Below are 69638 nucleotides of genomic sequence, written 5' to 3'. Positions count from 1 at the left end.
TATGCCTTCCCCTCTCTCGTTCCCCCCTCCTTCCCCACTCTCTCGTTCCCCCTCTATCCTTCCACCCTCCTTCCCAATCTCTCCTTCCCCTCTCTATCCAACCCCTTCTCATTCCCCACTCTCTTTCTCCCCTCTCATTCTCTCCACTCTCCTTCCCCCTTCCTTCCCTCCTCTCCTTCCCCCTTCTCCTTCTCCCCTCCCTCCTTCTCCCTCTCACTTCCCCCCTTTCTTCCCCTCTCTCCTTCCCCCCCCTCTCCTTTCCCCATCTCTCCTTCTCCACTCACTACTTCCCCCTTCCCCTCTCTCATTCCCCCCTCCTTCCCCACTCTCTCGTTCCCCCCTCTATCCTTCCACCCTCCTTCCCACTCTCTTCTTCCCCCTCTATCCGTTCCCCTCTCATTCCCCACTATTTTTCTCCCCTCACTTTCTCTCCTCTATCCTTGTCCCCTCTCTCTTTCCCCTCTCTCCTTCTCCTCTCTCTCCTTCACCCTTCACTCTCTCCTTCACAATTCCTTCCCCTCTCTCCTTCCCGCTTACTTTCCCCCCTCTCCTCCACTCTCTCGTTCCCCCTTCCTTTCCCTCTCTCCTTCGCTGTATCTCCTTCCCCCTTCCTTCCCCTCTTTCCTTCTCTACTTTCTGCTTCCCCCCTCTCTCCTTCTCCCCTATCTCCTTCCCTCCTCTCTCCTTCTCCCCTCTCTCCTTCCCCCTTCCTTCCCCTCTCTCCTTCTCCCCACGCTCCTTCCGCCTTCCTTCCCTCCTCTTTCCTCCCCTCTCTCCATCACCCTTCCCCCTCCTTCTCCCCTCTCTCCTTCTCCCCTCTGTCCTTTCCCCTCTCCTTCCACATTCCTCCTTCTCCCTCTCTCCTTCCTCCCTCCGTCTCCCCTCCCTCCTTCCCCCTCGATCCTTCCCCATTCTCTCAATCCCCCTCTCCTTCCCCCCTCTCTCCTTTCCCCATCTCTCCTTCTCCCCTCACTCCTTCCCCCTTCCCCCATCTCTCGTTCTCCCCTCCTTCCCCACTCTCTCCTTCCCCCTCTATCAGTCCCCCTCTTCTTCTCACTCACTTTCTCCCTTCTCTCCTCATCCCCTCTCGCCTTCCCCTCTCTCCTCCCCTCTCTCCTTCCCCCCTCCTTCCCGCTCTCTCCTTCTCCACTCTCTCATTCCTCCTTCCTTCCCCTCGCTCCTTCCCCCTTTCCCCCTCTCCTTCTCCCCTCTCTCCTTCCCACTTCATTCCCCTCTCTCCTTCACCCCTCTCTCCCTCACCCCTCTCTGCTTCTCCCCTCTCTCCTTCCACCTTCCTTCCCTCCTCTCTCCTTCTCCCCTCTCTCCATCCCCTTTCCCACCTCCTTCTCCCCTCCCTCTGCTTCCCCCCTCTCCTTCTCCCCTCTCTCCTTCCCTCTTCCTTCCCCTCCCTCCTTCTCCCCTTCCCCCTTCCTTCCCCCCTCTCCTTCTCCCCACTCTCTCCTTCCCCTCTTCTCCTTCCCCCATCCTTCCCCTCTCCTTCTCCCTTCCTTCTCCACTCTCTCTTTCCCCATTCCTTCCCCCCTCTCCTTCTCCCCTCTCTCCTTCCCTCTTCCTTCCCCTCCCTCCTTCTCCCCTTCCCCCTTCCTTCCCCTCTCTCCTTCTCCCCAACTTTCTCCTTTCCCCCCTCTCTTTCCCCCCACTCTCTCCTTCCCCCCCTCTCCTTCCATCATCCTTCCCCCTTCCTTCTCCACTCTCTTTCCCCATTCCTTCCCCTCTCTCCTTCTCCCCTCTCTCCTTCCGCCTTCCTCCTCCCCTCTCCTTCTCCCCACTCTCATTCCACATGCCTTCCCCCCTTCTCCCCTCTCTCCTTCCTCCTTCCTTCCCCTCTCTCCTTCCCCCCTCTCTCCCTCTCCCTCTCCTTCCCTCCTCTCCTTCACCACTCTCCCCTTCTCCCGTCTCCTTCCCCCTTCCTTTCCACCCCACCTTCTCCCCTCTCTCCTTCTCCCTCTCCTACCCCCTCTCCTTCTCCCCTCTCTCTTTTCCCCTTCCTTACCGTCTCCCATTATTCCTTCCTTCCCCCCTCTTCTTGTCCACTCTCTCCTTCCCCCCTCTTCTCCCCACTTCTCCCCACTTCCTTCCCCCTTCCTTCCCCCTCTCCTTCTCCCCTCTCTCCTTCCCACTTCCTTCCCCCTTCCTTCCCCTTCTCCTTCTCCCCGCTCTCCTTCCCCCTTCCTTCCCCTCTCTCATTCCCCCTTCATTCCCCTCTCTCCTTCACCCCTCTCTCCTTCCGCCTTCCTTCCCTCCTCTCTCCTTCTCCCCTCTCACCATCCCCTTTCCCACCTCATTCGCCCCTCCCTCCTTCTCCCCTCCCTCATTCTCCCTTCACTCCTTCTCCCTCTGCTTCCCCCTCTCCTTCTCCCCTCTCTCCTTCCCCCTTCCTTCCCCTCCCTCCTTCTCCCCTCTCCCCTCCCCCTTCCTTCCCCTCTCCCCTTCCCCCTTCCTTCCCCTCTCTCATTCTCCCCAACCCTCTCCTTTCCCACCCTTTCCTTCCCCCCACTCTCTGCTTCCCTCCCTCTCCTTCCCCCATCCTTCCCCTACCCTTCCCCCTTCCTTCTCCACGCTCTCTTTCCCCATTTCCTCCCCTCTCTCCTTCGCCCTTCCTTTCACCCTCTCTCCTTCCCCCCTCTCCTTCTCCTCTCTCTCCTTCCTGTCTCTCCTTATTCCTTCCTTCCCTCCTCTCCATCTCCCCTCTCTCCTCCCCTGTCCTTCTCCCCACTCTCATTCCACATTCCTTCCCCCTTCTCCCCTCTCTCCTTCCCCCTTCCTTCCCCTCTCTCCTTCCTCCCTCTCTCCCTCTCCCCTCTCTCCTTCTTCCTCTCCTTCCCTCCTCTCCTTCACCACTGTCCCCTTCTCCCCTCTCTCCATCTCCCCACTCTCCTTCCGCCTTCCTTCCCTCCTCTTTCCTCCCCTCTCTCCATCACCCTTCCCCCTCCTTCTCCCCTCTCTCCTTCTCCCCTCTGTCCTTTCCCCTCTCCTTCCACATTCCTCCTTCTCCCTCTCTCCTTCCTCCCTCCGTCTCCCCTCCCTCCTTCCCCCTCGATCCTTCCCCATTCTCTCAATCCCGCTCTCCTTCCCCCCTCTCTCCTTTCCCCATCTCTCCTTCTCCCCTCACTCCTTCCCCTTCCCCCATCTCTCGTTCTCCCCTCCTTCCCCACTCTCTCCTTCCCCCTCTATCAGTCCCCCTCTTCTTCTCCCTCACTTTCTCCCCTCTCTCCTCATCCCCTCTCGCCTTCCCCTCTCTCCTTCTCCCCTCTCTCCTCCCCCCCTCCTTTCCCCCTCTCTCCTTCTCCACTCTCTCGTTCCTCCTTCCTTCCCCTCGCTCCTTCCCCCTTCCCCCCTCTCCTTCTCCCCTCTCTCCTTCCCCCTTCATTCCCCTCTCTCCTTCACCCCTCTCTCCTTCACCCCTCTCTCCTTCTCCCCTCTCTCCTTCCACCTTCCTTCCCTCCTCTCTCCTTCTCCCCTCTCTCCATCCCCTTTCCCACCTCCTTCTCCCCTCCCTCTGCTTCCCCCCTCTCCTTCTCCCCTCTCTCCTTCCCTCTTCCTTCCCCTCCCTCCTTCTCCCCTTCCCCTTTCCTTCCCCTCTCTCCTTCTCCCCAACTCTCTCCTTTCCCCCCTCTCATTCCCCCCACTCTCTCCTTCCCCTCTTCTCCTTCGCCCATCCTTCCCCTCTCCTTCTCCCTTCCTTCTCCACTCTCTCTTTCCCCATTTCTTCCCCCCTCTCCTTCTCCTGTCTCTCCTTCCTGTCTCTCCTTATTCCTTCCTTCCCTCCGCTCCATCTCCCCTCTCTCCTACCGCCTTCCTCCTCCCCTCTCTCCTCCTCCCCTCTCCTTCTCCCCACTCTCATTCCACATGCCTTCCCCCTTCTCCCCTCTCTCCTTCCTCCTTCCTTCCCCTCTCTCCTTCCCCCCCTCTCCCTCTCCCTCTCCTTCCCCACTCTCCCCTTCTCCCCTGTCTCCTTCCCCCTTCCTTTCCACCCCACCTTCTCCCGTCTCTCCTTCTCCCTCTCCTACCCCCTCTCCTTCTCCCCTCTCTCTTTTCCCCTTCCTTACCGTCTCTCTTTATTCCTTCCTTCCCCCCCTCTTCTTCTCCACTCTCTCCTTCCCCCTATCTTCTCCCCACTTCTCCCCTCTCTCCTTCCCACTTCCTTACCCCTTCCTTCCCCCCTCTCCTACTCCCCTCTCTCCTTCCCACTTCCTTCCCCCTTCCTTCCCCTCTCTCCTTCTCCCCGCTCTCCTTCCCCCTTCCTTCCCCTCTCTCCTTCCCCCCTCTCTCCTTCTCTACTCTCTCGTTCCCCCTTCCTTCCCCTCGCTCCTTCCCCCTCCTTGCCCCCTCTCCTTCTCCCCTCTGTCATTCCCCTTTCATTCCCTTCTCTCCTTCTCCCCTCTCTCCTTCTCCCCTCTCTCCATCCCCTTTCCCACCTCCTTCTCCCCTCCCTCCTTCTCCCCTCCCTCCTTATCCCTCTGCTTACCCCCTCTCCTTCTCCCCTCTCTCCTTCCCCCTTCCTTCCCCCTCAATCCTTCCCCCTCTCTCCTTTCCCCATCTCTCCTTTTCCACTCACTCCTTATGCCTTCCCCTCTCTCGTTCCCCCCTCCTTCCCCACTCTCTCGTTCCCCCTCTATCCTTCCACCCTCCTTCCCAATCTCTCCTTCCCCTCTCTTTCCAACCCCTTCTCAATCCCCACTCTCTTTCTCCCCTCTCATTCTCTCCACTCTCCTTCCCCCTTCCTTCCCTCCTCTCCTTCCCCCTTCTCCTTCTCCCCTCCCTCCTTCTCCCTCTCACTTCCCCCCTTTCTTCCCCTCTCTCCTTCCCCCCCCTCCTTTCCCCATCTCTCCTTCTCCACTCACTACTTCCCCCTTCCCCTCTCTCATTCCCCCCTCCTTCCCCACTCTCTCGTTCCCCCCTCTATCCTTCCACCCTCCTTCCCACTCTCTTCTTCCCCCTCTATCCGTTCCCCTCTCATTCCCCACTATCTTTCTCCCCTCACTTTCTCTCCTCTATCCTTGTCCCCTCTCTCTTTCCCCTCTCTCCTTCTCCCCTCTCTCCTTCTCCACTCTCTCGTTCCACCTTCCTTCCCCTCGCTCCTTCCCCCTTCCCCCCTCTCCTTCTCCCCTCTCTCCTTCCCCCTTCATTCCCCTCTCTCCTTCACCCCTCTCTCCTTCACCCCTCTCTCCTTCTCCCCTCTCTCCTTCCACCTTCCTTCCCTCCTCTCTCCTTCTCCCTCTCTCCATCCCCTTTCCCACCTCCTTCTCCCCTCCCTCTGCTTCCCCCCTCTCCTTCTCCCCTCTCTCCTTCCCTCTTCCTTCCCCTCCCTCCTTCTCCCCTTCCCCTTTCCTTCCCCTCTCTCCTTCTCCCCAACTCTCTCCTTTCCCCCCTCTCCTTCCCCCCACTCTTTCCTTCCCCTCTTCTCCTTCCCCCATCCTTCCCCTCTCCTTCTCCCTTCCTTCTCCACTCTCTCTTTCCCCATTCCTTCCCCCCTCTCCTTCTCATGTCTCTCCTTCCTGTCTCTCCTTATTCCTTCCTTCCCTCCGCTCCATCTCCCCTCTCTCCTACCGCCTTCCTCCTCCCCTCTCTCCTCCTCCCCTCTCCTTCTCCCCACTCTCATTCTACATGCCTTCCCCCCTTCTCCCCTCTCTCCTTCCTCCTTCCTTCCCCTCTCTCCTTCCCCCCTCTCTCCCTCTCCCTCTCCTTCCCCACTCTCCCCTTCTCCCCTGTCTCCTTCCCCCTTCCTTTCCACCCCACCTTCTCCCGTCTCTCCTTCTCCCTCTCCTACCCCCTCTCCTTCTCCCCTCTCTCTTTTCCCCTTCCTTACCGTCTCTCATTATTCCTTCCTTCCCCCCCTCTTCTTCTCCACTCTCTCCTTCCCCCTATCTTCTCCCCACTTCTCCCCTCTCTCCTTCCCACTTCCTTACCCCTTCCTTCCCCCCTCTCCTACTCCCCTCTCTCCTTCCCACTTCCTTCCCCTCTCTCCTTCTCCCCGCTCTCCTTCCCCCTTCCTTCACCTCTCTCCTTCCCCCCTCTCTCCTTCTCTACTCTCTCGTTCCCCCTTCCTTCCCCTCGCTCCTTCCCCCTCCTTGCCCCCTCTCCTTCTCCCCTCTGTCATTCCCCTTTCATTCCCTTCTCTCCTTCTCCCCTCTCTCCTTCTCCCCTCTCTCCATCCCCTTTCCCACCTCCTTCTCCCCTCCCTCCTTCTCCCTCTGCTTACCCCCTTGCCTTCTCCCCTCTCTGCTTCCCCCTTCCTTCCCCTCCCTCCTTCCCCTCTCTCATTCTCCCCTCTCCCCTTCCCCCTTCCTTCCCCTCTTTCCTTCTCCTCAACACTCTCCTTCCCCCCTCTCCTTCCGCCCACTCTCTCCTTCCCTCCCTCTCCGTCCCCCATCTTTCCCCTCTCCTTCCCCTCTACTTCCCCCTTCCTTCTCCACTCTCTCTTTCCCCATTTCTTCCCCTCTCTCCTTCTCCCCTCTCTCCTTCCCCCTTCCTTTCACCCTCTCTCCTTCCCCCCTCTCCTTCTCCTCTCTCTCCTTCCTGTCTCTCCTTATTCCTTCCTTCCCTCCTTTCCATCTCCCCTCTCTCCTCCCCTGTCCTTCTCCCCACTCTCATTCCACATTCCTTCCCCCCTTCTCCCCTCTCTCCTTACCCCTTCCTTCCCCTCTCTCCTTCCCCCCTTCTCCCTCTCCTTCACCACTCTCCCCTTCTCCCCTCTCTCCTTCTCCCTCTCCTACCCCTTCTGCTTCTCCCCTCTCTCCTTGCCCCTTCCTTCCCGTCTCTCGTTATTCCTTCCGTCCCCCCTCTCCTTCTCCCCTCTCTCCTTCCTCCTTCCGTCCCCCCTCTCCTTCTCCCCTCTCTCCTTCCCCCTTCCTTCCCCTGTCTCCTTCTCCCCTTCTCTCCCCTCTCTCCTTCTCCCCTCTCTCCTTCCCCCTTCCTTCCCCTGTCTCCTTCTCCCCTTCTTTCCCCTCTCTCCTTCTCCCTCTCTCCTTCCCCCCTCCTGCTCCCCTCCCTCCTTCTCCCCTGTCTCCTACTCCCTTCCTTCCACCCTCTCATCTCCCCCTCTCCCCTTCCCCCTTTGTTTCCCGCTCTCTCCTTTACCCTTCCTTCCCCTCTCTCCTTCTCTCCTCTCTCCTTCCCCCTTCCTATCCCCCTCTCTCCTCCCCCCTCTCCTTCTCCTCTCTATCCTTATTCCTTCCTTCCCTCCTCTCCATCTCCCCTCTCTCCTTCCGCCTTCCTCCTCCCCTCTCCTTCTCCCCACTCTCATTCCACATGCCTTCCCCCCTCTCCCCTCTCTCCTTCCTCCTTCCTTCCCCTCGCTCATTCCCCCTCTCTCCCTCTCCTTCCCTCCTCTCCTTCACCACTCTCCCATTCTCCCCTGTCTCCTTCTCCCTTCCTTTCCACCCCACCTTCTCCCCTCTCTCCTTCTCCCTCTCCTACCCCCTCTCCTTCTCCCCTCTCTCTTTTTTTCCCTTCCTTACCGTCTCCCATTATTCCTTCCTTCCCCCCTCTTCTTGTCCACTGTCTCCTTCCCCCTCTCTTCTCCCCACTTCTCCCCACTTCCTTCCCCCTTCCTTCCCCCTCTCCTTCTCCCCGCTCTCCTTCCCCTCTCTCCTTCTCCACTCTCTCGTTCCCCCTTCATTCCCCTCGCTCCTTTCCCCCCTCCTTCCCCCTCTCCATCTCCCCTCTCTCTTTCTCCCTTCATTCCCCTCTTTCCTTCACCACTCTCTCCTTCTCCCCTCTGTCCTTCCACCTTCCATCCTTCCTCTCTCCTTTTCCCCTCTCTCCATCCCCTTTCCCACCTCATTCTCCCCTCCCTCCTTCTCCCTCTGCTTCCCCCCTCTGCCTCTCCCCTCTATCCTTCCCTCTTCCTTCCCCTCCCTCCTTCTCCCCTTCCCCCTTCCTTCCCCCCTCTCTTTCCCCCCACTCTCTCCTTCCCCCCTCTCCTTCCATCATCCTTCCCCCTTCCTTCTGCACTCTCTCTTTCCCCATTCCTTCCCCTCTCTCCTTCTCCCCTCTCTCCTTCCCCCTTCCTATCCCCCTCTCTCCTCCCCCCTCTCCTTCTCCTCTCTATCCTTATTCCTTCCTTCCCTCCTCTCGATCTCCCCTCTCTCCTTCCGTCTTCCTCCTCCACTCTCCTTCTCCCCACTCTCATTCCACATGCCTTCCCCCCTCTCCCCTCTCTCCTTCCTCCTTCCTTCCCCTCGCTCCTTCCCCCTCTCTCCCTCTCCTTCCCTCCTCTCCTTCACCACTCTCCCATTCTCCCCTGTCTCCTTCTCCCTTCCTTTCCACCCCACCTTCTCCCCTCTCTCCTTCTCCCTCTCCTACCCCCTCTCCTTCTCCCCTCTCTCTTTTCCCCTTCCTTACCGTCTCCCATTATTCCTTCCTTCCCCACTCTTCTTGTCCACTCTCTCCTTCCCCCTCTCTTCTCCCCACTTCTCCCCACTTCCTTCCCCCTTCCTTCCCCCTCTCCTTCTCCCCTCTCTCCTTCCCACTTCCTTCCCCCTTCCTTCCCCCCTCTCCTTCTCCCAGATCTCCTTCCCCCTTCCTTCCCCTCTCTCCTTCCCCCCTCTCCTTCTCCACTCTCTCGTTCCCCCTTCCTTCCCCTCGCTCTTTCCCCCCCTTGCCCCCTCTCCTTCTTCCCTGTCTCATTCCCCCTTCATTCCCCTCTCTCCTTCACCCCTCTCTCCTTCCGCCGTCCTTCGCTCCTCTCTCCTTCTCCCCTCTCACCATCCCCTTTCCCACCTCATTCTCCCCTCCCTCCTTCTCCCCTCCCTCATTCTCCCTTCACTCCTTCTCCCTCTGCTTCCCCCCTCTCCTTCTCCCCTCTCTCCTTCCCCCTTCCTTCCCCTCTCTCCTTCTCCCCTTCTCTCCCCTCTCTCCTTCTCCCCACGCTCCTTCCGCCTTCCTTCCCCTCGCTCTTTCCCCCCCTTGCCCCCTCTCCTTCTTCCCTGTCTCATTCCCCCTTCATTCCCCTCTCACCTTCACCCCTCTCTCCTTCCGCCTTCCTTCCCTCCTCTCTCCTTCTCCCCCTCACCGTCCCCTTTCCCACCTCATTCTCCCCTCCCTCCTTCTCCCCTCCCTCATTCTCCCTTCACTCCTTCTCCCAAAGCTTCCCCCCTTCTCCTTCTCCCCTCTCTCCTTCCCCCCCTTCCTTCCCCTTTCTCCTTCTCCCCTTCTCTCCCCGCTCTCCTTCTCCCCTCTCTCCTTCCCCCTTCCTTCCCCTGTCTCCTTCTCCCCTTCTTTCCCCTCTCTCCTTCTTCCTCTCTCCTACCCCCCTCCTGCTCCCCTACCTCCTTCTCCCCTCTCTCCTCCTCCCTTCCTTCCACCCTCTCATCTCCCCCTCTCCCCTTCTCCCTTCGTTTCCCGCTCTCTCCTTTACCCTTCCTTCCGCTCTCTCCTTCTCTCCTCTCTCCTTCCCCCTTCTTTCTCCTCTCTCCTTCCCCCCTCTCTCCTTCTCCTCTCTCTCCTTCCCCCTTCCTACCCCCCTCTCTCCTTCTCCACTCTCTCGTTACCCCTTCTTCTCCTCGCTCCTTCCCCCTCTCTCCTTCAACCCCCTCTCATTCTCCCTTCTCTCCTTCCCCCTTCCTTCCCCTCTCTCCTTCTCCCTCTCTCCTTCCCCCTTCCTTCTCCTCTCTCCTTCCCCCCTCTCTCCTTCTCCGCTCTCTCCTTCCCCCTTCCTTCCCCCTCTCTCCTTCTCCACTCTCTTGTTCCCCCTTCTTCTCCTCGCTCCTTCCCCCTCTCTCCTTCAACCCCCTCTCATTCTCCCCTCTCTCCTTCCCCCTTCCTTCCCCTCTCTCCTTCTCCCTCTCTCCTTCCCCCTTCCTTCCCCTCTCTCCTTCTCCCTCTCTCCTTCCCCCTTCCTTCCCCTCTCTCCTTCTCCCCTCTCTCCTTCCCCCTTCCTTCCTTTCTACCTCCCCTCTCTCCTTCCCCCTTCCTTCCCCTCTCTCCTTCTCCTCTCTCCTTCCACCTTCCTTCTCCCCTCTCTCCTTCTCCCCTCTGTCATTTCCCCTCTCCTTCCACATTCCTCCTTCTCCCTCCCTCGTTCCCCCTCGATCCTTCCCCATTCTCTCCTTCCCCCTCTCCTTCCCCCATCTCTCCTTTACCCCTCTCTCCTTTCCCCATCTCTCCTTGTCCCCTCACTCCTTCCCCCTTCCCCCATCTCTCCTTCCCCCCTCCTTCCACACTCTCTCCTTCCCCCCTCTATCGGTCCCCCTCTTATTCCCCCTCGTTTTCTCCCCTCTCTCCTCATCCCCTCTCTCCTTCCCCTCTCTCCTTCTCCCCTCCCTCCTTCCCCTCTCTCCTTCTCCACTCTCTCGTTCCCCCTTCCTTCCCCTCGCTCCTTTCCCCCTCCTTTCCCCCTCTCCTTCTCCCCTCTCTCTTTCCCCCTTCATTCCACTCTCTCCTTCACCCCTCTCTCCTTCTCCCCTCTGTCCCTCCACCTTCCTTCCTTCCTCTCTCCTTCTCCACCTCTCTCCATCCCCTTTCCCACCTCTTTCTCCCCTCCCTCCTTCTCCCTCTGCTTCCCCCTCTCCTTCTCCCCTCTCTCCTTCCCTCTTCCTTCCCCTCCCTCCTTCTCCCCTCCCCCTTCCTTCCCCTCTCTCCTTCTCCCCAACTTTCTCCTTTCCCCCCTCTCTTTCCCACCACTCTCTCCTTCCCCCCCTCTCCTTCCATCATCCTTCCCCTTTCCTTCTCCACTCTCTCTTTCCCCATTCCTTCCCCTCTCTCCTTCTCCCCTGTCTCCTTCCCCCTTCCTATCCCCCTCTCTCCTCCCCCCTTCTCCTTCTCCTCTCTCTCCTTATTCCTTCCTTCCCTCCTCTCCATCTCCCCTCTCTCCTTCCGCCTTCCTCCTCCGCTCTCCTTCTCCCCACTCTCATTCCACATGCCTTCCCCCCTCCCCTCTCTCCTTCCGCCTTCCTTCCCCTCTCTCCTTCCCCCCTCTCTCCCTCTCCCTCTCCTTCCCTCCTCTCCTTCACCACTCTCCCCTTCTCCCCTGTCTCCTTCCCACTTCCTTTCCACCCCACCTTCTCCCCTCTCTCCTTCCCCTCTCTCCTTCCCCTCTCTCCTTCTCCACTCTCTCGTTCCCCCTTCCTTCCCCTCGCTCTTTCCCCCCTTGCCCCCTCTCCTTCTTCCTTGTCTCATTCCCCCTTCATTCCTCTCTCTCCTTCACCCCTCTCTCCTTCCGCCTTCCTTCCCTCCTCTCTCCTTCTCCCCTCTCACCATCCCCTTTCCCACCTCATTCTCCCCTCCCTCCTTCTCCCCTCCCTCATTCTCCCTTCACTCCTTCTCCCTCTGCTTCCCCCCCTCTCCTTCTCCCCTCTGTCCTTCCCCCTTCCTTCCCCTCTCTCCTTCTCCCCTTCTCTCCCCTCTCTCCTTCTCCCCACGCTCCTTCCGCCTTCCTTCCCTCCTCTTTCCTCCCCTCTCTCCATCACCCTTCCCCCTCCTTCTCCCCTCACTCCTTCTCCCTTCTGTCCTTTCCCCTCTCCTTCCACATTCCTCCTTCTCCCTCTCTCCTTCCTCCCTCCGTCTCCCCTCCCTCCTTCCCCCTCGATCCTTCCCCATTCTCTCAAACCCCCTCTCCTTCCCCCCTCTCTCCTTTCCCCATCTCTCCTTCTCCCCTCACTCCTTCCCCCTTCCTCCTTCCGCCATCTCTCGTTCTCCCCTCCTTCCCTACTCTCTCCTTCCCCCTCTATCAGTCCCCCTCTTCTTCTCCCTCACTTTCTCTCCTCTATCCTCGTCCCCTCTCGCCTTCCCCTCTCTCCTCCCCTCTCTCCTTCCCCCCTCCTTCCCCCCTCTCTCCTTCTCCACTCTCTCATTCCTCCTTCCTTCCCCTCGCTCCTTCTCCCTTTCCCCCTCTCGTTCTCCCCTCTCTCCTTCCCCCTTCATTCCCCTCTCTCCTTCACCCCTCTCTCCTTCACCCCTCTCTCCTTCTCCCCTCTCTCCTTCCACCTTCCTTCCCTCCTCTCTCCTTCTCCCCTCTCTCCATCCCCTTTCCCACCTCCTTCTCCCCTCCCTCTGCTTCCCCCTCTCCTTCTCCCCTCTCTCCTTCCCTCTTCCTTCCCCTCCCTCCTTCTCCCCTTCCCCCTTCCTTCCCCTCTCTCCTTCTCCCCAACTCATTCTTTTCCCCCCTCTCCTTCCCCCCACTCTCTCCTTCCCCCCTTCGCCTTCTCCCATCCTTCCCCTCTCCTTCTCCCTTCCTTCTCCACTCTCTCTTTCCCCATTCCTTCCCCCCTCTCCTTCTCCTGTCTCTCCTTCCTCTCTCTCCTTATTCCTTCCTTCCCTCCTCTCCATCTCCCCTCTCTCCTTCCGCCTTCCTCCTCCCCTCTCTCCTGCTCCCCTCTCCTTCTCCCCACTCTCATTCCACATGCCTTCCCCCCTTCTCCCCTTTCTCCTTCCTCCTTCCTTCCCCTCTCTCCTTCCCCCCTCTCCTTCCCTCCTCTCCTTCACCACTCTCCCCTTCTCCCCTGTCTCCTTCCCCCTTCCTTACCCCTTCCTTCCCCCCTCTCCTTCTCCCCTCTCTCCTTCCCACTTCCTTCCCCCTTCCTTCCCTCTCTCCTTCTCCCCGCTCTCCTTCCCCCTTCCTTCCCCTCTCTCCTTCCCCCCTCTCTCCTTCTCCACTCTCTCGTTCCCCCTTCCTTCCCCTCGCTCCTTCCCCCTCCTTGCCCACTCTCCTTCTCCCCTCTGTCAGTCCCCTTTCATTCCCTTCTCTCCTTCTCCCCTCTCTCCTTCTCCCCTCTCTCCATCCCCTTTCCCACCTCCTTCTCCCCCCCTCCTTCTCCCTCTGCTTACCCCCTTGCCTTCTCCCCTCTCTCCTTCCCCCTTCCTTCCCCTCCCTCCTTCTCCCCTCTCCCCTTCCCCCTTCCTTCCCCTCTCTCCTTCTCCCATCTCCCCTTCCCCCTTCATTCCCCTCTTTCCTTCTCCCCAACACTCTCCTTCCCCCTCTCCTTCCCCCCACTCTCTCCTTCCCTCCCTCTCCATCCCCCATCCTTCCCCTCTCCTTCCCCCTTCCTTCTCCACTCTCTCTTTCCCCATTTCTTCCCCTCTCTCCTTCTCCCCTCTCTCCTTCCCCCTTCCTTTCACCCTCTCTCCTTCCCCCCTCTCCTTCTCCTCTCTCTCCTTCCTGTCTCTACTTATTCCTTCCTTCCCTCCTTTCCATCTCCCCTCTCTCCTCCCCTGTCCTTCTCCCCACTCTCATTCCACATTCCTTCCCCCTTCTCCCCTCTCTCCTTCCCCCTTCCTTCCCCTCTCTCCTTCCCCCTTCTCCCTCTCCTTCACCACTCTCCCCTTCTCCCCTCTCTCCTTCTCCCTCTCCTACCCCTTCTGCTTCTCCCCTCTCTCCTTGCCCCTTCCTTCCCGTCTCTCATTATTCCTTCCGTCCCCCCCTCCTTCTCCCCTCTCTCCTTCACCCGTCCTTCCCCTCTCTCCTTCTCCCCTTCTCTCCCCTCTCTCCTTCTCCCCTTCCTTCCCCGTCTCCTTCTCCCCTTCTTTCCCCTCTCTCCTTCTCCCTCTCTCCTTCCCCCCTCCTGCTCTCCTCCCTCCTTCTCCCCTCTCTCCTACTCCCTTCCTTCCACCCTCTCATCTCCCCCTCTCCCCTTCCCCCTTCGTTTCCCGCTCTCTCCTTTACCCTTCCTTCCCCTCTCTCCTTCTCTCCTCTCTCCTTCCCCCTTCCTTCTCCTCTCTCCTTCCCCCTCTCTCCTTCTTCGCTTTCTCCTTCCCCCTTCCTTCCCCCCTCTCTCCTTCTCCACTCTCTCGTTACCCCTTCTTCTCCTCGCTCCTTCCCCCTCTCTCCTTCAACACCCTCTCATTCTCCCTTCTCTCCTTCTCCCTTCCTTCCCCTCTCTCCTTCTCCCTCTCTCCTTCCCCCATCCTTCCCCTCTCCTTCTCCCTTCCTTCTCCACTCTCTCTTTCCCCATTCCTTCCCCCCTCTCCTTCTCCTGTCTCTCCTTCCTCTCTCTCCTTATTCCTTCCTTCCCTCCTCTCCATCTCCCCTCTCTCCTTCCGCCTTCCTCCTCCCCTCTCTCCTCCTCCCCTCTCCTTCTCCCCACTCTCATTCCACATGCCTTCCCCCCTTCTCCCCTTTCTCCTTCCTCCTTCCTTCCCCTCTCTCCTTCCCCCCTCTCCTTCCCTCCTCTCCTTCACCACTCTCGCCTTCTCCCCTGTCTCCTTCCCCCTTCCTTACCCCTTCCTTCCCCCCTCTCCTTCTCCCCTCTCTCCTTCCCACTTCCTTCCCCCTTCCTTCCCTCTCTCCTTCTCCCCGCTCTCCTTCCCCCTTCCTTCCCCTCTCTCCTTCCCCCCTCTCTCCTTCTCCACTCTCTCGTTCCCCCTTCCTTCCCCTCGCTCCTTCCCCCTCCTTGCCCACTCTCCTTCTCCCCTCTGTCAGTCCCCTTTCATTCCCTTCTCTCCTTCTCCCCTCTCTCCTTCTCCCCTCTCTCCATCCCCTTTCCCACCTCCTTCTCCCCTCCCTCCTTCTCCCTCTGCTTACCCCCTTGCCTTCTCCCCTCTCTCCTTCCCCCTTCCTTCCCCTCCCTCCTTCTCCCCTCTCCGCTTCCCCCTTCCTTCCCCTCTCTCCTTCTCCCATCTCCCCTTCCCCCTTCATTCCCCTCTTTCCTTCTCCCCAACTCTCTCCTTCCCCCTCTCCTTCCCCCCACTCTCTCCTTCCCTCCCTCTCCTTCCCCCATCTTTCCCCTCTCCTTCCCCCTTCCTTCTCCACTCTCTCTTTCCCCATTTCTTCCCCTCTCTCCTTCTCCCCTCTCTCCTTCCCCCTTCCTTTCACCCTCTCTCCTTCCCCCCTCTCCTTCTCCTCTCTCTCCTTCCTGTCTCTCCTTATTCCTTCCTTCCCTCCTTTCCATCTCCCCTCTCTCCTCCCCTGTCCTTCTCCCCACTCTCATTCCACATTCCTTCCCCCTTCTCCCCTCTCTCCTTCCCCCTTCCTTCCCCTCTCTCCTTCCCCCCTTCTCCCTCTCCTTCACCACTCTCCCCTTCTCCCCTCTCTCCTTCTCCCTCTCCTACCCCTTCTGCTTCTCCCCTCTCTCCTTGCCCCTTCCTTCCCGTCTCTCATTATTCCTTCCGTCCCCCCTCTCCTTCTCCCCTCTCTCCTTCCCCCGTCCTTCCCCTCTCTCCTTCTCCCCTTCTCTCCCCTCTCTCCTTCTCCCCTTCCTTCCCCTGTCTCCTTCTCCCCTTCTTTCCCCTCTCTCCTTCTCCCTCTCTCCTTCCCCCCTCCTGCTCTCCTCCCTCCTTCTCCCCTCTCTCCTACTCCCTTCCTTCCACCCTCTCATCTCCCCCTCTCCCCTTCCCCCTTCGTTTCCCGCTCTCTCCTTTACCCTTCCTTCCCCTCTCTCCTTCTCTCCTCTCTCCTTCCCCCTTCCTTCTCCTCTCTCCTTCCCCCCTCTCTCCTTCTTCGCTTTCTCCTTCCCCCTTCCTTCCCCCCTCTCTCCTTCTCCACTCTCTCGTTACCCCTTCTTCTCCTCGCTCCTTCCCCCTCTCTCCTTCAACACCCTCTCATTCTCCCTTCTCTCCTTCCCCCTTCCTTCCCCTCTCTCCTTCTCCCTCTCTCCTTCCCCCTTCCTTCCCCTCTCTCCTTCTCCCTCTCTCCTTCCCCTCTCTTCTTCTCCCCTCTCTCCTTCCCCCTTCTTTCCTTTCTACCTCCCCCCTCTCTCCTTCCCCCTTCCTTCCCCTCTCTCCTTCTCCTCTCTCCTTCCACCTTCCTTCTCCCCTCTCTCCTTCTCCCCTCTGTCATTTCCCCTCTCCTTCCACATTCCTCCTTCTCCCTCCCTCCTTCCCGCTCGATCCTTCCCCATTCTCTCCTTCCCCCTCTCCTTCCCCCCTCTCTCCTTTCCCCATCTCTCCTTATCCCCTCACTCCTTCCCCCTTCCCCCATCTCTCCTTCCCCCCTCCTTCCCCACTCTTTCCTTCCCCTCTATATTGGTCCCGCTCTTATTCCCCCCTCGTTTTCTCCCCTCTCTCCTCATCCCCTCTCGCCTTCCCCTCTCTCCTTCTCCCCTCCCTCCTTCCCCTTTCTCCTTCTCCACTCTCTCGTTCCCCCTTCCTTCCCCTCGCTCCTTTCCCCCCTCCTTCCCCCCTCTCCTTCTCCCCTCTCTCTTTCCCCCTTCATTCCCCTCTCTCCTTCACCCCTCTCTCCTTCTCCCCTCTGTCCTTCCACCTTCCTTCCTTCCTCTCTCCTTCTCCCCCCCCCTCCATCCCCTTTCCCACCTCATTCTCCCCTCCCTCCTTCTCCCTCTGCTTCCCCCTCTCCTTCTCCCCTCTCTCCTTCCCTCTTCCTTCCCCTCCCTCCTTCTCCCCCTCCCCCTTCCTTCCCCTCTCTCCTTCTCCCCAACTTTCTCCTTTCCCCCCTCTCTTTCCCCCCACTCTCTCCTTCCCCCCCTCTCCTTACATCATCCTTCCCCCTTCCTTCTCCACTCTCTTTCCCCATTCCTTCCCCTCTCTCCTTCTCCCCTCTCTCCTTCCGCCTTCCTCCTCCCCTCTCCTTCTCCCCACTCTCATTCCACATGCCTTCCCCCCTTCTCCCCTCTCTCCTTCCTCCTTCTTTCCCCTCTCTCCTTCCCCCCTCTCCCTCTCCCTCTCCTTCCCTCCTCTCCTTCACCACTCTCCCATTCTCCCCTGTCTCCTTCCCCCTTCCTTTCCACCCCACCTTCTCCCCTCTCTCCTTCTCCCTCTCCTACCCTCTCTCCTTCTCCCCTCTCTCTTTTCCCCTCCCTTACCGTCTCCCATTATTCCTTCCTTCCCCCCTCTTCTTGTCCACTCTCTCCTTCCCCCTCCCTTCTCCCCACTTCTCCCCACTTCCTTCCCCCTTCCTTCCCCCTCTCCTTCTCCCCTCTCTCCTTCCCACTTCCTTCCCCCTTCCTTCCCCCCTCTCCCTCTCCCCTCTCTCCTTCCCCCTTCCTTCCCCTCTCTCCTTCCCCCCTCTTCTTCTCCACTCTCTCGTTCCCCCTTCCTTCCCCTCGCTCTTTCCCCCCCTTGCCCCCTCTCCTTCTTCCCTGTCTCATTCCCCCTTCATTCCCCTCTCTCCTTCACCCCTCTCTCCTTCCGCCTTCCTTCCCTCCTCTCTCCTTCTCCCCTCTCACCATCCCCTTTCCCACCTCATTCTCCCCTCCCTCCTTCTCCCCTCCCTCATTCTCCCTTCACTCCTTCTCCCTCTGCTTCCGCCCTCTCCTTCTCCCCTCTCCCCTTCCCCCTTCTTTCCCCTCTCCCCTTCCCCCTTCCTTCCCCTCTCTCCTTCTCCCCAACCCTCTCCTTTCCCCCCCTCTCCTTCCCCCCACTCTCTCCTTCCCTCCCTCTCCTTCCCCCATCCTTCCCCTCTCCTTCCCCCTTCCTTCTCCACTCTCTCTTTCCCCATTTCTTCCCCTCTCTCCTTCCCCCTTCCTTTCACTCTCTCTGCTTGCCCCCCTCTCCTTCTCCTCTCTCTCCTTCCTGTCTCTCCTTATTCCTTCCTTCCCTCCTCTCCATCTCCCCTCTCTCCTCCCCTGTCCTTCTCCCCACTCTCATTCCACATTTCTTCCACCTTCTCCCCTCTCTCCTTCCCCCTTCCTTCCCCTCTCTCCTTCTTCCTCTCTTACCCCTTCTGCTTCTCCCCACTCTCCTTTCCCCTTCCTTCCCGTCTCTCGTTATTCCTTCCTTCCCCCCTCTCCTTCTCCCCTCTCTCCTTCCCCGTCTCTTCCCCTCTCCTTCTCCCCTCTCTCCTTCCCCCTTCTTCCCCTCTCTCCTTCTCCGCTCTCTCCTTCCCCCCTCTACTTTTCGCCTCTCTCCCTCTCCCCTCTCTCCTTCGCTCTTCCTTCCCATCTCTCCTTCTCCCTTCTCTCCTTCCCCCTTCCTTCCCCTGTCTCCTTCTCCCTTTCTTTCCCCTCTCTCCTTCTCCCCCTCTCCTTCCACTCTCTCCTTCTCCCCTCTCTCCTTCCCCCTTCCTTCCCCTCTTCCTTCTCCCTTTCTTTCCCCTCTCTCCTTCTCCCCTCTCTCCTTCCCCTCTCTCCTTCTCCCCTCTCATTCTCCTCTCTCTCCTTCCCCCTTCCTTCCCCTCTCTCCTTCTCCCTTTCTTTCCCCTCTCTCCTTCTGCCCTCTCTCCTTCCCCTCTCTCGTTCTCCCCTCTCCTTCTCCCCTCTCTCCTTCCCCCTTCCTTCCCCTCTCTCCTTCTCCCCTCTCTCCTTCCCCTCTCTCCTTCTCCCCTCTCCTTCTCCCCTCTCTCCTTCCCCCTTCCTTCCCCTCTCTCCTTCTCACCTATCTCCTTCCCCCCCACCCTTCCCCCCTCTCCTTCTCCCCTCTCTCTTATTCCCTTCCTTCCCACCTCTCATTCTCCCCCTCTCCCCTTCCCCCTTCATTTCCCACTCTCTCCTTCACCCTTCCATCCCCTCTCTCCTTCCCCCCTCTCTCCCTCTCCCCCTCCTTCCCTCCTCTCCTTCACCACTCTCCCCTTCTCCCCTGTCTCCTTCCCCCTTCCTTTCCATCCCACCTTCTGCCCTCTCTCCTTCTCCCTCTCCTACCCCCTCTCCTGCGCTCTCTCTTTTCCCCTTCCTTCCCGTCTCTTGTTATTCCTTCCTTCCCCCCCTTCTTCTCCACTCTCTCCTTCCCCCTCTCTTCTCCCCAATTCTCCCCTCTCGCATTCCCACTTCCTTCCCCTTCCTTCCCCCCTCTCCTTCTCCCCACTCTCCTTCCCCCTTCCTTCCCCTCTCTCCTTCTCCCCTCTCCCCTTCCCCCTTCCTTCCCCTCTCTCCTTCTCCCCAACTCTCTCCTTTCCCCCCTCCTTCCCCCCACTCTCTCCTTTCCTCCCTCTCCTTCCCCCATCCTTCCCCTCTCCTTCCCCCTTCCTTCTCCAGTCTCTCTTTCCCCATTTCTTCCCCTCTCTCCTTTTCCTCTCTCTCCTTCCCCCTTCCTTTCCCCCTCTCTGCTTCCCCCCTCTCCTTCTCCTCTCTCTCCTTCCTGTCTCTACTTATTCCTTCCTTCCCTCCTCTCCATCTCCCCTCTCTCTTCCCCTGTCCTTCTCCCCACTCTCATTCCACATTCCTTCCCCCCTTCTCCCCTCTCTCCTTCCCCCCTCTCTCCCTCTCCCGTCTCTCCTTCTCCCTCTCCTTCCCTCCTCTCCTTCACCACTCTCCCCTTCTCTCCTCTCTCCTTCTCCCTCTCCTACCCCTTCTGCTTCTCGCCTCTCTCCTTTCCCCTTCCTTCCTGTCTCTCGTTATTCCTTCCTTCCCCCTCTCCTTCTCCTCTCTCTCCTTCCCCCTTCCTTCCGCCTTCCTCCTCCCCTCTCTCCTTCCCCCTCTCCTTCTCCCCCTCTCATTCCACATTCCTTCCCCTCTCTCCTTTTCCCCTTTCTCCTTCCCCCTTCCTTCCCCTCTCTTCTTCCCCCCACTCTCTCCTTCTTCCCTCCATCCTTCCCCCATCTTTCCCCTCTCCTTCTCCCTTCCATCTCCCCTGTCTCCTTCCCCCTCTCCTTCTCCACTCTCTCTCCTTCCCCATTCCTTCCCCTCTCTCTTTCCCTCTCTCCTTTTCCCCTCTCTCCTTCCCTCCTCTCTCCTTCTCCCCTCTCTCCTTCCCCCTTCCTTCCCATCTCTCATTATTCTTTCCTTCCCCCCTCCTTCTCCACTCTCTCCTTCCCCCTTCCTTTCCCTCTCTCCTTTCCCCCCTCTCCTTCTCCCCTCCTTCCCCCTCCTCTCCTTCCTCCTCTCCATCCCCCTCTCTCCTTTTCCCCTCTCTCCTCCCCTCTGTCCTTCTCCCTCTCTCCTTCTCGCCTCTCTCCTTCCCCCATCCTTCCCCTCTCCTTCTCCCCTCTGTCTTTCCCCATTCCTTCCCCTCTCTCCTCCCCCCCCTCTCCTTCCCCAATCCTTCCCCTCTCCTTCCCCCTCTCCTTCCCCCTTCCTTCCCCTCCCTTCTTCTCCCCTCTCCCCTTCCCCCTTCCCCCTCTCTCCTTCTCCCCAACTCTCTCCTTTCCCCACCTCACCTTCCCCCATCCTTCCCCTCTCCTTCCCCCTTCCTTCTCCACTCTCTCTTTCCCCATTCCTTCCCCACTCTCCTTCTCCCCTCTCTCCTTCCCCCTTCCTTTCCCCCTCTCTCCTTCCCCCTTCTCCTTCTCCTCTCTCTCCTTCCTGTCTCTCCTTATTCCTTCCTTCCCACCTCTCCTTCTCCCCTCTCTCCTTCACCCTTCCATTCCCTCTCTCCTTCTCCCCTCTCTTCTTGCCCCTTCCATTCCCTCTCCTCTTCTCCCCTATCTCCTTCCCCCTTCCTTTCACCCCACCTTCTCCCCCTCTCCTTCTCCCTCTCTCCTTCTCCCCTCTCTCCTTCCCCAGTCCTTCCCCTCTTTCCTTCCCCTCTTTCTCCTTCCCCCTCTCTCTTTCTCCACCTCTCCTTCCTCCTTCCTTCCCCTCTCTCCTTAACCCATCTCTCTTTCTCCCCTCTCCTTCCCCCTTCCGTCCCCTTCTCATCTTCCCCTCTCACCTTCACCCTCTCCTTCCCGCCTCTCCTTCTCCCCTCTCTCCTTCCCCGGTCCTTCCATTCTTTCCTTCCCCTCTCTCCTTCCCCCATCTCTTTTTCTCCACATCTCCTTTCCCCTTCCTTCCCCTCTCTCCTTCACCCATCTCTCTTTCCCCCGTCACCTTTTCCTCTCCCTCCTTCCCCCTGCCTTCCCCTCTCTCTTTCTCCCCTCTCTCCTTACCCCTCTCCTTCCCCCATCTCTCTCCTTCTCTCTTCCATTCCCGCTCTCCTTCTCCCCTCTCTCTCCTTCCTCCTTCTTTCCCACTTCTCTCCTCCCCCCTCCCTTCCCCCCTCTCTTTCTCCCCTCTCCTCCCTCCTTCCTTCCCCTCACTCCTTCTACCCTCTCTCAATCCCCCTTCATTCCTCTCTCTCCTTCCCCCCTCCTCGCCCTTCCTTCTCCTCTCTCCTTCCCCCTTCCTTTCCCCCTCTCCTTTTCCACTGTCTCCTTCACCCTTCCTTCCCCTCTCTCCTTCTCACCTCACTCCTCCCCCTCTTCCTTCCCCTCTCTCCTTCTCCCCTCTCGCCTTTGCCCTTCGTTCCACTCTCTCCGTGTCCCCTCTACTTCTCCCATCTCTACTCCCCCCTTCCTTTCCCCCTCTCCTTTCCCCCTCTCTCCTTCCCCCTTCCTTCCCTCCTCTCCTTCATCCCTCTCTCCTTCCCCCCTCTCCTTACACCCTCTCCTTCCTCCTGTCTCTCCTTCCCCCCTCTCCTTCTCCCATCTCTACTCCCCCCTTCCTTTCCCTCTCTCCTTCCCCACTCCTTCTCCCCTCTTTCCTTCCCCCTTCCTTCCCCTCTCTCCATTCCCCCCCTCTCCTTCTCCCCTCTCTCCTTCCCCGGTCCTTCCACTCTTTCCTTCCCCTCTCTCCTTCCCCCCTCTCTTTTTCTCCACCTCTCCTTCCCTCTTCCTTCCCCTCTCTCCTTTTCCACAGTCTCCTTCACCCTTCCTTCCCCTCTCTCCTTCTCACCTCACTCCTTCCCACTTCCTTCATCTCTCTCCTTCTCCCCTCTCTTTCCCCCTTCCTTCCCCCCTCTCCTTCTCCCCTCTCGCCATCCCCCTTCCTTCCCCTCTCTCCATTCCCCCCTCCTTACCCCCCTCTCCTTCCTCCCGTCTCTCCTTCCCCCTTCCTTCCCTCTTCTCTTTCCCCCTCTCTCCTTCACCCCTCTCTCCTTCCCCCTCTCTTCGCCCCTCCCCTCTCTCCTTCCCACTTCCTACCCCCTTCCTTCCCGTCTCTCCTTCTCCCCTCTCTCCTTGCCCCTTACGTCCCCTCTTTACTTCACCACTCTCTCCTTCCCCTCTCTCCCTTTCTCCACCTCTCCTTCCCCCTTCCTTACCCTCTCTCCTTACCCCATCTCTCTTTCTACCCCTCCTTCTCCTCTCTCTCCTTCCCCCTTCCTTCCCCTCTCTCCTTCTCCCCTCTCCTTCCCCCCTCTCCTTCTCGCCTCTTTCCTTCTCCCCTCTCTCCTTCCCTCTTCCTTTCCCTCTATCCTTCTCCCCTCTCTCCTTCCCTCTTCCATTCCCTCTCTCCTTCCCCCTTCTTTCCCCTCTCTACTTCTCCTCTTTCCTTCCCCCTCTCTATTTCTCCCCTCTCTCCTTCCCCCTCTCCTTCTCGCCTCTTTCCTTCTCCTCTCTCTCCTTCCCTCTCTCCTTCCCCAATCCTTCCCCTCTCTTTCCCCCTCTCTCTTTCTCCCCTTTCGCCTTCCCTCTTCCATTCCCTCTCTTTCTCCCCTCTCTCCTTCCCTCTTCCATTCCCTCTCTCCTTCCCCCTTCCTTCCCCTCTCTCCTTCTCCTCTTTCATTCCCTCTCTTTCTCCCCTCTCTCCTTCCCTCTTCCATTCCCTCTCTCCTTCCCCCTTCCTTCCCCTCTCTCCTTCTCCTCTTTCCTTCTCCCTCTATTTCTCCCCTCTCCTTCTTCCCTCTTTCCTTCCCCCTCTCTCCTTCCCCAGTTCTTCCCCTCTTTCCTTCCCCTTGCTCTGCTTCCCCCGACTGTTTTTCTCCACCTCTCCTTCCCCCTTCCTTCTCCTCTCTCCTTACCCCATCTCTCTTTCCCCCTCTCTCCTTACACCATCTCTCTTTCCCCCTCTCTCCTTCTCCCCTCTTTCCTTCTCCCCTCTCTCCTTCCCTCTTCCATTCCCTCTCTCCTTCTACTCTCTCTCCTTCCCCATTCCTTCCCCTGTCTCTTTCTCCCCTCTCTCCTTCCACCTCTCCTTCCCCTCTCTCCTTCCCCCTTCCTACCCCCCTCTCCTTCTCCACTCTCTTCTTCCCCCTTCTTTCCCACTTCTCTCCTCCCCCTTCCTTCCTCTTTCTCCTTCCCTCCTCTCTCCTTCCCACCTCCCTCCTTCTCCCCTCTCTCCTTCCCCTCTCTCCTTCCCCCTTCCTTCCCCTCTCTGCTTACACCATCTCTCTTTCCCCCTCTCTCCTTCCCTCTTCCATTCCCTCTCTCCTTCTCCTCTCTCTCCTTCCCCTCTCTCTGTCTCCCCTTCTCCTTCCCCTTCCTACCCCCTCTCCTTCTCCCCTCTCTCCTTCCCCCTTCTTTCCCCCTTCTCTCCTCCCCCCTTCCTCCCTCTCTCCTTCTCCCCTCTCTCCTTCCCCATTCCTTTCCCCCTCTCCTTTTCCACTGTCTTCTTCACCCTTTCTTACCCTCCCTCCTTCTCACCTCACTCCTCCCCCCTTCCTTCATCTCTCTCCTTCTCCCCTCTCCTTCCCCTCTCTTCTCCAATCTCTACTCCCCCCTCCTTTCCCTTTCTTCTTCTCCCCTCTCTCCTTCCCCCTTCCTTCCCCTCTCTCCATTCCCCCTGTGTCCTACCCCCGTCTCCTACTCGCCTCTCTCCTTCCCCCTCTCATTACCTCTCTCCTTCCTCCCGTCTCTCCTTCCCCCTTCCTTCCCTCCTCTCCTTCCACCTTCTCCTTCTCCCCTCTCTCCTTCTCCCTCCACCTCCCCCTCTCGTTCTCCCCTCTCTCCTTCCCCGGTCCTTCCCCTTTTTCCTTCCCCTCTCTCTCCTTCCCCCTCTCTCTTTCTCCACCTCTCCTTGACCCATCTCTCTTTGCCCCGGTCTCCTTCTCTTCTCACTCTTTCCCCCTTCCCCCTTCCATCACCTCTCTCTTTCTCCTTCTCTCCTCTTCCCCCTTCCTACCCCTCTGTCCTTCTCCCCTCTCTCCTTCCCCCTTCCTTCCCTCCTCTCCATCACCTCTCTATCCTCCCACCTCTCCTTACCCCCTCTAATTCCTTCCCTCTCTCTCTTTCCCCCCCTCTCTTTCTCCACCTCTCCTTCCCCCTTCCTTCCACTCTCTCCTTACCCCATCTCTCTTTCCCCTTCTCTCCTTCTCCTCTCTCTCCTTCCCTCTTTCTTCCCCCTTCTCCTTGTCCCCTCTCTCCTTCCCCCTTCTCATTCTCCCCTCTCTCCTTCTCCCCCTCCTCCCCCTCTCCTTCTTCCCTCTCTCCTTCCCCGGTTCTTCCCCTCTTTCCTTCCACTCTCTCTCTCCTTCTCCCCTCTCTCTTTCTCCACCTCTCCTTCCCCCTTCCTTCCCCTCTCTCCTTAACCCATCTCTCTTTCTCCCTCTCTCCTTCCCCCTTCCTTCCCCTTCTCCTTCTCCCTTCCTTCCCCTTCTCCTTCTCCCCTCTCACCTTCCCCCTCTCCTTCCACCCTCGCCTTCTTCCCTCTCTCCTTCCCCCTTCCTTCCCCTCTCTCATTCTCCCCTCTCTCCTTCCCTCTCTCTCTCCTTCTCCCCTCTTTCCTTCCCCCTCTCCTTCCCCCTTCCTTCTCCTCTCTACTTCCGCTTCCTTTCCCCTCTCTGTTTCCACCGTCTCCTCCCCCTTCCTTCACCTCTCTCCTTCCCCCTCTCTCCTTCACCCCTCTTTCCTACCCCCTCTCTCCTTCTCCCCTCTCTCCTGTCACCAGCTTTCCCCTATATCCTTCTCCCCTCTCTCCTACTCCCCTCTCTCCTTCCCCCTTCCTTCCCCCTCTCCTTCCCCCTCTCTCCTACCCCTTCCTTCCCCCTCTCTCCTTCCCCTTCCTTCCCTTCTCTCCTTAACCCCTCTCTTCTTCCCCATCTCATTACCCCTCTCCTTCCTCCCGTCTCCCCTTCCCCCTTCCTTCCCTCCTCTCCTTCCCTTCTCTCCTTCTCCTCTCTCTCCTTCCCCCTTCTTCCCCCCTTCTCCTTCTCCCCTCTCTCCTTCTCCCCTCTCTCCTTCCCCTCTTTCCTTCCCCCTCTCTCTTTCTCCACCTCTCCTTCCCCTCTCTCCTTAACGCATCTCTCTTCCCCCTATCTCCTCTACTCTCCCTCCTTCCCCCTTCCTTCCCCCCTCTCCTTCCCCATTCCTTCTGCTCTCTCCTTCTCCCTCTCACCCCTTCCCCCTTCCACCCCACTCCTTCTCCCCTTTCTCCTTTACCCCCTCTCCTTTCCCCTCTCCTTCCCACTCCCTCCTTCTCCCTCTCTCCTACTCCCTTCCGTCCACTCTCTCCTTCTCCCCCTTCTTCTCCCCTCTCTCCTTTGTCTACCTCTCTACTTCTCCCCTCTCTCCTTCCCCCTTCCGACCCCCGTCTCCTTCTCCCCTCTCTCCTTCCCCCTTCTTTCCCCCTTCTCTACTCCCCCCTTCCTTCCTCTTTCTCCTTCCCTCCTCTCTCCTTCCCCCTCTCTCCTTCTCCCTTTCCTTTTCGACTGTCTTCTTCACCCTTTCTTACCCTCCCTCCTTCTCACCTCACTCCTTCCCCCTTCCTTCATCTCTCTCTTTCTCCCCTCTCCTCCCCCCTCTCCTTCTCCAATCTCTACTCCCCCCTTCCTTTCCCTCTCTTCTTCTCCCCTCTCTCCTTCCCCCTTCCTTCCCCTCTCTCCATTCCCCCTGTCTCCTACCCCCATCTCCTACTCGCCTCTCTCCTTCCCCCTTCCTTCCCTCGTCTCCTTCACCCCTCTCCTTCCCCCTCTCATTCCTCCCGTCTCTCCTTCCCCCTTTCTTCCCTCCTCTCCTTCCCGTCTCTCCTTCTCCCCTCTCTCCTTTTACCCCCTCCTCCCCCTCTCTTTCTCCCCTCTCTCCTTTCCCGGTCCTTCCCCTCTTTCCTTCCCCTCTCTCTCCTTCCCCCTCTCTCTTTCTCCACCTCTCCTTGACCCATCTCTCTTTCCCCCTGTCTCCTTCTCCTCTCCCTCCTTCCCCCTTCCTTCACCCCTCTTTCTCCCCTCTCTCCTCTTCCCCCTTCCTACCCCTCTGTCCTTCTTCCCTCTCTCCTTCACCCTTCGTTCCCCTTTCACCGTGCCCCCCAATCTCCTTCACCCCTCTCTCCTTCTCCCATCTCTCCTTCCCCCCTTCCTTCCCCTCTCTCCTTCTCCTCTCCCTCCTTCCCCCTTCCTTCACCCCTCTTTCTCCCCTCTCTCCTCTTCCCCCTTCCTACCCCTCTGTCCTTCTTCCCTCTCTCCTTCACCCTTCGTTCCCCTTTCACCGTGCCCCCCAATCTCCTTCACCCCTCTCTCCTTCTCCCATCTCTCCTTCCCCCCTTCCTTCCCCTCTCTCCTTCTCCCCTCTCTCCATCCCCCTCTCTTCTTCACCCCTCTCCTCCTTCCCCCTTCCTTCCCCTCTCTCCTTCCCCTCTCTCTCCTTCCCCCTTCCTTCCCTCCTCTCCATCACCTGTCTATCCTCCCCCCTCTCCTTCCTTCCCTCTCTCTCCTTCCCCACATCTCCTTCCCCCTTCCTTCAGCTCTCTCCTTACCCTATCTCTCTTTCCCCCTCTCTCCTTCTCCTCTCTCTCCTTTCCCTTCTCTCCTTCTCCCCTCTCTCCCTCTCCCCTCTCTCCTTCGCCCTTTGTTCCCCTTTCACCGTGCCCCCCAATCTCCTTCACCCCTCTCTCCTTCTCCCATATCTCCTTCCCCCCTTCCTTCCCCTCTCTCCTTCTCCCCTCTCTCCTTCCCCCTCTCTCCTTCCCCCCCTTCTCCCCTCTCTCCTTCCCACTTCCTTCCCCCTCTCTCCTTCCCCCCTCCCTCCTTCCCCCTCTCCTTCCTCCCGTCTCTCCTTCCCCCTTCCTTCCTTCCTCTCCTTCCCTTCTCTCCTTCTCCCCTCTCTCCTTCCCCCTTCTTTCCCCCTTCTCCTTCTCCCCTCTCTCTTTCTCCCCCCTCCTCCCCCTCTCCTTCTTCCCTCTCTCCTTCTCCCCTCTCTCCTTCCCGGTCCTTCCCCTCTTTCCTTCCCCTCTCTCTCCTTCCCCCCTCTCTCTTTCTCCACCTCTCCTTCCCCTCTCTCCTTAACCCATCTCTCCTTCCCCGTCTCCTTCTCCTCTCCCTCCGTCCCCTTCCTCCCCCCTCTCCTTCCCCCTTCCTTCTCCTCTCTCCTTCTCCCCCTCTTCCCTTCCCCCTTCCTACCCCCCTCCTGCTCTCCTCTCTCCTGTCCCCCCTTTCTCCTTTCCCCTCTCCTTCCCACTCCCTCCTTCTCCCTCTCTCCTTCCCCTTCCTTCCTCTCTCTCGTTCCCCTCTCTACTTTTCCCCTCTCTCCTACCCCCTTCCGTCCACCTTCTCCTTCCCCCCCTTCTCCCCTCTCTCATACCCCCTTCCTTCCCCTCTGTCATTCCCCCCTCTCCTTCTCCCCTTTCTCCGTCCCCCTTCCTTTCAATCCCTCCTTCTCCCCTCTCTCCTTCCCCCCTCCTCCCCCCTCTCCTTCTCCCCTCTCTGCTTCTCCCTTCCTTCTCCCCTCTCCTTCTCCCCTCTCTCCTTTCCCCTTCCTTCCCGTCTCTCGTTATTCCTCCCTTCCCCCTCCTTCTCCCCTCTCCTTCCCACTTCCTTCCCCCTCTCCTTCACCCCTCTCTCCTTCCCTCTTCCTTCCCCCATCTCTCCTTTCCCCTTACTTCCCCATTTTACTTCACCATTCTTTCTTTCCCCCTCTCTCTTTCTCCACCTCTCCTTCCCCCTTCCTTCCCCTCTCTCCTTACCCCATCTCTCTTCCCCCCGGTTCTCCTCTCTCTCCTTCTCCCTTCCTTCCCCTCTCTCCTTCTCCCCTCTCTCCTTCCCCGTCTTTCCTTCTCTCCCTCCTTCCCCCTCACCTTCATCACTCTCTCCTTCTCCCCTCTCTCCTTCCCCCTCTCTTCAACCCTCCCCCTCTCCTTCCCACTTCCTTCCCTCTTCCTTCCCCTCTCCTTCTCCCCTCTCTCCTTGCCCCTTACGTCCCCTCTTTACTTCACCACTCTCTCCTTCCCCCCTCTCTCTTTCTCTACCTCTCCTTCCCCCTTCCTTCCCCTCTCTCCTTACCCCATCTCTCTTTCCACCCCTTCTTCTCCTCTGTCTCCTTCCCCCTTCCTTCCCATCTCTCCTTCTCCCCTCTCCTTCTCGCCTCTTTCCTTCTCCCCTCTTTCCTTCCCTCTTCCTTTCCCTCTATCCTTCTCCCCTCTCTCCTTCCCTTTTCCATTCCCTCTCTCCTTTCCCCTTCCTTCCCCTCTCTCCTTCTCCTCTTTCCTTCCCCCCTCTCTATTTCTCCCCTCTCTCCTTCCCCCTCTCCTTCTCGCCACTTTCTTTCTCCTCTCTCTCCATCCCTCTCTCCTTCCCCCTTCCTTCCCCTCTCTCCTTCCCTCTTCCATTCCCTCTCTCCTTCCCCCTTCCTTCCCCTCTCTCCTTCTCCCTCTCTATTTCTCCCCTCTCTCCTTCCCCCCTCTCCTTCTCCCCTCTTTCCTTCCCCCTCTCTCCTTCCCCAGTTCTTCCCCTCTTTCCTTCCCCTCGCTCTCCTTCCCCCGTCCGTTTTTCTCCACCTCTCCTTCCCCCTTCCTTCCCCTCTCTGCTTACCCCATCTCTCTTTCCCCCTCTCTCCTTACCACATCTCTCTTTCCCCCTCTCTCCTTCTCCCCTCTTTCCTTCTCCACTCTCTCCTTCCCCCTTCCTTCCCCTCCCTCTTTCTCCCCTCTCCTTCCCCCCTTTTCTTCCCCCTCTCCTTCCCCCTCTCCTTCTCCTCTCTCCTTCTACTCTCTCCTCCCCCTCTCCTTCACCACTCTCTCCTTCTCCCCTCTCCTTCTCCCCTCTTTCCTTCCCCCTGTCTCCTTCCCCAGTTCTTCCCCTCTTTCCTTCCCCTCGCTCTCCTTTCCCCGTCTGTTTTTCTCCACCTCTCCTTCCCCCTTCCTTCCCCTCTCTCCTTACCCCATCTCTTTCCCCCCTCTCCTTACCACATCTCTCTTTCCCCCTCTCTCCTTCTCCCCTCTTTCCTTCTCCCCTCTCTCCTTCCCCCTTCCTTCCCCTCCCTCTTTCTCCCCTCTCCTTCCCCCCTTTCCTTCCCCCTCTCCTTCCCCCTCTCCTTCTCCTCTCTCCTCCCCCTCTCCTTCACCACTCTCTCCTTCTCCCCTCTCTCCTTCCCCTTCCTTCCCCCTCTCCTTCTACCCTCTCTCCTTCCCCCACCTCTCGTTCCCCCTTCCTTCCCCTCTCTCCTTCTCCTCTCTCACCTTCCCCCTGTCCCATTCTCCCCTCTCTCCTTCGCCCTTCCCTCCCCTCTCTCCTTCCCTCTCCTTCCCCCCTCAGCCCTTCCACCCCTCTCTCCTTCCCCACTCTCTACTTCCCCCCCCCTCCTTCCGCCCTCTCCTTCCCCACATCTACATTTCGCCCTCTCCTTCGCCCCCCTTCAGTCTATCTCCTTCTGACAACCCTCCTCCCCCTCTCTTTCACTCCCTGTCCATTCGCCTTTCCCCCCACTCCTTCCACCCTTCCCCTCTCTCCTTACCACACTCTTTTCCTCACTCTTTCTCCCTCTCTCCTTGCTCCCCTCAACATCCCCTCCCTTCCCCTCTCTCCTTCCCCCAACTCCTTCTGACATTTCTCCTCTCCACTGCCTCTGTCGCTTTGCCCCTCTCCTTCCGCCCTCCTTCTCCCTCAACTTCCCCCCTTTCCCCCACTCACCTTCGCCCCCTTCCCCCTCTTCTTCCCCCTCTCCTTCCCCCCGCTCTCCTTCCCCCCACTCTCAACCCCCTCTCTCTCTCCTTCCCCCACTCACTCCTTCCCCTCTCTTCTTCTCCCCTCGCTCCTTCCTCCTTTCTTCCCCCTTTCCTTCTCCCCTCTCTCCTCCCACTTCCTTCCACTCTCTCCTTCACCCTTCCATCCCCCCTTCTCACCTCACTCCTCCCGCCTTCCTTAATCTCTCTCCTTCGCCCCGCTGTCCTTCCCCCTTCCCTTCACCCTCTCCTTCTCCCCTCTCTCCTTCTTCCTCTGCTTCCCCTCTCCTTCCCTCCTCCTTCCCCTCTCTCCATCTCCACCTCTTCTTCCCCTGTCCTTACCCTCTTTCCTCCCCACCTCTGCCCTTCCCCCATCCTTCCCCTCTCTCATTCACCCGTCCTTCCCCTCTCTCCTTCTCTCCTCTCTCCTTCTCCCCTCTCTTCTTCCCCCTTCCTTCCACCCCCCTTCTCCCCTCTCACCTTACCTCATTCCTCCCCTCTCTCCTTCTCCCTTCTCTCCTTCCTCCTTCCTTCCCTGCTCTGTTTCTCCCCTCGCTCCTTCCCCTTCCTTCCCCCTCCTTCTCCCCTCTCTCCTACCCCCTTCCTTCCCCCCTCTCCTTCTCCCCTCTCTCCTCCCCTCTCTCCTCCCCTCTCTCCTTCTCCCCTCTCTCCTTCCCCCTGTCTCCTTCCCCCTCTCTCCTTTCCCCTCTCCTTCCCCCTCCCTCCTTCTCCCTCTCTCCTTCCACACCACCTTCCCCCCTCTCCGTCTCCCCTCTCTCCTTCCCCTCTATCCTTCCCCACTCTCTCCTTCCCCCTCTCTCCTTCCCCATCTCTCCTTCTCCCCTCACTCCTTCTCCCCTTCCCCCTCTCTCGTTCCCCCCTCCTTCCACACTCTCTCCTTCCCCCCTCTATCTGTCCCCCTCTCCTTCCCCCTCTCTTTCTCCCCTCTCTCCTTCCTCCCCTCTCTCCTTCATCTCTCTCTCCTTCCACCTTCCTTCTGCTCTCTCCTTCCCCCGTCCTTACCTCCTCTCTCCTCCTCCACTCTCTTTTCCCATTCCTTCCCCTCGCTCCTTCCCCCTCTCCTTCTCCCCTCTCTCCTTCCCGCTTCCTTCCCCTCTCTCCTTCTCCCCTCCCTCCATCCCCTCTCTCCTTCCCCTCACTACGTCTCCTTCCCTCCTTCTCCCCTCTCTCCTTCTCCCCTCTCCCCTGCCCCCTTCCTTTCCCTCTCTCCTCCTCCCCCTCTCCTTCCCCATTCCTTACCCTCTCTCCTTCGCCCCTCTTTCCTTCGCCCCTCTCTCGTTCTACTCTCTCTCCTTCTCCCCACTCTCTCCCCTTCCTTCCCGCCTTTCTCCCCTCTTTCCTTCCCTGTTTCTTCCCCTCTCTCCTTCTCCACTCTCTCCTTTCCCCTCCCTCCTTGTCCCTCTCTACTTCCACCCCTCCTTCCCTGTCTCCTTTCCCCATCTCTCCTTCTCCCCTCACTCCTTCCCCCTTCACCCCCTCTTGTTTCCCCCTCCTTCCCCACTGTCTCCTTCCCCCCTCTATCCGTCCCCATCTCCTTCCCCCTCACTTTCTCCCCTCTCTTTCTCCCCACTCTCTTTGTCCCCTCTCTCCTTCCCCCCTCCTTCCCCACTCTCTCCTTCCCCCCTCTATCCATCCCAAACTCCTTCCCCCCTCTCTTTCTCCCCTCTCTTTCTCCCCACTCTCCTTGTCCCCTCTCTCCTTCCCCCACTCCTTCGCCCCTCTCCTTCTCCCCTCTCTCCTTCCCCCCTCTCTCCTTCTCCCCTCTATCCTTCTCCCTCTTCTTCCCCCTCCTTATCCCCTCTCTCCTTCCCTCCTCCTTCCCCTCTCTCCTTCTCCACCTCTCCTTCCCCGTCCTTACCCTCTTTCCTTCTCTCCTCTCTCCTACCCCCTTCCTTCCCCCTCTCATTCTCCCCTCTCCCCTTCCTCCATCCTTCCCCTCTCTCATTCACCCTTCCTTCCCCCTCTCCTACCCTCTCTTCTTCCCACTTCCTTCCACCCCTCCTTCTCCCCCTCACCTTACCTCACTCCTCCCCTCTCTCCTTCTCCCTTCTCTCCTTCCTCCTTCCTTCCCTGCTCTGTTTCTCCCCTCCCTCCTTCCCCTTCCTTCCCCCTCCTTCTCCCCTCTCTCCTTCCCCCACTCCTTCGCCCCTCTCATTCTCCCCTCTCTCCTTCCCCCCTCTCCTTCTCCCCTCTCTCCTTCCCCCTTCCTTCCCTCCTCCTTTTCCCCTGCTCCTACCCCCTTCCTTCCCCCTCTCATTCTCTCCTCTCTCCTCCCCCTCGCCTTCTCCCCTGTCTCCTTCTCCCCTCCCCCTCTCCTTCTCCCCTCTCTCCTTCTCCCCTGTCTCCTTCTCCCCTCTCTCCTTTCCCCTCTCCTTCCCCCTCCCTCCTTCTACCTCTCTCCTTCCACACCACCTTCCCACCTCTCCGTCTCCCCTCTCTCCTTCCCCTCTATCCTTCCCCACTCTCCTTCTCCTCTATCCTTCTCCCCTCTCTCATTCCCCTTCCTTCCCCCTCTCCTTCACCCCTCTCTCCTTCCCCCCTCCTCACCCCTCTATCTCCTCCCCCTCTCCGTCTCCACTCTCTCCTTCCCCCTCTCTCCTTCCCCCCCCCATCTTATCCCTCTCTATCTTATCCCTCTATCACTCCCTCCATCCAACAATCTCTCTCTGTGCATCTTGTGTTCTTTTACCCCTTTGTCTGTCCTTCCCCACTCTCTACTTCCCGCCTCTCTACTTCTCCCTTTATTCTTCCCCACTGTCTCCTTCCTCCTTCATTCCGGTCTCTCCTTCCCTCCTCGCTCCTTCTCTTTCTCTCCTTCCCCACCTCGCATTACACCCCTTCCCCCCTCCTTTCCACCCTCCCTCCTCCCCCTCCTTCCCCTCTCCTTCCCCCCTCTCTCCTTCCCCCCCCCCTCCATCTTATCCCTCTCCATCTTATCCCTCTATCACTCCCTCCTTCCCACACTCTGTCTCCGTGCATCTTGTGTTCTTTTACCCCTTTGTCTGTCCTTCCCCACTCTCTACTTCACGCCTCTCTACTTCCCCACTGTCTGCTTCCTCCTTCATTCCGGTCTCTCTTTCCCCCCTCTCTCCTTCTCCCCTCGCTCCTTCCCCTTCTCTCCTTCCCCCCTCTCACCTTCTCCCCTTGCTCCTTCCCCTTCTCTCCTTCCTCCCTCTCTCCTTCTCCCCTCTCTCCTTCCCCCCTCTCTCCTTCCTCCCTCTCTCCTTCCTCCTTCTCTCCTTCCCCCCTCTCTCCTACCCCCTTCTCTCCATCCCCTCTCCCCTTCCCTCCCCTCTCTTTCGCCCCTGTCTCCTTCCCCCCTCGCTCCTTCCACCCCTTTGTCCTTCCACCCCCTCTCCTTCCGCCCTCTCCTTCCCCACATCTACGTTTCGCCCTCTCCTTCGCCCCCTTCACTCTATCTCCTTCTGACAACCCTCCCCCCCTCTCTTTCACTCCCTGTCCATTACCCCTTCCCCCCTCTCCTTCCACCCTTCCCCTCTCTCCTGACCACACTCTTTCCCTCACTCTTTCCCCCTCTCTCCTTCACCCCCCCAACATCCCCTCCCTCCCTCCCTGCTCCTTCCCCCTCTCTCCTTCCCCCAACTCCTTCTGCCATCTCTCCTCTCCACTCTCTGCCTCCGTCTCCTTACCCCTCTCCTTCCCCCTCCTTCTCCCTCTACTTCCCCCCTTTCCCCTACTCACCTGCGCCCCCTTCCCCATCTTCTTCCCCCTCTCCTTCCCCCGCTCTCCTTCCCCCCACTCTCAACCCCCTCTCTCTCCTTCCCCCCTTCCCATCTCTCCTTCCCCCTCTCCTTACTCTGTCTCTACTTTCACCCTCTCTCTGTCCGCCCCCTCCCCCCAGTCTCATTCCCCCCTCTCCTCCCCCCCGCTCTCCTTCCCCCCACTCTCAACCCCTCTCTCTCTCCTTCCCCCCTTCCTATCTCTCCTTCCCCCTCTCCTTACTCCGTCTCTACTTTCACCCTCTCTCTGTCCACCCCCTTCCCCCACTCTCTTTCCCTCCCTCTCCTTTCCCCACTCTCCTTCCCCCGCTTCCCCCTCTCCTTTCCCCCCTCTCCTTCCCCCTTTCCTCCCCCCTCCTCACCCCAACTCTCCTTCCCCCCTCCTTTCCACCCACTCTCCTTGCCCCCTCTCTCCTTCCCCACCTCGCATTACACCCCTCCCCCCCTCCCTCCTTCCCTCTCCTCCCCCCTCCATCTTATCCCTCTCCATTTTATCCCTCTATCCCTCCCTCCTTCCCACACTCTCTCTCTGTGGATCTTGTGTCTTTTACCTCTTTGTCTCAGAAACAATCACCTTGTGCTGCAAAATATTTCCATCTCCCCCACTTCAAATACCCACCAGTCACATTGCTGTGTGTGGGACGGTTTTATTTGTTCAAAATTTCAACAAAAAGAAGCTGGAGAGTGTGTGAGAGAGGGGACAGAGAGAGAGAGAGAGAGAGAGAAACATACAGACAAACAGAGAGATCCCCTCCCAGATACTCAGGGAATTGAATTGAACCGGCCAACCTGTGTCTTATTTATGCAATTATCACATTTGATCACCCAGGCCTGGACACATCCCACATTACTCTGACATTAGAACAAGTCTTTGGGGAGAGTTTCTCATTTAAGGTTTTAATTCCCTTCTTGGGGAGTCTGGTCTGTCAGACATTTTCTGCGGATTCATATATTTATATTAAATTGCAAGTCCCCAGTTACTTTAACCCCAGGCTTCAAATCTGTTTTAAAAATGACAGGGCCGCAATCTGACAGGAACCAGTTACCCAGAGGCCCCTAAAACACAGGGTCCCCCAGAGGAGATTAAACCGCGGGGTAAATAAACACACAACTCACTGTGGGTCCCCACGGGGTGCAGCCTGTCGACCAGGCCTCAGGCCTCAGGCCCGTGCTCCCCCTCTGGAGGTTGATCTTTCCTGGCCTCGAACATTTTGGATCTTCACGTTGCAGCTTTCCAAACAAAGGTTCCTCAGGATAAAAGAGAGAAAAGATCATGTGAAAGGGGGAGCGAGAGCATTTTGAAGGCAAGTTACACAGCAAGATCCCAGGTTTAAAAGCACTCCCGCCCATCCCCAATGTATTAATGTCTCTAACACAGTCAGCAGTTAGGATGGAACATGGTGTGGGAGCAGATCTTCCCAGGGATTGGAGGGGGATAGTGAGGGAAAGGCATCAGATTCTTACACTCTGCAGTGACCTGGGATCAATTACCTTTTACTGAAAACAGTTCCCAACTTGTATGTGCCTGGAGCTCCCTCCAGTCTGAAACCCTCATTCCCCTCTATCCTGTCTCCTGTCTCTGAGCCAATGGTGTCTTCATTCTGTTACTGACCCTTCAGTCCCTTCAGACACAGCAAGATCCCACAAGTAGCAGTGGGACCACAGACAGATTGTGTGTTTCACTGATGCTGGTTAAGGGTTCAATTCTGGCTTCAGGATGACAAAGATCCTGCTGTTTGACATATTCAAACCACTTCCCACTTTTTTTCTTCTCTACGCACTCTCTCTCTCCATCCTCCCCTTCTCCATCTCTCATCTTTTTTGTCTTTCTCTGATTTAACCTTGTACATTTTAATCTTTATCTTACCTTTTAAAAGATTGCAACATTTTTATTTAACAATATTCCCTCTGATAAACAGTTTCCCAGCAGTCTCTGTGCCAGCAATGCTGTGGGCCATTGACGCACAGGGAGATCCCACAGGGTACTCCCTTCCTGCTCCAGAATGTGCTCCAATCCCACTTTCTGTCCAACAAGAGACTGTGGATTTCTTTGGGAATCTTGTTTTGTTTTTTTTTAAAAATCACCCCTCCAACCCAGGATTTAATTTTGTGGGTGGTACTTTCTAGAAGGAAGTGATTGGAGTTGGGCGATGATGGGATATTGGAGAGTCCCGTTCTCTCCCCCCTCTCCCATATCCTGTCTCCCTTTCCCAGCCCAGCTACAAAGACACATCTTATCCCTCTATCACTCCCTCCTTCCCACACTCTCTCTCTGTGGATCTTGTGTCTTTTACCCCTTTGTCTCAGAAACAATCACCTTGTGCTGCAAAATATTTCTATCTCCCCCACTTCAAATACCCACGAGTCACATTGCTGTGTGTGGGACGGTTTTATTTGTTTGAAAAATCAACAAAAGAAGCTGGAGAGGGTGTGAGAGAGGGGACAGAGAGAGAGAGAGAGAGATCCCCTCCGAGATACTCAGGGATTGGGCCAACCTGGGTCTTATTTATGGGATTTGGTCACCCCTTGCTGCAATGTAGGCCACTCTGCAGGTGGTTTGAGACACAGCAAGATCCCACAAGTAGTTACACTCTGATATTAGAACAAGTATTTGGGTAGAGTTTCTCATTTAAGGTTTAATTCCCTCCTTGGGAAGTCCTGTCTATCAGACATTCAATGGGGATTGATGTGTTTGTGTCAATTCCCAGAGCCCCAGTTACTTTAACCCCAGGCTTCAAACCTGTTTTAAAAATGTCAGGGCCACAACCCGACAGGAGCCAGTTAACTAGAAGCCCCTAAAACCCAATGTCCCCAGAGGAGATTAATCCTCGGGGCAAATTCATGTCGGCCCCCATGGGGTGCAGCCTGTCGACCAGGCCTCAGGCCTCAGAACCACGTCCCCCTCTGGAGCTTGGCCAAGTCTTCCCTCGGACTGAACATTTCGGATCTTCACGTTGCAGCTTTCCCAACAAAAGGTCCTCATGATAAAAGAAGGAGAAGAAAGGGAATGTGAGAACATTTTGAAGGCAAGTTACACAGCAAGATCCCAGGGTTAAAAGCACCCCTGCCCATCCACAATGTATTAATGTATCTAACACAGTCAGCAGTTAGGGTGGAACATAGTGTAGGAGCAGATCTTCCCAGGGATTGGAGGAGGATAGTGAGGGAATACCATCAGATTCTTACACTCTGCAGTGACCTGGGATCAATTGCCTTTTACTGAAAACAGTTCCCAACTTGTATGTGCCTGTAGCTCCCCCCAGTCTGAAACCCTCATTCCCCTCTATCCTGTCTCCTGTCTCTGAGCCAATGGTGAATTCATTCTGTTACTGACCCTTCAGTCCCACTGGTATCATTTTTTCTCACCTTCTCTCATCCACGTGAAGGAATTGGACCCTGACAATTCCATTTACACTGTCTCCCATCAATCTTCATAGGATCCATATCACAGAGGTTAGACAGTGTTCCCAGCAAACACTCCCAGGGCAGAGGGAGCACAGGGTTACATACAAAATAAAGCTCCCATTAAACTGTTCCCATTTAAATCCCCAGGGCAGGTAGAGAATGGGGTTAGATACAGAGTAAACCTTCCTCTACACTGCAGCATTTCAAATTCCCAGGCCATTTTGAGCTCGGCGTTAGGTACTGATTAAATCCCCCACATCCCCCATCCTGTTCACATCAAACTCAATCAGGGTAACTCCATCACTGGGTTAGATACAGAGTATGTGTCCCTCTACACTTTCTCCAGCTGAGTCTCCCAGAGTCTGGGGAGAATGGGGTTAGACAGAGAGTAAAGATCTCTCCACACGGTCCCCATCGAGTACTCCCAGGACAGGTACAAAGTTAGACAGCATTGTGGACAGTGCAGATAGCACCATAAAATTACAAAGGGAGATTATCGCCCATGTGAATGGGCAGAGCTGTGCTCCATGGAGTTCAGTGTAAGCAGGTGTGTGGGGATCAGGTTGGAGGGAGTACAGAGTAGGTTTACAAGAATGACCCTGGAGGTCAGGGGTTACATTCTGAGGAGAGATTGTACAAATGAGGCCGGTTTCCTTCAGAATTGAGAAGGTTAAGGGGCGATCTGATTGAAGTCTCCAGGATATGAATGGGACAGGACAGGCTTGATCAAAGATCAATGATTCCCACTGGGTGGAGATTCCAGAACGAGGGAGAACATGTCACATCCAACAGCTGGAATAGATAGAGAGGAAAGCTGCTTGCTGCTTCTGGGGCTAGGATTAGGATCATCTTCGAAAACCCGAACAATACTCTGAAACACTTTCAGGACTAAAATGAAGGAACACAGCCTTCCATTTCACACCAGGAGGTTGTATAGACTATTTCTTACTCACTCACTGAACCTGTCCAACCCCCTTTCCCAGCCTCTCTCTGTCCTCTTGGTATTTTCCTGTCCCACATCACTTGGTGTTATCAGCAAATGGAACCGAGGGTCCCATCATCTCAGTCATTCATACAGATTATGGCCAGTGTTCAGTGGGGAACAGAGAATGATCCACTCCCATCTGCTGCTGTACAGCTCATGTCTGTCTCAGAGTCAGCTCTGAAACATCTCCAGGACACTCCCATCCTGTCTCTGGGGGCCTCTGGATTCCTTGGGACCAGCTGAGTTAGCCTTCAAGTTAACATCATCAGACTAGTCACCTATACAAAGCATTGGTCAGATCACATTTGGAATATTGTGTTCAGTTCTTGGGCAACTCAGTGAAGGAAGGGTGTTAAAGCCCTGGACAGAGTTCAAAAGGACATTTACATTAGGAATGAAGGATTTTAGATACAAGGAAAGATTAAAGAGATTGGGTTTGTTCTCCTTGGAGCAGGGAGATTAAGAGGTGACCTTATGGAGGAGTTCAAAATGTGAAACAATTTTGAAAGGGTAAAGAATGATATTCTATTTCCACTAACTAGTATGTAAGACATGAGGGATCCAACAAAGGGAGTGCAGGTTCATAGTTCCTTCAAAGGTACGCAGGATAGTCTTTGTCTTAAAATGACACAATTACTCTGTTTCCTGGTTTGCAACTGATTTCACAACTTCCTATATTCGACTTTCAATGCTCCCTCTGTCCCCTCACCTTATATTGGCTGGTATCCCCTTTAGACTGTCCTTCAGCCCCTCAGTGCCATCCCAGCCTCTGGAACCAGGGAGGCAGTGTATTACCTGGTGTCACATCCCCACCCTCACACACACATCTGCCTGGTTCCCTTACAATGCGATACCCCAATCACTGTCAATCTCCCTCTTCGATCATTTTCTGCATGAATTAAAGTGGGTTAGATAAGCAGAAGGTTCCATTAGACTGGGGAAATAACTAATCTAACTCCTTTATTTAAAAAGGGAGGGAGGCAGAAAGCAGGAAATGACAGGACCAGTTCAATTAACTTCTGACCAAGTAATGATGTGAAACGTTTTCATCTTTCTGTGGTTCCTAACAGTTACCCATGTCCTATATTATAATATTGCAGTAATTCATGTTGGTATTTCAGGGGGAGGGTGTGCTGCCTTGTTACTGGATGGTGAAAGAAGAATAAAGGACTCAGTCGGACATTTCTCTATAAAACAAATCAGTTTCATTCATTCAGACAGTGGCTGCCATTCCTCCTCCTGGCCGCTAGAGGGAGCCACTCTAGTCTTCCGGGATCTCACCCATGGCGACTGATGATGGAAATCTATCAGACAGGGCCCCCTCCAATTTCTCCTCTAGCCTCTTGCAGGAAGGTGTCTCAAACATTTGAGGAACAGCTCAATCTAGCCATCTCCCCCCCCCATCACTATCCAGTAAATCAATGAGTGTCTTTCTCCACTAAGTAGAATGCTGCCTACCTACTGCTGGCTACGCCCGATGGGGGTGAAGAAGTTGTTAGTTGAACATTAATCTTCCAAGGGTCTCAGTTTGGGGTGGGCAGGAAGAGTGTCCACAGACCTCCCACAATGCAATGCATCTTGTGGAGGTGGGAATATGTCAGAGACTTCACCTGCTACTCTCCTGCCTGATCATGCCGCAGTGTCCCCCAGCCTCTGTCCTCCTCCCCCCATCCCCAAATCCAAACCAATTCCACACTGAGTTTTCAGAGAGGTTTCAGAATTTGCCTTCATTGGCGTTGAGGTGACTGTATTAGGTGCAGTTGATGGCAATCCGGAGAGTGGCTGGAGATTGATACATATCCGATGTGATATATCATTCTTCCCTTTGCACATTGTTCATGTTCCTGTTGGAAACTGGTCACTGATACCACAGATTGGTTGCTGGGACGCAGATGCCTCTTGGCCTGCTTTGTTCGCTCCCCTACCATTTGGCATCCTTTAAGAAACAGAGAAATTTATGATGATAAAAAGAAAATGGGATGTTGAACAAAATTTTGGCTGCCTAAAACCCATCATGTTCTCAGTTATTTTACTGCAGCATTATGGGAACAAACGTACAGAGGAGGACCCTGAGCCTTTTGTACTTTGAAAGAGCAGACATGTTGAGTCCCCCATCTCCAATTGAAACCTGCAAGTTCCTTATCCTGAACAAGTTCTCCAACTCGCTTCCATTTATTCCTGGAACCAGGTTCCACTACCTTTTTCTGTCAAATATTCCTAGATACTGAGAACTCAAAATAAGTAAACAGTTCTCCTCATCTGCCGTATTAGTGATATCGCAATGAGATTGAATCTCTGGTTATACACTACTGAGATTCCTTCACATTGGGAATAACCTCCATTGTGTAGAGTGGCACTATCACTGTGTTAAATAGACTCCGAACAGACCCAGGAACACAAGAGTGGGCTATGGGCCAGCAACAGCAGCAGAGTTGTATTCCAACACAATCTGTCACCTCATGGTCTGGCATATCCCCCCACTCAAGCATTTCATTCATGAAGTTGCCAACAAGATAAATTTTGTGGGACTGTAGGAACCCGAACATGTCTGCTGTCTATTGTAGAGAATGAGCAGTACCTGTCTATATTTCAGAGAACAGCAGTCCCTGTCTACAATACAGGGAACAGCAGTCCCTGCCTATAATACAGGGAACAGCAGTCCCTGCTGGTGATACAGGGAACAGCAGTCCCAGTCTATAATACAGGGAAAAGCACTCCCTGTCGATAATACAGAGAACGGCAGTCCCTGTCTACAATACAGGGAACAGCAGTCCCTGTCTATAATACAGGGAACAGCAGTCCCTGTTGGTGATACAGGGAACAGCAGTCCCTGTCTATAATACAGGGAACAGCAGTCCCTGTCTACAATACAGGGAACAGCAGTCCCTGTCTATAATACAGGGAACAGCAGTCCCTGTCTATAATACAGGAACAGCAGTCCCTGTCTACAATACAGGGAACAGCAGTCCCTGTCTATAATACAGGGAACAGCAGTCCCTGTCTATAATACAGTGAACAGCAGTCCCTGTCTACAATACAGGGAACAGCAGTGACTGTCTATAATACAGTGAACAGCAGTCCCTGTCTACAATACAGGGAACAGCAGTCCCTGTCCATAATACAGTGAACAGCAGTCCCTGTTGGTGATACAGGGAACAGCAGTCCCTGTCTATAATACAGGGAACAGCAGTCCCTGTCTACAATACAGGGAACAGCAGTCCCTGTCTATAATACAGGGAACAGCAGTCCCTGTCTATAATACAGAGAACAGCAGTCCCTGTCTACAATACAGGGAACAGCAGTCCCTGTCTATAATACAGGGAACAGCAGTCCCTGTCTATAATACAGGGAACAGCAGTCCCTGTTGGTGATACAGGGAACAGCAGTCCCTGTCTATAATACAGGGAACAGCAGTCCCCGAGTACAATACAGGGAACAGCAGTCCCCGTCTATAATACAGGGAACAGCAGTCCCCGTCTATAATACAGGGAACAGCAGTCCCCGTCTATAATACAGGGAACAGCAGTCCCCGTCTATAATACAGGGAACAGCAGTCCCCGTCTATAATACAGGGAACAGCAGTCACCGTCTATAATACAGGGAACAGCAGTCCCCGTCTATAACACAGGGAACAGAAGTCCCTGTCTATAATACAGAGAACAGCAGTCCCTGTCTATAATACAGGGAACAGCAGACCCTGTCTATAATACAGAGAACAGCAGTCCCTGTCTATAATACAGGGAACAGCAGTCACTGTCTATAATACAGGGAACAGCAGATCCCGTCAAAAATACAGGGAACAGCAGTCCCTGTCTATAATAGAGGGAACAGCAGTCCCTGTTGATGATGCAGGGAACAGCAGTCCCTGTCGACAATACAGGGAACAGCAGTCCCTGTGCATAATACAGGGAACAGCAGTCCCTGTCTATAATAGAGGGAACAGCAGTCCCTGTTGGTGATGCAGGGAACAGCTGTCCCTGTGCATAATACAGGGAACAGCAGTCCCTGTCTATAATAGAGGGAACAGCAGTCCCTGTTGGTGATGCAGGGAACAGCAGTCCCTGTCTACAATACAGGGAACAGCAGTCCCTGTGCATAATACAGGGAACAGCAGTCCCTGTCTATAATAGAGGGAACAGCAGTCCCTGTTGGTGATGCAGGGAACAGCAGTCCCTGTCTACAATACAGGGAACAGCAGTCCCTGTGCATAATACAGTGAACAGCAGTCCCTGTCTATAATAGAGGGAACAGCAGTCCCTGTCTATAATACAGGGAACAGCAGTCCCTGTCTATAATAGAAGGAATAGCAGTCCCTGTCGATAATACAGGGAGCAGCAGTCCCTGTCTATAATACAGGGAACAGCAGTCCCTGTCGATAATACAGGGAATAGCAGTCCCTGTCTATAATACAGAGAACAGCAGTCCCTGTCTATAATAGAGGGAACAGCAGTCCCTGTCTATAATACAGAGAACAGCAGTCCCTGTCTATAATACAGGGAACAGCAGTCCCTGTCTATAATACAGGGAACAGCAGTCCCTGTCTATAATAGAGGGAACAGCAGTCCCTGTCTGTATACAGGGAACAGCAGTCCCTGTTGGTGATACAGGGAACAGCAGTCCCTGTCTATAATACAGGGAACAGCAGTCCCTGTCTATAATACAGGGAACAGCAGTCCCTGTCTATAATACAGGGAACAGCACTCCCTGTCGATAATACAGAGAACAGCAGTCCCTGTCTATAATAGAGGGAACAGCCGTCCCTGTCTGTATACAGGGAACAGCAGTCCCTGTTGGTGATACAGGGAACAGCAGTCCCTGTCTATAATACAGGGAACAGCAGTCCCTGTCTATAATACAGGGAACAGCAGTCCCTGTTGGTGATACAGGGAACAGCAGTCCCTGTGCATAATACAGGGAACAGCAGTCCCTGTCTATAATAGAGGGAACAGCAGTCCCTGTCTGTATACAGGGAACAGCAGTCCCTGTTGGTGATACAGAGAACAGCAGTCCCTGTCTATAATACAGGAACAGCAGTCCCTGTCTATAATACAGGGAACAGCAGTCCCTGTCTATAATACAGGGAACAGCAGTCCCTGTTGGTGATACAGGGAACAGCAGTCCCTGTCTGTGAGACAGGGAATGAGGAGCCCCTGCCTGTGAGACAGGGAACGAGGAGTCCCTGTGTATCTAGTAGCAAACAACAGTCCCTGTTTGTATTGTGGAGAACAGCTGCCTGAGTGTAGATTTTAGAAAACAGCCATCCTTATTTTTATTGCAATTGTACCAGCCTCCACCACATCCTCTGGCAGCTCATTCCATAAACGTACCACCCTCTGTGTGAAAACGTTGCCCTATGGTCCCTCTTATATCTTTCCTCTCTCATCCTAAACCGATGCCCTCCAGTTCTGGACTCCCCCACCTCATGGAAAAGACTTTGTCTATTTACTCTATCCATTTCTGGACTTTCCCACCCCAGGGAAAAGACTTTGTCTATTTACCCTATCCATGCCCCTCATAATTTTGTAAACCTCTATAAAGTCACCCCTCAGCCTCTGATGCTCCAGGGAAAACAGCCCGAGCCTATTCAACCTCTGCCTATAGCGCAAATCCTCCAACCCTGGCAATATCCTTGTAAATCTTTTCCGAACTTTTTCAAGTTTCACAACATCTTTCCGAGACCAGAATTGCACTCAATATTCCAACAGTGTCCTGTACAGCCACAACATGACCTCCCAACTCCTGTACTCAATGCTCTGACCAATAAAGGAAAGCATACCAAACACCTTCTTCACTATTCTACCTACCTGTGACTCCACTTTCAAGGAGCTATGAACCTGCACTCCAAGGTCTCTTTATTCAGCAACACTCCCCAGGACCTTATCATTAAGTGTATAAGTCCTGCTAAGCTTTGCTTTCCCAAAATGAAGCACCTCGCATTTATCTAAATTAAACTCCATCTGCCACGTCTAAGCCCATTGGTCCATCTGATCAAGATCCTGTTGTAATCTCAGGTAAACTTCTTCGCTGTCCATTACACTTCCAACTTTGGTGTCAGCTGCAAACTTACTAACTACACCTCTTATGCTCACATCCAAATCATTTATATAAATGATGAAAAGTAGTGTACCCAGCACCGATGCTTGTGGCTCTCCACTGGTCACAGGCCTCCAGTCTGAAAAACACCCCTCCATCATCACCCTATGACTTCTACCTTTGACCCAGTTCTGTATCCAAATGGCTACTTCTCCCTGTATTCCATGAGATCTAACCTTGCTAATCAGTCTCCCATGGGGAACCTTGTCGAATGTCTCACTGAAGTCCATGTAGATCACATCTACCACTCTGCTCTCATCAATCCTCTTTGTTACTTCTTCAAAAAACTAAATCAGTTTTGTGAGACATGATTCCCCACGCACAAAACCATGTTGCCTATCCCGAATCAGTCCCTGCCTTTCCAAATACATGTACATCCTGTCCCTCAGGATTCCCTCCAACAATTTGCACACCGTTGAGGTCAGGCTGACCGGTCTATAGTTCCCTGGCTTGTCCTTACCACCCTTCTTAAACAGTGGCACCACGTTTGCCAACCTCCAGTCTTCCGGCACCTCACCTGTGACTATCGATGATACAAATTTCTCAGCAAGAGGTCCAGCAATCACTTCTCTAGCTTCCTACAGAGTTCTCACGTACACCTGATCAGGTCCTGGGGATTTATCCACCTTTAACCGTTTCAAGGCATCCAGCACTTCCTCCTCTGTAATCTGGACATTTTGCAAGATGTCACCATCTATTTCCCAACATTCTATATCTTCCATATCCTTTTCCACAGTAAATACTGATGCAAAATACTCATTTAGTATCTCCCACATTTTCTGTGGCTCCACATAAAGGCCGCCTTGCTGATCTTTGAGGGGCCCTATTCTCTCCCTAGTTACCCTTTTGTCCTTAATGTATTTAATAAAACCCTTTGGATTCTTCTGCATTCTATTTGCCAAAGCTATCTCATGTCCCCATTTTGCCCTCCGGATTTCCCTCTTAAGTATACTCCTACTTCCTCTATTCTCTAAGGATTTACTCGATCTATCCTGTCTATTCCTGACATATGCTTCCTTTTTTTTCTTTACCAAACCCTCAATTTCTTTAGTCATCCAGCATTCCCTATTTCTACCAGCCTTCCCTTTCACCCTGACAGGAATATACTTTCTCTGGATTCTTGTTATCTCATTTCTGAAGGCTTCCCATTTTCCAGCCATTCCTTTACCTGCGAACATCTGCCTCCGATCAGCTTTCGAAAGTTCCTGCCTAATACCGTCAAAATTTGCCTTTCTACAATTTCGAACTTCAACTTTTAGATCTGGTTTATCCTTTTCTCATTACTATTTTAAATCTAATTTAATTATGGTCGCTGGCCCCAAAGTGCTCCCCCACAGACACCTCAGTCACCTGCCCTGCCTTATTTCCCAAGAGTAGGTCAAGTTTTGCATCTTCTCTAGTTGGTACACCTACATACTGAATCAGAAAATTGTCTTGTACGCACTTAACAGATTTCTCTCCATCTAAACCTTTAACACTATGGCAGTCCCAGTCTATATTTGGAAAGTTAAAATCCCCTACCATAACTACCCTATTATTCTTACAGATAGCTGAGATCTCCTAACAAATTTGTTTCTCAATTTCCCTCTGACTCTTGGGGGATCGATAATCCAATCCCAATAAGGTCATCATCCCTTTCTTATTTCTCAGTTCCACCCAAATAACTTCCCTGGGTGTAGTTCTGGGAATATCCTCCCACAGCACAGCTGTTATGCTATCCCTTATCAAAAATGCCACTTCCCCTCCTCTCTTGCCTCCCTTTGCATCCTTCCTAAAGCATTTGTATCCTGGAACATTAAGCCGCCAGTCCTGCCCATCCCTGAGCCATGTTTCCGTAATTGCTCTGATATCCCAGTCCCATGTTCCAAACCATGTCCTGAGTTCATCTGCCTTCCCTGTTAGGCCCCTTGCATTGAAATAAATGCAGTTTCATTTATTAGTCCTACCTTGTCCCTGCCTGCCCTGACTGTTTGATTGACTTCTGTTCTCAGCTGTACCCGTCTCAGATTGATCTCTTTCCTCACTATCTCCCTGGGTCCCACCCCGCCCCCCCCCGCCCCCCCCCCCACCTTACTAGTTTAAATCCTCCCGAGCATTTCGAGCAAATTTCCCTGCCAGTATATTAGTCGCCTTCCAATTTAGGTGCAATCCATCCTTCTTGTACAGGTCACTTCTACCCCAAAAGAGATTCCAATGATCCAAAAATGTGAATCCTTCTCCCATACACCAGCTCCTCACCCATGAATTCATCTGCTCTATCCTCCTATTCCTGCCCTCACTAGCTCGTAGCACCGGGAATAATCCGGATATTACTACCCTTGAGGACCTCCTTTTTAAATTTCTGCCTAACTCTCTGTAATCTCCCTTCAGAATCTCAACCTTTTCCCTTCCTATATCATTGGTTCCAATGTGGACAATGACCTCCTGCTGGCCCCTCTCCCACTTGAGAACATTCTGCACCCTCTCTGAGACATCCTTGATCCTGGCACCAGGGAAACAGCACACCATTCTGCTTTTTCACTGCTGGTCACAGAAACATCTGTCTGTACCTCTGACTACAGAATCCCCTAACACAATTGATCTCTTAGAAGCCGACGTACCCCTCGTTGCATTAGAGCCAGTCTCAATACCAGAAACTTGGCTGTTCATGCTACATTCCCCTGAGAATCCATCACCCCCTACATTTTCCAAAAGAGCATACGTGTTTGAAATGGATATGTCCACAAAAGACTCCTGCAGTAGCTGCCTACCTCTCTTACCCTTCCTGGAGTTAACCCATCTATGTGACTGTATCTGAGACTTTCCCCCTTCCTATAACTGCCATCCATCACATACCATTGCTGTTGCAAATTCCTCATCACTTCTATCTGTCTCTCCAACCGATCCACTCGATCTGATAAGATTTGCATCCAACAGCATTTATGGCAGATATAATCCGCAGTAACCTTTAAAATCTCTTTAAACTCCCACATCTGACATGAAGTACATATCACTGCAAAGGCCATTTATTCTCCTTCACAATCTACAGACCCTGAAAATACACTGTCTTATTCCTCTACAAACACTGCCCCAGGTTAAATTAATAGTTATGGCTTATATTTTAAGTTTAATCAAGAGACTTATCTCCAAAAACATATAATCAAGAAAGAATCCACTATACTCACTACTGCAGCCTCTCTCTTGGACAGACTTAAAACAATTAACTTATCTGATTCTGTGCTGTGAACTTCGCCCAACAGTTCCTCCAAGATTAGTTGTGAATTTCACTGTTTGTTAATTTTCCCAGATGCACTCCGATGTCCAGCGATACATGAATTCAAACAGCAAAGGCAGTAACTGTGCAGATTCTCGTTCTCTCTCTCTTCAGGGTTCAGTCCAGAGAATTTTTGCATTAAGACTCTTAATCTTTGCAAGAAAGCTGAGGGAGTCTCATCTTTCTCCTGTCTAACTTCAAAGGCTTTAGTCAAATTCTGCGACTTTGGAACTGCCTCTCTTATTCCTTTTAGAATCAGGTCTTTCAATTCCCTCATTGTTTCTCTATGCTCCGGGTATTGATTGTCCTACTGGGGGTCTCTGAGGGGAAACTTTGTCTCTCCCTGTCCAGCATCCCCATCCCCAATGGGATATTCCCTGTCCCATATTTTAATGGATTCTCCTCGAATAAGTCCCCTTTCTTCTCCAGCAAATAGTATGTTCAAAATAGACATTAACTCTGTCCATGTATACAGACTGGGCCCCAAGAATTGATCAATTTGTTCAGACAACCCTACCGAATCCTCAACCAGGACCTTCATCTCCTTTTTAAATGTTCTGACCTCCCCACTGGTGAGGGGGCACTTACAAACCCAATCTCTTTGTCCCCTATTGGTACCTCCCGAAGGGGATAACTCTTTACGTTCTTCCCCCTTTTTTGTTTTCCTTCCCCTAGGGTTTGGTTTAGATCCTCCGGAGGTCTCCTCAACATCTACTTTATCTTCCTTTTCTTTCGTTGAGGATTGAGGGTCTGGGACAACAACATCTCCGTCCACCGCCCCTTCTTCCTCCTCCTGTGGGTCATCCGTTCCCTGTCCCCATCTATTTGTCTCTCCTCCTCCTCCTCCATTTCCACCTAATTTGATTTTATGGTACGGCCGGTGGGGGGGGGGGGGGGGGGGGTTGGGGGGAAAGCAGCCAAGAGGATCCCAGGGACTGGGTGGGGCAGATGGGGAATCCCTTGTCTTTACTACCATCATTTTCAAACTACCCTTCCAACAGGACGCATAGTCCACCTCCTCTAGAATAAAAGGTTGTTTTTCATTCACATACAGATCTAAATACTGACATACCCAATCCTCGTCCGAACCGTACTTTGGCCAGAAGAGAGCCGGATGAAAGATTGGTTCTTTGGTCCATAATAAACAACAATATTTCATCATTTTCTTTTTTATCTTTTTCCCTTGTACAAGTCTTACTTGGCCATTTCCTCAACATCCTTCCCAACGGTGTTTCTGGAGGAATGTTACCAGGGACCTTTTCTTCCTTTACTTTGTCACAGTTTGACTTACTCTGCCTACCCTCCATTTCTCAGGACCCTCACCAGTCCCTCAGCGATTAAATACCCCTTTTCTCGGACACCAAGGCAATACTTAAAAGTCAGTTTTCTTACCTCGGTCTGTGCACAGAGTTGCCTGGCCCCTTTGTGCCGTATTTTCTATCGACCTCCTTTCACTTTCTGATTCAGATGTCTCTCTTGTGGGATTCGTACCAGTCGCCCAAGGGAGTGGACCAAACTGGGACACGAGACGGCTCCTCAATCGGTAACGGGACGCATCTTCCCAGTGTCCAGGGCCAGCCACTCCCCCCAGCGATGGAAGAATATCCCGGATGAACCCCCAGTTTTGAGATACAAAGCTCACTCACTTCAATAATTTCAGTCCGAGACAAGATCTGAAGCAATCAGTATTGTTTATGATACACTTGCAAGTGTGGTGCCTGCAGTAAGGCACCCAGAGTTTAGCAAGTCCATTTCTTATATAGGATTCACTCCTCCCAACCCGGTGCCCATTACTGTTGTTTATCTCTTGCCGTATCCAGCCTTGTACATAACAAAGTAGAAGTCTTGCTTGGCTATTTCACCACATCCTGCTGCGGCCCATTGTTAGGTATATCCTCCTTCACTGCCATCTGTTTCCCTTGTAACATTCCCTCCCATTCCTCATCCATATTGAGCTCTATGACCCTATAATTGGGGTTTGTTTTTGTTTTTGCACAAGTGGGAAATAGATGCTTATAACTACTACTTGTACAGGCATATCTGGCTTAATCTACACCCTCACAGCACCTTATCTATTTGTCTATAACATCTACCATTGTTTGCAGGAACGTTTCGTTCTTATATGCACATCTTAGATAATACAAAAACAATTATATATTTCCTTCACATAGTTTTCATTCTTGTTGACCCAGCTCTTGGTTGAAACAATTACACACTGCTGTGAGTGCAATTACCTTGTATAAGTAATCATGCAATACCTAAATCCCACAACAGGATGGGGGAAGTGGGAGATTTAATCAGTACCTAACGCCGAGCTCAAAATGGCCTGGGAATTTGAAATGCTGCAGTGTAGAGGGAGGTTTACTCTGTATCTGACCCCATTCTCTACCTGCCCTGGGGATTTAAATAGGGACAGTTTAATGGGAGCTTTACTCTCCCTCTGCCCTGGGAGTGTTTGCTGGGAACACTGTCTAACCTCGTGATATGGATCCTATGAAGATTGATGGGAGACAGTGTAAATGGAATTGTCAGGGTCCACTTCCTTCACGTGGATGAGTGAAGGTCCCCAGTTGGAATTGTGAGAAAAATTGATGCCCGTGGGACTGAAGGGTCAGTAACAGAATGAAGACACCATTGGCTCAGAGACAGGAGACAGGATAGAGGGGAATGAGGGTTTCAGACTGGAGGGAGCTACAGGCACATACAAGTTGGGAACTGTTTTCAGTAAAAGGCAATTGATCCCAGGTCACTGCAGAGTGTAAGAATCTGATGTCTTTCCCTCACTATCCTCCTCCAATCCCTGGGAAGATCTGCTCCCACACCTTGTTCCATCCTAACTGCTGACTGTGTCAGATACATTGATACATTGGGGATGGGCAGGGGTGCTTTTAAACCTGGGATCTTGCTGTGTAACCTGCCTTCAAAATGCTCTCGCTCTCCATTTCAACTAATCTTTTCCCTCTTTTATCCTGAAGAACTTTTGTTTGGAATGCTGCAACATGAAAATCCAAAATGTTCGAGACCAAGAAAGAACAACCTCCAGAGGGGGAGCAGGGGCCTGAGGCCTGAGGCCTGGTCGTGGGGGCCCATGTGAGTTGTGTGTTTATTTACCCTGAGGTATAAACTCCTCTGGGGGACCCTGGGTTTTAAGAGTCTCTGGTTAAGTGTCTTGTCAGATTACGGCCCTGTCGATTTTAAAACAGATTTGAAGCCTGAGGTTAAAATAACCAGGGTCTGGGATTCGACACAAATACATCAATCCCCAGTGAGTTTCTAACAGACAGGACTCCTCAAGGAGGGAATCAAAACCTTAAATGAGAAACTCCATCCAAAGACTTGTTCTAATATCAGAGTAATGCTACTTGTGGGATCTTGCTGTGTCTCAAATTCCCTGCAGAGTGGCCTACATTACAACAGTCTCTTCCCCCGAGGAGGGGATTTGATTTGGGAGCTGAAACTCGGATGATGCAGAGACAGAGAGAATCCAATCATTCTGCCGTGAGGAATCATCAGACAAGAGCTGGAACCAGAGAGAGAGAATAATCAGAATCTGTCCTGTCTCCTTGTTGTTCATTTACACACACACACACTCACAGACACACACTCACAGACACACACACACACATACACAAACACACAGACACACACTCACAGACACACACAGACACACACACACAGACACACACTCACAGACACACACACACTCACAGACACACACTCACAGACACACACACACACATACACAAACACACACACACTCACAGACACACACACACACTCACAGACACACACTCACAGACACACACACACATACACAAACACACACATACACTCACAGACACACACTCACAGACACACACACAGACACACACACACAGACACACACACACAGACACACACACACACTCACAGACACACACACACATACACAAACACACACATACACTCACAGACACACACACACAGACACACACGCACACACACAGACACACACACTCAAGAACACACACACACAGACACACACACACTCACAGACACACACACACAGACACACACACAGACACACACGCACGCACACACACACGCACACGCACACACACACGCACACTCACAGACACACACAGACACACACACACACACACAAACACACAAACACACAAACACACTCACAGACACACACACATACAGACACACAGACACAGACACACAAACAAAAGAATTGTGGGTTTAGCCCATCTCTGTGATTTTTACCATAAGGAGCGAGCTCTGGGCTGGGATGTGGGGGTGGGGGTGGGGAGGCAAAGGGGCAAAAAGGTTGGAGAGGGAGTTGCTGCACAGTCTGATCCCACAGATGATACTGCCTCCGTCTCTCACTGCATTCCCGTATTCCCTCTCTCTCTCTTCCCCACATCTTTCCTTCAATCCCCATCTTTCCCATCTCCATCCTGTTCCTGTTCCCCTGGAGATTCCCTTCCTACAACTCTCTGCCTCCTCACTCTCTTTCCTGGAATTGTTTAATCGTTAAGTCTTTCCCAATCTCCAACTTCCCTACTCCCCTCTCTCCACACCTTTCTCTCGCAGCCCTGTGGGATCTTGCTGTTCCTGGCGAAGATCTTTCTATTCTGCCTTTATACCATCATTCTCTCTCTCTCTCTCTCTCCCTCTCTTTCTCTCTCTCTCCCCCTCACTCCCTCCCTCCTCCTCTGCCCATCTGTCTCTCCTTGGGATTTCTCCCTTGGTCAGTCTCTCTCTCTCTCTCTCTCTTCCCTCCCCCCCAGCTCCCTGGGCTTTTTCTCCCTCCCTCTGTCTGTCCTTCTCTCTCTCTCTCTCGCTCTCTCTCTCTCTCTCTCTCTCTCTCTCTCTCTCTCTCTCTCTCTCTCTCTCTCTCTCTCTCTCCCTCACTCCCTCACTCCTCCTCTGCCCATCTGTCTCTCCTTGGGATTTCTCCCTTGGTCAGTCTCTCTCTCTCTCTCCCTCTCTCTCTCTTCCCTCCCCCCACCAGGTATTTCTTTATTCTGCTTTCTGTCTTTCATTCTCTTTGTCTTGTTCTCTCACTGGTTTTATTCTCACCACCATCAACCCCTCCCCAACAACCTGTCCCCCTCTCTCTCCCATTCCCCACTCCCTCACTGACCTCCTGTCTAGAGAGTGATTTGGACCTGTTTGGGGGGGGAGGAGAAGGTGAGAGGGGCGGAGGGAGGGAGAGTAGGGGGAGGGAAGGAGGGGGAAGTGGAGGGGGAGGAGAGGGGGAGGGAAGTGAAGGGGAGGGGAGGGAGAGTGGGGGAGGGGAGGGTGTGTTTGTGGGGGGAGGGGGGAGCGAAAGTACGGGGAGGGGAGGGTGAGTGGGAGAGGGAGGAGGGAGGGTGGAGGGAGGGGAAGGGTGGACTGAGGGAGGGGGAGGGTGGACGGAGGCTGAGGGAGGGGGAGGGAGAGGGTGGACTGTTTGGACATTGGGACAGGGGCGAGGGAGATGCTCACTGCAGAACCCTCCCTATTCGCCTGGTTCAGGTTGTTATCTCAGTGTTCGAGTTATTCCAGTTTTATTCAGGGAGAACCCTCAGGATTTGATCGGGACAGAGGCGGAGAGATGTGGACAGATGGGGACAGGTGGGGGACAGAGGGCGACGGGTGGGGACAGAGGGGGACGGCGGGGGACGGATGTGGACAGAGGGGGACGGGTGGGGACGGGTGGGGACAGAGGGGGACGGGTGGGGACGGGTGGGGACAGAGGGGGACGGGTGGGGACAGAGGGGGACAGATGGGGACAGAGGGGGACGGGTGGGGACAGGGGGGGACGGGTGGGGACAGAGGGGGACAGGTGGGGACAGAGGGGGACGGGTGGGGACAGGGGGAGACGGGTGGGGACAGAGGGGGACAGGTGGGGACGGGGGGGACAGGTGGGGACAGGGGGGGACGGGTGGGGACAGAGTGGGACGGGTGGGATCAGGGGGGGACGGGTGGGGACAGAGGGGGACAGATGGGGACAGGGGGGGACGGGTGGGGACAGAGGGGGACAGAGGGGGACAGAGGGGGACTGGTGGGGACAGAGGGGTACAGAGGGGGGCGTGAGGGGGATGGGAGGGACAGGTGGGGACAGAGGGGGAAAGGTGGGGACAGAAGGGGGATGGGGGGGACAGAGGGGGACAGAGGGATACAGAGGGGGAAAGGTGGGGACAGAGGGGGACAGAGGGGGGACAGAGGGGGACAGAGGAGGACAGGTGGGGACAGGTGGGGACAGAGGGGGACAGAGGGGGACAGAGGGGGACAGGTGGGGACAGAGGGGGAAAGGTGGGGACAGAGGGGGACAGAGGGGGACAGAGGGGGAAAGGTGGGGACAGAGGGGGGACAGAGGGGGGACAGAGGGGGACAGGGGGGGACAGAGGGGGATGGGGGGGACAGAGGGGGACAGGTGGGGACAGAGGGGGAAGGTGGGGACAGAGGGGGGACAGAGGGGGACAGGTGGGGACAGAGGGGGATGGGGGGGACAGAGGGGTACAGAGGGGGACAGAGGGGGACAGAGGGGGATGGGGGGGACAGAGGGGGACAGGTGGGGACAGAGGGGGAATGGGGGGGACAGAGGGGGACAGGTGGGGACAGAGGGGGACAGAGGGGGACAGAGGGGGAATGGTGGGGACAGAGGGGGACAGAGGGGGACTGTTGGGGGACAGAGGGGGACAGAGGGGGATGGGGGGACAGAGGGGGACAGGTGGGGACAGAGGGGGAATGGTGGGGACAGAGGGGGACAGAGGGGGACAGGTGGGGACAGAGGGGGACAGAGGGGGATGGGGGGGACAGAGGGGGACAGAGGGCGACAGAGGGGGATGGGGGGGACAGAGGGGGACAGGTGGGGACAGAGGGGGAATGGGGGGGACAGAGGGGGACAGGTGGGGACAGAGGGGGAATGGGGTGGACAGAGGGGGACAGGTGGGGACAGAGGGGGACAGAGGGGGACAGAGGGGGAATGGTGGGGACAGAGGGGGACAGAGGGGGACTGTTGGGGGACAGAGGGGGACAGAGGGGGATGGGGGGACAGAGGGGGACAGGTGGGGACAGAGGGGGAATGGTGGGGACAGAGGGGGACAGAGGGGGACAGGTGGGGACAGAGGGGGACAGAGGGGGATGGGGGGGACAGAGGGGGACAGAGGGCGACAGAGGGGGATGGGGGGGACAGAGGGGGACAGGTGGGGACAGAGGGGGAATGGGGGGGACAGAGGGGGACAGGTGGGGACAGAGGGGGATGGGGGGGACAGAGTGGGACAGGTGGGGACAGAGGGGGACAGAGGGGCACAGGTGGGGGATGGGGGGACAGAGGGGGACAGAGGGGCACAGGTGGGGGATGGGGGGACAGAGGGGGACAGAGGGGGATGGGGGGACAGAGGGGGACAGAGGGGGAATGGTGGGGACAGAGGGGGACAGAGGGGGATGGGGGGGACAGAGGGGGAATGGTGGGGACAGGTGGGGACAGAGGGGGACAGGTGGGGGATGGGGGGACAGAGGGGGACAGAGGGGGATGGGAGGACAGAGGGGGACAGAGGGGGACAGGTGGGGACAGAGGGGGACAGAGGGGGAATGGTGGGGACAGAGGGGGAATGGTGGGGGATGGGGGGACAGAGGGGGACAGAGTAGGACAGAGGGGGGATGGGGGGACAGAGGGGGACAGAGGGGGACAGGTGGGGACAGAGGGGGACAGAGGGGGAATGGTGGGGACAGAGGGGGAATGGTGGGGACAGAGGGGGACAGGTGGGGACAGAGGGGGAATGGGGGGGACAGAGGGGGACAGGTGGGGACAGAGGGGGAATGGGGGGGACAGAGGGGGACAGGTGGGGACAGAGGGGGACAGAGGGGGACAGAGGGGGACAGGTGGGGGATGGGGGACAGAGGGGGACAGAGGGGGATAGGGGGACAGAGGGGGACAGAGGGGGAATGGTGGGGACAGAGGGGGACAGAGGGGGATGCGGGGACAGAGGGGGAATGGTGGGGACAGGTGGGGACAGAGGGGGACAGGTGGGGGATGGGGGGACAGAGGGGGACAGAGGGGGATGGGGGGACAGAGGGGGACAGAGGGGGACAGGTGGGGACAGAGGGGGAGAGAGGGGGAATGGTGGGGACAGAGGGGGACAGGTGGGGACAGAGGGGGAATGGTGGGGGATGGGGGGACAGAGGGGGACAGAGGGGGACAGAGGGGGGATGGGGGGACAGAGGGGGACAGGTGGGGACAGTGGGGGACAGAGGGGGAATGGTGGGGACAGAGGGGGACAGGTGGGGACAGAGGGGGACAGAGGGGGACAGAGGGGGACAGAGGGGGAATGGTGGGAACAGAGGGGGACAGAGGGGGACAGAGGGGGACAGGTGGGGACAGAGGGGGACAGGTGGGGACAGGTGGGGACAGAGGGGGACAGAGGGGGAATGGTGGGGACAGAGGGGGACAGGTGGGGGACAGAGGGGGACAGGTGGGGACAGAGGGGGACAGGTGGGGACAGAGGGGGACAGAGGGGGACAGAGGGGGACAGAGGGGGACAGAGGGGGAATGGTGGGGACAGAGGGGGACCGGTGGGGGACAGAGGGGGACAGGTGGGGACAGAGGGGGACAGGTGGGGACAGAGGGGGACAGAGGGGGACAGAGGGGGACAGGTGGGGACAGAGGGGGACAGAGGGGGAATGGTGGGGACAGAGGGGGACAGAGGGGGAATGGTGGGGTCTGGTGGGGACAGATGGGGAATGGTGGGGTCTGGTGGGGACAGAGGGGTCCTGAAGGGGACAGAGGGGGATGGAGGGGGACAGAGGGGGACAGAGGGGGACTGGTGGGGACAGCGGGGGACAGAGGGGGACAGGTGGGGACAGAGGGGGACAGAGGGGGAATGGTGGGGACAGAGGGGGACAGAGGGGGACTGGTGGGGACAGAGCGGGACAGAGGGAGACAGAGGGGGACAGGTGGGGACAGAGGGGGACAGAGGGGGACAGAGGGGGAATGGTGGGGACAGATGGGGAATGGTGGGGTCTGGTGGGGACAGAGGGGTCCTGAAGGGGACAGAGGGGGACGGAGGGGGCCTGGCAGCAACTGGTGGGGTGGGGACTGCAATGAAACCCACCCAGTAAGGAGCAGACTGACCTCACTCTGTCAATATACAACATCCAGGGAAGAGCAGACAATAGACAATAGGTGCAGGAGTAGGCCATTCAGCCCTTCGAGCCTGTACCACTATTCAATATGATCGTGGCTGATCATCCTTAATCAGTATCCTGTTCCTGCCTTATCTCCATAACCCTCGATTCCACTATCTGTAAGAGCTCTATCCAATTCTTTCTTAAATGAATCCAGAGACTGGGCCTCCACTGCCCTCTGGGGCAGAGCATTCCACACAGCCACCACTCTCTGGGTGAAGAAGTTTCTCCTCATCTCTGTCCTAAATGGTCTACCCCGTATTTTTAAGCTGTGTCCTCTGGTTCGGCACTCCCCCATCAGCGGAAACATGTTTCCTGCCTCCAGAGTGTCCAATCCTTTAAAAATCTTTTCTGTCTCAATCAGATCCCCTCTCAGTCTTCTAAACTCAAGGGTATACAAGCCCAGTCGCTTCAGTCTTTCAGTGTAAGGTAATCCCGCCATTCCAGGAATTGACCCCGTGAACCTACGCTGCACTCCCTCAATAACCAGAATGTCTTTCCCCAAATTTGGAGACCAGAACTGTACACAGTGCTCCAGGTGTGGTCTCACCAGGGCCCTGTACAGCTGCAGAAGAACCTCTTTGCTTCTATACTCAATCCCTCTTGTTATGAAGGCCAGCATGCTATTAGCCTTCTTCACTACCTGCTGTACCTGCATGCTTACCTTCATTGACTGGTGTACAAGAACACCCAGATCTCTCTGTACTGCCCCTTTACCTAAATTGATTCCATTTAGGTAGTAATCTGCCTTCCTGTTCTTGCCACCAAAGTGGATAACCACACATTTATCCACATTAAACTGCATCTGCCATGCATCTGCCCACTCACCTAACCTGTCCAGGTCACCCTGTAATCCCCTAACATCCTCATCACGTTTCACCCTTCTACCCAGTTTAGTATCATCAGCAAATTTGCTAATGTTATTGCTAATACCATCTTCTATATCATTAATATATATTATAAAAAGCTACGATCCCAGCACTGATCCCTGCGGTACCCCACTGGTCACTGCCTGCCATTCCGAAATGGAGCCGTTTATCACTACTCTTTGTTTCCTGTCAGCCAACCAACTTTCAATCCAAGTTAGCACTTTGCCCCCAATACCATGCACCCTAATGTTGCTAACTAACCTTCAATGTGGGACTTTATCAAAAGCTTTCTGAAAGTCCAGGTCTGGAACACAGTCTCTGAGAGTGTGGGATAGACCGGATTAATCCAGGGGTGAGGGTCAGGAAAACAGTGCCTGAATGAGTGGGATAGGCCGGGTCAATCCAGGGGTTAGGGTCGAGAACACAGTGCCTCAGAGTGTGGAATAGGCCAGATTAATCCAGAGGTTAGGGTCTAGAAAACAGTACCTGAGAGTGTGGGAGAGGTGAGAATAATCCAGGGGTTAGGGTCTGTAACACAGTGTCTGAGAGTGTTCGGGAGACCGAGTCAATCCAGGTGTTAGGGTTTGGAACACAGTGCCTGAGAGTGTGGGATAGGCCGGATTAATACAGTGATTAGAGTCTGGGACACAGTGCCTGAGAGTGTGGGATAGGCCGGGTCAATCCAGGGGTTAGAGTCTGGAACACAGTGCCTGACAGTGCGGAGTATGGTAGGATAAATCCAGGGTTGAGGGTCTTGAATACATTGTCCGAGAGAGTTGGACAGACCGGATTAATCCAGAGGATAGGGTCAGGAAAACAGTACGTGAGAGTGTGGGAGAGGTGGGAATAATCCACGGGTTAGAGTCTGGAACACAGTGCCTGAGATAGTGGGATAGGCCGGATTCATCCAGGGGTTAGGTTCTGGAATGCGGTATCTGAGAATGTGGGTTAGGCCGGATTAATCGAGGGGTTAGGCTCTGGAACACAGTGCCTGAGAGTGTGGGATAGGCCGGATTAATCCAGGGATTGGAGTCTGGAACACAGTGCCTGAGAGTGTGGGATAGGCCGGATTAATACAGGGATTAGAGTCTGGAACACAGTGCCTGAGAATGTGGGATAGGCCGGATTCATCCAGTGATTATGTCTGGAACACAGTGCCTGAGAGTGTGGTGGTGGTCGGTTTTATGCTGGGGTTAGTGTCTGGAACACAGTCTCGAAAAAGTTGGGAGGCTGGATTAATCCAGGGGTAAGGGCCTGGAACACAGTGCTTGAGAGTGTGGGATAGGCCAGGTCAATCGAGGGTTGAGGGTCTGGAATTCATTGTCTGAGAGAGTTGGATAGGCTGGATTACTCCAGGGGTTAGGGTCTGGAACACAGTGCCTGAGAGTGAGGGGGAGGACGGATTAATCCAGGGGTTAGGGCCTGGAATACAGTATCTGAGAATGTGGGTTAGGCCAGATTAATCCACGGGTTAGGGTCTGGAACACAGTGTCTGAGAGTGTGGGGGAGGCTGGATTAATCCAGGGGTTAGGCTCTGGAACACAGTGTCTGAGAGTGTGGGGGAGGCTGGATTAATCCAGGGGTTAGGGTCTGGAACACAGTGTCTGAGAGTGTGGGGGAGGCTGGATTAATCCAGGGGTTAGGGTCTGGAACATAGTGGCTGAGAGTGTGGGATAGGCCGGATTAATGCAGGGGTTAGGGTCTGGAACACAGCGCCTGACAGAGTTGGACAGACCGGATTAATCCAGAGGATAGGGTCAGGAAAACAGTACATGAGAGTGTGGGAGAGGTGGGAATAATCCAGGGGTTAGGGTCTGTAACACAGTGTCTGAGAGTGTTCGGGAGACCGAGTCAATCCAGGGGTTAGGGTCTGGAACACAGTTCCTGAGAGTTTGGGATAGGCCGGATTAATCCAGGGGTTAGTGTCTGGAACACAGTGTCTGAGAGTGTTCGGGAGACTGAGTCAATCCAGGGGTTAGGGTCTGGAACACAGTTCCTGAGAGTGTGGGGGAGGCTGGAATAATCCAGGGGATAGGGTCTGGAACAGAGTGTCTGAGAGTGTGGGAGAGGCTGGATTAATTCGGGGTTAGGGTCTGGCACACAGTGCCTGAGAGTGTGGGCTAGGATGGATTAATCCAGGGGATAGGGTCTGGAACAGAGTGTCTGAGAGTGTGGGATAGGATGGATTAATCCAGGGGTTAGGGTCCGGAACACAGTGCCTGAGAGTGTGGGATAGGATGGATTAATCCAGGGGTTAGGGTCTGGAACACAGTGCCTGAGAGTGTGGGATACGCCGGATTAATCAATGGGATAGGGTCTGGAATACAGTGCCTGAGAGAGTGGAGTAGGCCAGGTCAATCCAGGTGTTAGGGTCTGGAACACAGTGTCTGAGAGTGTGCCGGAGGCCGGATTTATCCAGGGGTTAGGGTCTGGAATACAGTGCTTGAGAGCATGGGTTAGGCTGTTTTAATCCAGGGGTTAGGGTCTGGAACACAGTGTCTGAGAGAGTGGGATAGGCTGGATTAATGCAGGGGTTAGGGTCTGGAACACAGTGACTGAGAGTGTGGGATAGGCCGGATTTATCCAGGGGTTAGGGTCTGGAATACAGTATCTGAGAATGAGGGTTCGGCCGGATTAATCCAGGGATTAGAGTCTGGAAAACAGTGTCTGAGAGTGTGGGATAGGCCGGATTCATCCAGTAATTATGTCTGGAACACAGTGCCTGAGAGTGTTGGGGTGGTCGGTTTAATGCTGGGGTTAGTGTCTGGAACACAGTCTCTGAGAGTATTGGGAGGCCGGATTAATCCGGGGGTTAGGGTCTGGAATACTGTGCCTGAGAGTGTGGGATAGGCCAGATTAATCAAGGCGTTACGGTCTGGAACACAGTGTCTGAGAGTGTGGGTTAGGCCGTTATAATCCAGGGGTTAGCGTCTGGAATACAGTGACTGAGAGTGTGGGATAGGCTGGATTAATCCAGAGGATAGGATCAGGAAAACAGTTGTGAGAGTGTGGGATAGGCCGCGTTAATCCAGGGGTTAGGGTCTGGAACACAGTCTCTGAGAGTATTGGGAGGCCGGATTAATCCGGGGGTTAGGGTCTGGAATACAGTGCCTGAGAGTGTGGTATAGGCCGGATTAATCCAGGGGTTAGGGTCTGGCACACAGTGCCTGAGAGTGTGGGATAGGCCGGATTAATACAGTGATTAGAGTCTGGGACACAGTGCCTGAGAGTGTGGGATAGGCCGGGTCAATCCAGGGGTTAGAGTCTGGAACACAGTGCCTGACAGTGCGGAGTATGGTAGGATAAATCCAGGGTTGAGGGTCTTGAATACATTGTCCGAGAGAGTTGGACAGACCGGATTAATCCAGAGGATAGGGTCAGGAAAACAGTACGTGAGAGTGTGGGAGAGGTGGGAATAATCCAGGGGTTAGAGTCTGGAACTCAGTGCCTGAGATAGTGGGATAGGCTGGATTTATCCAGGGGTTAGGTTCTGGAATGCGGTATCTGAGAATGTGGGTTAGGCCGGATTAATCGAGGGGTTAGGCTCTGGAACACAGTGCCTGAGAGTGTGGGATAGGCCGGATTAATACAGGGATTAGAGTCTGGAACACAGTGCCTGAGAATGTGGGATAGGCCGGATTCATCCAGTGATTATGTCTGGAACACAGTGCCTGAGAGTGTGGTGGTGGTCGGTTTTATGCTGGGGTTAGTGTCTGGAACACAGTCTCGAAAATGTTGGGAGGCTGGATTAATCCAGGGGTAAGGGCCTGCAACACAGTGCTTGAGAGTGTGGGATAGGCCAGGTCAATCGAGGGTTGAGGGTCTGGAATTCATTGTCTGAGAGAGTTGGATAGGCTGGATTACTCCAAGGGTTAGGGTCTGGAACAGAGTGCCTGAGAGCGTGGGATAGGCCGGATTAACCCATGGGTTAGGATCTAGAATACAGTGTCTGAGTGTGTGTTAGGCCAGGTCAATCCAGGTGTTAGGGTCTGGAACACAGTGTCTGAGAGTATGGGATAGGATTGATCAATCCAGGGGTTAGAGTCTGGAACACAGTGCCTGAGAGTGAGGGGGAGGACGGATTAATCCAGGGGTTAGTGTCTGGAATACAGTATCTGAGAATGTGGGTTAGGCCAGATTAATCCACGGGTTAGGGTCTGGAACACAGTGTCTGAGAGTGTGGGGGAGGCTGGATTAATCCAAGGGTTAGGGTCTGGAACATAGTGGCTGAGAGTGTGGGATAGGCCGGATTAATGCAGGGGTTAGGGTCTGGAACACAGTACCTGACAGAGTTGGACAGACCGGATTAATCCAGAGGATAGGGTCAGGAAAACAGTACATGAGAGTGTGGGAGAGGTGGGAATAATCCAGGGGTTAGGGTCTGTAACACAGTGTCTGAGAGTGTTCGGGAGAGCGAGTCAATCCAGGGGTTAGGGTCTGGAACACAGTTCCTGAGAGTTTGGGATAGGCCGGATTAATCGAGGGGTTAGTGTCTGGAACACAGTGTCTGAGAGTGTTCGGGAGACTGAGTCAATCCAGGGGTTAGGGTCTGGAACACAGTTCCTGAGACTGTGGGGGAGGCTGGATTAATCCAGGGGATAGGGTCTGGAACAGAGTGTCTGAGAGTGTGGGAGAGGCTGGATTAATTCGGGGTTAGGGTCTGGCACACAGTGCCTGAGAGTGTGGGCTAGGATGGATTAATCCAGGGGATAGGGTCTGGAACAGAGTGTCTGAGAGTGTGGGAGAGGCTGCATTAATTTGGGGTTAGGGTCTGGCACACAGTACCTGAGAGTGTGGGATAGGATGGATTAATCCAGGGGTTAGGGTCTGGAACACAGTGCCTGAGAGTGTGGGATAGGATGGATTAATCCAGGGGTTAGGGTCTGGAACACAGTGCCTGAGAGTGTGGGATAGGCCGGATTAATCAATGGGATAGGGTCTGGAATACAGTGCCTGAGAGAGTGGAGTAGGCCAGGTCAATCCAGGTGTTCGGGTCTGGAACACAGTGTCTGAGAGTGTGCCGCAGGCAGGATTTATCCAGGGGTTAGGGTCTGGAATACAGTGCGTGAAAGAGTAGGAAAGGCCGGATTAATACAGGGGCTAGGGTCTGGAACACAGTGCTTGAGAGTATGGGTTAGGCTGTTTTAATCCAGGGGTTAGGGTCTGGAACACAGTGTCGGAGAGAGTGGGATAGGCCGGATTAATCAATGGGATAGGGTCTGGAATACAGTGCCTGAGAGAGTGGAGTAGGCCAGGTCAATCCAGGTGTTCGGGTCTGGAACACAGTGTCTGAGAGTGTGCCGGAGGCAGGATTTATCCAGGAGTTAGGGTCTGGAACACAGTGTCTGAGAGAGTGGGATAGGCTGGATTCATCCAGGGGTTAGGGTCTGGAACACAGTGACTGAGAGTGTGGGATAGGCTGGATTCATCCAGTAATTATGTCTGGAACACAGTGCCTGAGAGTGTGGTGGTGGTCGGTTTAATGCTGGGGTTAGTGTCTGGAACACAGTCTCTGAGAGTATTGGGAGGCCGGATTAATCCGGGGTTTAGGGTCTGGAAGACAGTGCCTGAGAGATTGGGATAGGATGGATTAATCCAGAGGATAGGATCAGGAAAACAGTTGTGAGAGTGTGGGATAGGCCGGGTTAATCCAGGGGTTAGGGTCTGGAACACAGTGCCTATGAGTGTGGGATAGGCCGGATTAATCCAGGGATTGGAGTCTGGAACACAGTGCCTGAGAGTGTGGTATAGGCCGGATTAATCCAGGGGTTAGGGTCTGGCACACAGTGCCTGAGAGAGTGGGATAGTCCGGATGAATCCAGGGGTTTGGGTCTGGGATACAGTGCCTGAGAGTGTGGGATAGGCCAGATTAATCCAGAGGTTAGGGTCTGGAACAGAGTGTCTGAGAGTGTTCGGCAGACTGAGTCCATCCAGAGGTTAGGGTCTGGAACACAGTTCCTGAGAGATTGGGATAGGCCGGAATATTCCAGGGGGTAGTGTCTGGAACAGTGCGTAGGAGTGTGGGATAGTCTGGACGAACCCAGGCATTAGAGTCTGGAACAAAGTGCCTGAGAGTTTGGGATAGGCCGGATTAATCCAGGGGTTATGATCTGGAACACAGTGCCTGAGAGTGTGGGATAGGCTGGATTAATCCAGGGGTTAGATTCTGGAACACAGTGCCTGAGGGTTTGGGATAGGCCGGATTAATCCAGGGGTTATGATCTGGAACACAGTGCCTGAGAGTGTGGGATAGGCCGGATTAATCCAGGGGTTAGGGTCTGGAACACAGTGCCTGAGAGTGTGGGGGAGGCCGGATTATTCCAGGAATTAGGGTCTGGAACACACTGCCTGAGAGTGTGGGGGATGCTGGATTAATCCAAGGGTTAGATTCTGGAACACAGTGCCTGAGAGTGTGGGATAGGCCGGATTAATCCAGGGGTTATGATCTGGAACACAGTGCCTGAGAGTGTGGGATAGGCCGGATTAATCCAGGGGTTATGATCTGGAACACAGTGCCTGAGAGTGTGGGGGAGGCTGCATTAATCCAGGGGTTAGTGTGTGGAACAAAGTGCCTGAAATTGTAGGATAGGCCAGATTAATTCTAGGATTTAGGCTCTGGAAGACAGTGCCTGAGAGATTGGGATAGGATGGATTAATCCAGGGGTTAGGGTCTGGAACACAGTGCCTGAGAGTGTGGGATAGGCGGGATTAATCCCGGGATTAGGGTCTGGAACACAGTGCTTGAGAGTGTGGAATAGGCTGTTTTAATCCAGGTGTTAGGGTCTAGAATACAGTGTCTGAGAGAGTGGGATAGGCCAGGTCAATCCAGGGGTTAGGGTCTGGAATACAGTGCCTGAGAGTGTGGGATAGGCCAGGTCAATCCAGGTTTGAGGGTCTGGAATACATTGTCTGAGAGAGTGGGATAGGCCGGATTAATCTAGGGGTTCGGGTCTGGAATACTGTGCCTGAGAGTGTAGGATAGGCCGGATTAATCAAGGCGTTACGGTCTGGAACACAGTGCCTGAGTTTGTGGTGGAGGCTGGATTAATCCAGGAGTTAGCATCTGGAACACAGTGCCTGCGAGTGTGGGGGAGGCCAGGTCAACCCAGGGTTGAGGGTCTGGAATACATTGTCTGAGAGAGTGGGATAGGCTGGATTAATCCAGGGGTTAGGGTTTGGAACAGAGTGTCTGAGAGTGTGGGATAGGCCGGGTTAATCCACGGGTTAGGGTCTGGAAAACAGTGCGTGAAAGTGTAGGAAATCCCGGATTAATACAGGGGTTAGGGTCTGGAACAGAGTGCTTGAGAGTGTGGGATAGGCCGTTTTTATCCAGGGGTTAGGGTCTGGAATACAGTGTCTGAGAGAGTGGGATAGGCCAGGTCAATCCAGGGTTGAGGGTCTGGAATACATTGTCTGAGAGAGTTGGATAGGCTGGATTAATCCAGGGGATAGGGTCTGGAACAGAGTACCTGAGAGTGTGGGATAGGCCGAATTAATCCATGGGTTCGGGTCTGGCACACAGTGCCTGAGAGTGTAGGATAGGCCGGATTAATCAAGGCGTTACGGTCTGAAACACAGTGCCTGAGTTTGTGGTGGAGGCTGGATTAATCCAGGAGTTAGGGTCTGGAATACAGTGCCTGAGTTTGTGGTGGAGGCTGGATTAATCCAGGAGTTAGGGTCTGGAATACAATGCCTGAGAGTGTGGGATAGGCCAGGTCAACCCAGGGTTGAGGGTCTGGAATACATTGTCTGAGAGAGTGGGATAGGCTGGATTAATCCAGGGGTTAGGGTTTGGAACAGAGTGTCTGAGAGTGTGGGATAGGCCGGAATAATCCAGGAATTAGGGTCTGGAACACTGTGCCTGAGAGTGTGGGATAGGCCGGGTTAATCCACGGGTTAGGGTCTGGAAAACAGTGCGTGAAAGTGTAGGGAAGGCCGGATTAATACAGGGGTTAGTGTCTGGAACAGAGTGCTTGAGAGTGTGGGATAGGCCGTTTTTATCCAGGGGTTATGATCTGGAACACAGTGCCTGAGAGTGTGGGATAGGCCGGATTAATCCAGGGGTTATGATCTGGAACACAGTGCCTGAGAGTGTGGGATAGGCCGGATTAATCCAGGAGTTAGGGTCTGGAACACACTGCCTGAGAGTGTGGGGGATGCTGGATTAATCTAGGCATTTCTGTCTGGAACACAGTGCCTGAGTTTGTGGTGGAGGCCGGATTAATCGAGGAGTTAGGGTCTGGAACATAGTTCCTGAGAGTGTGTGTTAGGCCGTTTTAATCCAGGGGTTCGGGTCTGAAACACAGTGTCTGAGAGAGTGGGATACGCCAGGTCATCCAGGGTTGAGGGTCTGGAATACATTGTCTGAGAGAGTGGGATAGGCTGGATTAATCCAGGGGTTAGGCTCTGGAATACAGTGCCTGAGAATATAGGATAGGTCAGATTAATCCAGAGGTTAGGGTCTGGAACAGAGTGTCTGAGAGTGTTCGGCAGACGGAGTCCATCCAGAGGTTAGGGTCTGGAACACAGTTCCTGAGAGATTGGAATAGGCTGGAATAATCGAGGGGTTAGTGTCTGGAACACAGTGCCACAGAGTGTGGGATAGTCTGGACTAATCCAGGGATTAGAATCTGGAACAAAGGGCCTGAGAGTTTGGGATAGGCCGGATTAATCCAGGGGTTATGGTCTGGAACACAGTGCCTGAGAGAGTGGGGTAGGCCGGATTTATCCAGGGGTTAGTGTCTGGAATACAGAGCCTCAGAGTGTGGGCTAGGGGGGGTTTATCCAAGGGTCAGGGTCTGGAAAACAGTGTCTGAGAGAGTGGGATAGGCCAGGTCAATCCATGGTTTAGGGTCTGGAATACATTGTCTGAGAGAGTGGGATAGGCTGGATTAATCCAGGGGTTAGGGTCTGCAACCGAGTGCCTGAGAGAGTGGGATAGGCTGGATTAATCCAGGGGTTAGGGTCTGCAACCGAGTACCTGAGAGTGTGGGATAGGCCGGATTAATCCTTGGTTTAGGGTCTGGAACACAGTGCCTGAGAGTGTGCAGGAGGCTGGATTTATCCAGGGGTTAGGGTCTGGAATACAGTATCTGAGAGTGTGGGATAGGCCGGATTAATCCAGGGGTTAGGCTCTGGAACACAGTGCCTGAGAGTGTGCGGGAGGCCGAATTAATTCAGGTGTTAGGGTCTTGAACACAGTGCCTGAGAGTGTGGGATAGGCCGGATTAATCCAGGGATTAGAGTCTGGAAAACAGTGCCTGAGAGTGTGGGATAGGCCGGATTAATCCAGGGATTAGAGTCTGGAAATCTTGCCTGAGAGTGTGGGATAGGCCGGATTCATCCAGTGATTATGTCTGGAACACAGTGCCTGAGAGTATTGTGGTGGTTGGTTCAATGCTGGGGTTAGTGTTTGGAACACAGTCTCTGAGAGTGTTTAGAAGCTGGATTAATCCAGGGGTTAGGGTCTGGAACACAGTGCCTGAGAGTGTGGGATAGGTCAGATTAATCCAGAGGTTAGGGTCTGGAACAGAGTGTCTGAGAGTGTTCGGCAGACAGAGTCCATCCAGAGGTTAGGGTCTGGAACACAGTTCCTGAGAGATTGGGATAGGCCGGAATATTCCAGGGATTAGAGTCTGGAACAAAGTGCCTGAGAGTGTGGGATAGGCCGGATTAATCCAGGGGTTATGGTCTGGAACACAGTGCCTGAGAGAGTGGGTTAGGCCGGATTAATCCAGGGGTTAGGGTCTGGAATACAGAGCCTGAGAGTGTGGTGGTGGTCGGTTCAATACTGGGGTTAGTGTCTGGAACACAGTCTCTGAGAGTGTTGGGAAACTGGATTAATCCAGAGGTTAGGGTCTAGAACAGAGTGTCTGAGATTGTTCGGCAGACCGAGTCAATCCAGAGGTTAGGGTCTGGAACTGAGTTCCTAAGAGATTGGGATAGGCCGGAATATTCCAGGGGGTAGTGTCTGGAACAGTGCGTAGGAGTGTGGGATAGTCTGGAATAATCCATGGATTAGAGTCTGGAACAAAGTGCCTGAGAGTTTGGGATAGGCCGGATTAATCCAGGGGTTAGGGTCTGGAACACAGTGCCTGAGAGTGTGGGGGAGGCTGGATTAATCCAGGGGTTAGAGTCTGGAACACAATGCCTGAGAGTGTGGGATAGGCCAGGTCAACCCAGGGTTGAGGGTCTGGAATACATTGTCTGAGAGAGTGGGATAGGCTGGATTAATCCAGAGGTTAGGGTCTGGAACAGAGTGTCTGAGAGTGTTCGGCAGACCGAGTCAATCCAGAGGTTAGGGTCTGGAACACAGTTCCTGAGAGATTGGGATAGGCCAGAATATTACAGGGGGTAGTGTCTGGAACAGTGCGTAGGAGTGTGGGATAGTCTGGACTAATCCAGGGATTAGAGTCTGGAACAAAGTGCCTGAGAGTTTGGGATAGGCTGGATTAATCCAGGGGTTATTATCTGGAACACAGTGCCTGAGAGTGTGGGGGAGACTGGATTAATCCAGGGGTTAGATTCTGGAACACAATGCCTGGGAGTGTGGGTTAGGCCGTTTTAATCCAAGGGTCAGGGTCTGGAATACAATGCCTGAGAGTGTGGGGGAGGCCAGGTCAACCCAGGGTTGAGGGTCTGGAATACATTGTCTGAGAATGTGGGATAGGCCGGATTAATCCAGGGATTAGGATCTGGAATACGGTGTCTGAGAATGTGGGACAGGCCAGATTAATCCAGGGGTTAGGGTCTATAGAACATAGAACATAGAACAATACAGCACAGAACAGGCCCTTCGGCCCACGATGTTGTGCCGAACTTCTAACCTAGATTAAGCACCCATCCATGTACGTATCCAAATGCCGCTTAAAGGTCGCCAATGATTCTGACTCTACCACTCCCACGGGCAGCACATTCCATGCCCCCAGCACTCTCTGGGTAAAGAACCCACCCCTGACATCTCCCCTATACCTTCCACCCTTCACCTTAAATTTATGCCCCCTTGTAACACTCTGTTGTACCCGGGGAAAAAGTTTCTGACTGTCTACTCTATCTATTCCTCTGATCATTTTATAAACCTCTATCAAGTCACCCCTCATCCTTCACCGTTCCAACGAGAAAAGGCCGAGAACTCTCAACCTATCCTCGTATGATCTATTCTCCATTCCAGGCAACATCCTGGTAAATCTTCTCTGCACCCTCTCCAAAGCTTCCACATCTTTCCTAAAGTGAGGCGACCAGAACTGCACACAGTACTCCAAATGTGGCCTAACCAAAGTCCTGTAAAGCTGCAACATCACTTCATGACTCTTGAATTCAATCCCTCTGCTAATGAACGATAATACACCATAGGCCTTCTGACAAACTCTATCTACCTGAGTGGCAACTTTCAAAGATCTGGAACACACTGCCTGAGAGTGTGGGGGAGGCTGGATTAATCCAGATGTTAGAGTGTGTAACAAAGTGCCTGAGAATGTAGGATAGGCCAGATTAATTCTAGGATTTAGGGTCTGGAAGACAGTGCCTGAGAGAGTGGGATAGGATGGATTAATCAAGGTGTTAGGGTCTGGAACACAGTGCCTGAGAGTGTGGGATAGGCGGGATTAATCCAGGGGTTAGGGCTTGGAACAAAGTGCCTGAGAGTGTGGGGTAGGCCGGGTTAATCCACGGATTAGGGTCTGGAAAAAAGTGCGTGAAAGTGTAGGAAAGCCCGGATTAATACAGGGGTTCGGGTCTGGAACAGAGTGCTTGAGAGTGTGGGATAGGCCGGATTAATCCAGGGGTTAGGGTCTGGAACTGAGTACCTGAGAGTGTGGGATAGGCCGGATTAATCCAGGGGTTAGGGTCTGGAACACAGTGTCTGAGAGTGTGGGATAGGCCGGATTAATCCAGGGGTTAGGGTCTGGAACACAGTGTCTGAGAGTGTGGGATAGGCCGGATTAATCCAGGGGTTAGGGTCTGGAACAAAGTGTCTGAGAGTGTGGGATAGGCCGGATTAATCCAGGGGTTAGGGTCTGGAACACAGTGTCTGAGAGTGTGGGATAGGCCGGATTAATCCAGGGGTTAGGGTCTGGAACAAAGTGTCTGAGATTGTGGGATAGGCCGGATTAATTCAGGGGTTAGGGTCTGGAACACAGTGCCTGAGAGTGTAGGATAGGCCGGATTAATCAAGGCGTTACGGTCTGGAACACAGTGCCTGAGTTTGTGGTGGAGGCTGGATTAATCCAGGAGTTAGGGTCTGGAATACAGTGCCTGAGTTTGTGGTGGAGGCTGGATTAATCCAGGAGTTAGGGTCTGGAATACAATGCCTGAGAGTGTGGGATAGGCCAGGTCAACCCAGGGTTGAGGGTCTGGAATACATTGTCTGAGAGAGTGGGATAGGCTGGATTAATCCAGGGGTTAGGGTTTGGAACAGAGTGTCTGAGAGTGTGGGATAGGCCGGAATAATCCAGGAATTAGGGTCTGGAACACTGTGCCTGAGAGTGTGGGATAGGCCGGGTTAATCCACGGGTTAGGGTCTGGAAAACAGTGCGTGAAAGTGTAGGGAAGGCCGGATTAATACAGGGGTTAGTGTCTGGAACAGAGTGCTTGAGAGTGTGGGATAGGCCGTTTTTATCCAGGGGTTATGATCTGGAACACAGTGCCTGAGAGTGTGGGATAGGCCGGATTAATCCAGGGGTTATGATCTGGAACACAGTGCCTGAGAGTGTGGGATAGGCCGGATTAATCCAGGAGTTAGGGTCTGGAACACACTGCCTG

Source organism: Chiloscyllium punctatum, chromosome 6 (assembly GCF_047496795.1).
Source record: "Chiloscyllium punctatum isolate Juve2018m chromosome 6, sChiPun1.3, whole genome shotgun sequence".
NCBI classification, from domain to species: domain Eukaryota; kingdom Metazoa; phylum Chordata; class Chondrichthyes; order Orectolobiformes; family Hemiscylliidae; genus Chiloscyllium; species Chiloscyllium punctatum.
The sequence above is the reverse complement of the archived record's forward strand: the minus strand, read 5'-3'. Positions refer to the sequence as shown.